Source organism: Hevea brasiliensis, chromosome 9, assembly GCF_030052815.1.
Source record: "Hevea brasiliensis isolate MT/VB/25A 57/8 chromosome 9, ASM3005281v1, whole genome shotgun sequence".
In the NCBI taxonomy this organism is placed as follows: domain Eukaryota; kingdom Viridiplantae; phylum Streptophyta; class Magnoliopsida; order Malpighiales; family Euphorbiaceae; genus Hevea; species Hevea brasiliensis.
The window spans coordinates 90,784,734-90,856,822 of record NC_079501.1 but is presented as its reverse complement, the minus strand read 5'-3'; the positions used below and the strand labels follow the sequence as shown (position 1 = coordinate 90,856,822).

Below are 72,089 nucleotides of genomic sequence, written 5' to 3'. Positions count from 1 at the left end.
TTGTGTGTGTGTTGCCAATTTATTGTGGATTTGAAGGAATTTGAAGAAATTTGCAAGTGCCTTGCAATCTTAACACTTTAAAATAAATTTTGGTACCTTTGTGTTCCTTAGCTTAATTTTGCATTTAGACTGTAGTGGGTAACTTGCTGATATTGCATTTGCACTTTTATTCTGCTCTGCAAAAACGTCTTTTACCTCTCCTAGTACAGCACCTGTTAGCACACCTGCTACAGCACTTGCTACCAATACTGGTATAGCCCTTCCCCTGATTATATCTCCTTTAAGCACTTTTGTACTAGGTCTTTAGTTCTTTTTTTGTACTAAAGGTCTTTTACACCACCAAACTTTCTGAAGTTCAGCATCGTCCCTTTTTCTGTAGTAGCTAAAAGTAGTTATCTTTACTGAACCTACATTACACCTGTGATGAGTTGTGCCATATCTACTCATATGTTGTATTTTTTAGTGTTAGCAAGTTATGTTTATTGTTTTTTCAAAGATTGGCCTCAAACTTGACTGGCCAATTTTTTGTGCCTTCCTATTACAAGGGAGACTTTATCAAAATTTTTTGACCATGTGCTTTTTATTACCTCTGTGGGTGTTGGCTCTTCTTAAGCTAAGCCCTCTGTTTTAGTAACTCCCTGGTACCTTCTTTCATACTTTGGATACTTTTGAGACTAGCTCCCCTACTCACTTCCCTAAGTACCTTTTACTAATCCACTTTTTTGTCTATCTGTGTAGAACCTTTATATGGAGAATGTAAGCACAAGTCTTCTAGCACTTCCTCATCAAGTGTCAGTATGAGATACTAGGGACTTGTCTACTCATCCTTATTTCCAAGCTACTTGTCAACTCCAAGCTTCCTCCAAGGATTTCTTTTTTTTTTTTTTTGCATGTTGTAGTCATTATATTTCAATATAAAAAATTTAGCATATATGTAAACACTTGGATATTTGTTGAACAATAAGCTATATTTCAGCTTTGTATTTATGAATGATAGTGGCCATAAGGCTCACTTATCACATTAACCTTGATTACATGTGAATGAATGCTATAATATATTAGTCATTATATCGACTTTGTCTTTACATTAATTGTAGGTTAGCCTAAGAAAAGCCTTGGGATTGGCTATTTGAGGCCGTGGGTCGGCCATAGCTATTTTATACTTGGAGTTATCCCATTGACTTTCTGCAAGACATGATAGTTTTGAACTTGCAAAACTGCGTCAATAGAACTACTACTTGAAGAATCGAAATAGTTAGAGTTGTCATATGACGAACCTATAGTATAGAAGCACTAATTACTTTGATTTTGCCTCCATAGGGATTTTTGGGTTGGTGCCCCTCAAGTTCTCTAATACTTTTAGAAGTCAAATTTGGCTCCACTAGACTGAGGAAATGGCCTTTAGAGACTGCAAAAACTTGAAAACTAAATTTTTCCCTCTGTCACTTGTAGGCTTAAGCTTAGCTTGTCCAGGGTTTTGTTAGTTAGAGCCATAATATTGGGAACATGGATTGTAGGAGCATTAGTTCCCCTGGTAATGAGATTGCCTCTTGAACATGGAGTCACTTGAGAAACCTAAGTCGCCTAGGAATCTATTAGTACCACTAGAACTAAAGCTAGAGGTGCCACCATCTAAGGAACTGGTGCAGTTGTCTAAGGAACTTGCATAATAGACACAGTAGTTTTCTAAAGTTATTGCCCTCGAGCCCAACCTCACATGAGGTGCCTACACTTGCTAAGGAGCCTATACCATTTGAGGACCAAAAACTATCTCTACATCATAAATACTCAGGTGAATTATCGAATTATTATTGCTGAAAATTTGGGTGGGAGTAATAATCCTGCCACTAGGGTGGCTATGTTGAGGTGGTTGGTACCATTTTCTATTTTGAGCATAGCTTCCACTATTTTCTCCTTGGAGAGTTCTTGGTTAGGGTTGCCCATGAGTTTCCTAAGGCTCCTTGATGTAGAGTCAGACTTTTTTGGCTTGGTGAAATGGCCATTGGACAATGTAGGCATTGGAAATTTTAACTTCCCCTTTAAAACTTAAATTGCAGCAGTAAGTTTGTTTAAGATTTAATCACTTCTATCCAATTGCTTGTTTAAGTCTTTCTTCAAAACTTCAGTGATGGACGATGCATTAATTTCTTCAACAATAGTAACACGAATTGACTCGACTTGCCTTTATTTTGGATTAGCTACTAAGGTATGTACAATCTCTGTTGGGTCAGGATTTTGAACCTCTTCGACCTAAGGAATTAGTCCTTTTTCAAATTGTTCCACCATTTGTGGAACTTGGAAGTTGAGACCTTCTGTGTCCTAAGACCTGATAACTTTTTTCCTTAGCAAGCTTCTTATTTCCCGTGGCCTTAAAGAACCTACATAAAAAATTCTGCCAAAAGAGAGAGAGAGAGAGAGAGAGAGAGAGAGAGAGAGAGAGAGAGAGAGGGAGAGAGAGAGAGAGAGAGAGAGAGAGAGAATAAAAAGATATTGTCATTCTGTGATGAATGCAAAAAATAAGAATCAATCCTATTGAGTGTGCCAAAAATTATTTGTAATTTTTATTAAGAATAGTAAAATGTTGAAATAATAGGAGTTGATTTTTCATCCCACTAGGCGTGCTAAAAATTATTTATGATTTTAACTAAGAACAGTGGAAATTAATATTGAAATGAGATCTTTGGTTTTACTAGGAGTGCCAAAAATTATTTGCATAAAAATAATTTAACTGACAAATAGCTTGAGATTTGCAGGCATGCTAGATATTGAGTGTATCAACTAAAATGCGCTTCTAACTTCTGGATCACATGATTGTAGGAATTGGCTACACTAAATGCAATTTTGCTTTTGATTGCTGAGTAAATTAAAAAAATGAGAGGTTGTCTCACTAGAATTGGAATTGAAATTGGAAAAGGAATTTATATTGGTTGATTGAAAGTAAATACAATGATTGAAAATTGAAATTGCAATAGGAATTGAAATGGACAAGCTTGGAAATTGAAAATGACTACTAGAGTCTTTGGATTGTTGATTAGTTGGTTTGTTGGATTGGTTGGTTGGATTTTCACATTGCAAGCTGTCTTCCTTTCATAACTTCACCTGGAGGCATATCGAAGTATTGGGAAACTATTAACTCACATTCTCAACCTTTGAACGTGATGGAAGTTACTTCATTTGAAGGCACTAGAACCTAAAAGCATCTGAAACCTACACTACTCATGTCCTGCACTTCTCGACAGTTACTGTCCATCACGTGTAGTTGCTTCTCAACTCGCACTTTAGCATATAACTTCTTGTAACTTCCCATTTTACTAACATCCACTACTAATCATCTGATAACTACATAAAAAATAGTTAAGAAACATTTATTTAGGCCTCATAATTAAATTAATGAAATAAAATTAATTAAATTAATCATGGGCCTAAAAATAATTGATGAGTTAAAATAATTATTTTGGTACAAACATATATATATATATATTCTAAAAGTAAAATTTAATTAGTTAATTAAACTTATTTAATTATATTAACAATTGTAATATTTAATTAATATATATTTAATTAATTTTTTAATGACCTACTAGTTGAATGGGTGACTCGTCGACTTGTTCTTTCATCTGAGTCAAGAGCTACATTTAATAACTATGTTTCATACATTATAGAAAATAAATTATTTAATTCCAATAGTTTACTTTTGTCAATTAAAATTCTTCTATCCAATCTAAATGAAATATTCTATTAGTCAGAATTCTTTATCATAGTTTAATGAAAAAAAATTGTTATTCTCTCTCTCTCTCTCTCTCTCTCTCTCTCTCTCTCTCTCTCTCTCTCTCTCTCTCTCTCTTATTTTTGTCTCTCCACTCTTTCATTGTTTCTCTTTGTTTTGCCCTCTTTCTATTTCTCTCCTTCTCCCTCCTTATCAATCTTCTCGTCTCTCTCTTTCCCTCTCTCTATCATTGTTGTCTCTCCACTCTTTTCATTTTTTCTCTTTGTTTTGCCCCTCTTTCTATTTCTCTCCTTCTCCCTCCTTATCATTCTCCTCGTCTTTCTCTCTCCCTTACCCAAATAATACAAATCAAAATATAAAAATGGTTTTCATTGCAAACTCATTCAAATCATCATAATTAATGAACCCTACACTAGTTAGGAATTATGGGATACATCCCCTCTAATCTAGGATGGAGAGGAAGAAACAAAGGACAGAAAAGTGGAGAATTTCAACCAAAAATTTGACAAAATTCAATCAATAAATTAATCTATTTCAATCAAAAAATTGTAAAACACTAATGGGATATAGAGTTCAGTCAACAAATTGTAAAATTTCAACCAAAAACAATGCGAAAACATTGTCTAGCGCATTCAGACAGTGATGAAAGATGCATGAAATGGCTCTTCTAGGCCAATTTTGGCTCTCTAAAGCAATTGATCAAACACTTTTTTTTTTATCAACTACCTATCTACCAAATTCCATATAGTTTCAATCTTTAATCATATAAGCAAACCCCCCACCCACACCACACCGCCGCCCGCCCCCCCAAACCACAACCAACCCCACAAACACACACACAATAAAAAGAGATTAGAACCAAAAGAAGAATTAAGATGTTATTTCAAATGGGAGATGCAAGGGTTGCTTGCATATAGCTAAATTGAACAACAAAAGACAAAGGCAACTTTTCACCTTTTTTTGTGTTCTAACTAGTGGAGTTACCATTTTGAATTTAAACAAAAGCATAGTCAGCTTCTCCCATGCTTGTTGAATTTATACAAAAGCATTATGAAGTTGACGTGAAGACCATTGAAATGTTCATAAATTGGCTTTAACAGAGAAAGTAGTTGAAGAAAGTAGGGTAGTTGATGGAGTTTATAGCAGACCATTGATGGAGAGGAATCACCGAGAATTGTCCATTTCAACCCCAAATTGAAGGGTGATTGGAGTAAGAAGCCTACTAGTTATTGTTACCATTGCTGGGCATTTCAATCAACCGAAAGACCAAGTCGATCATCTTTTTCGATGAAAATATTAGTCCATATGCATTAGGGTAACTAGAAAGAGATAGAATTTGGATCTTTCCCCACATGATTTGCAAAGGCATAATTCTTATCATCCTTTAGTTTCTTCCAGTTATGAAAGCCATCAATAATAAATGTAGTTTGTCGAGTATGCGTAGACAAATTATTTGAAATAGATAGCTTGACAAAAAACAAAGGTGGCATCTTTTGCTACAAAATATTCTAATCATGAAAGAAATAAATCAAACCATGAATATTGAAAGCTGTGACAATGAGTTATTGGGCTATATTTTAGATAATTTGAAAGTATAGATTGAAATAGACCAAGAGTAATGTGTGCTCGTTGTGCTTCATCTCCTTGATAAAATGGATAAGTAAAAAATTGTGGTCATAATCCAAGATCATGTTCCAAAGAAGCAATATCAAATTCTTTAGTTTCAATCTCTTAAAGATTTTACAAGGTAATTCCATTCAACATGAGTATCAACAATAACACATTTGCTTCTAGAGACACAATCGCTTATGAATTTTCATCATTTTTTTCTTTTAAAATATGCACCAATTATAGTATTCTTTCCATTTATAAATCAAATATAGTGTAAAATATAAATTCACAACTTATACTATTTAAAAAAAATGTAATTATGAGAAGAAATTAGGCATTTGGCATTATTTGAGCATTAAGTTTCTATCATTAATATTACAATGATTAAATTAATAAAGTTGTAAAATAGTAAAAATAAAAAAAATAAATACTAAAAGTTTGAATTGGATATTAGCAAGGAAACAAGAATATACTTGTATTTTTAATTTTTTTTGATGCAGATAAACAACATTTCTTTTTTTTTTTCTAGAAAAAAAAGAAAGCTGAAGAACTTAAAAAAAAAAAAAAAAAAAAAAAAAAAAAGAAGCTTTTGCCAATCCACAGTAAAAAACAAAAGAATATATAGAGAAAGAACAAAAGAAACTAAATGAAATTATATTTAAATTTTAAAATTACCTGAATTTATATTAAAGGAATTTGCGTTAAGGGGTTGATAAAGAATATTTTTAAGTTTAAATAATTATGTATTATAAAGAGTTAGTTAAATATTTATATAATATTTTATAGTTAAATAATTATAATTTTTAATAAATTATAATAAGCAAAAATATATAATTATTTAAATATAATATTTAGATCAAGAAATTATTTCGTTAACAAAACAAAATTTGAGTGATCTAATTATTAGTGTTAATTTGAATTGAGAGATCATTCTATTAAAGAAATGAAACTAAAAAACTAAATTATTCCTGATAAAAAATGTAGAGATTGACTTATAATATTTGACATACCTTAAAAATTAATTTATAATTTACTCATAATTTTTTTTGTCAAAGGCTTTTTTTTTTTTTAAGATTTGGTTATTTACACTCAAGGTCATTGAATTTTATTGGTTATTTTAGTAAAGTTACTCTTATTATTATTATTATTATTATTATTATTATTATTATTATTATTATTATTATTATTATTATTATTATTAAAAATCATTTAATCTTAATTTAAGTATCATTAAAATAGTTGTGATCGGCTATTACAAATTTTTAAGTTAACCTGAGCTAATTTTCATTCATAATCACTCAATTTTAGGTTTTTTTAGTACTGCGACTCAACTTATACTTCTTTCTTAAAACTCAAAACTCTTTCAACATCAATTTGGAGTATTACATAAAGCAATACTATTATAGTGATTAGTTATTTTTATAGTGGTTTAAAGCAAAAGTCAAGTAAAAATAACTGTTAAATGAAAATACCTATCTGCTTTGTATATAGCCAATCTAATCTAACATATATTTTTACTGAACACGTTTACTTTAAACTGCTATAAAAACAGCTAAACACTAATTGTTAATATCTAATAACTAATAACTAATAAAACCGTTAACATCAACTAGAATAACTAATTGTTAATAGAACAACTAGTATTGTCAAATAAACCCTTAACCTCTCTTGATTAATGTGTTGTTTGGTTCTTTTGAATGGATGATCAATGCAGGGACTAACTAGTATATTTAAAAAAAAAGGAGGATCACGTAGTTAGTTTCGCTAAATAAAAGGATCAAATAATTAGTTTTGTTAAAATAGAAGGATTAGCTAGTAATTTTTTAAACTAAATTATGTTAAAAATCCTAGATAAAATAGGAAAAACTAATTCCTAGATAAAATAGGAAAGATAATAACTACTTCTAATTGAAACAGAAAAATAAAACAAGTCCTAATTAAAATGGAAAACAATAAGAAAACCAAATTTGTAGTCCTTTTATAACAAAATAGGAAGTATATTGTATCTTGGACTACCTGGAGATGAAATTTGGACCGAAAAATCATGATTCACTAGTTGGGCCAAGTGTCACATGCCTATGGCATGTGGATCTTCCTGTCACATGCTTGATGACTTGTGCTACTAAAAAATGCTCTACATCATACTCCCCCACTTAGAATGAACTTGACCTGGGGTTAAAACTGCTTGTAATGAACCAAAACAAATCTCCCATTCCATTCACCCCAATAAACCTATCCTCGAATTTTGAAGTGAAAAAGAATGAAAATCTTCATTTGGAAAGTACACCACATCACTTTCTTTGATGAGGTAGTCAATGGGGAATTAAGCAAGATCGAATTGAGTACTTTCACCTTCATCTTTATCTTTGCAATATCCAGTATTATCTCCATGAATTGTTTTCCCTCAATTGCTATGGAAATCTCCATGGCTTGATATTCTTCATTCCCTGGGACACATTTCTCAAATGCTTTGTCTTTAACCACAGTAACAAGAAATATGATCAAAGCTTCTAATTCTGATTCTTTGATATTGGTCTCCTTAACTTCAAGTTGTGTTTTGAATTTAAACTACTATTCTCTTTCTTCCCTTTCTCTTTTCACCACTAACAAATGCTTTGGTTGAGTATCCTTGCATTCAATTACAAATCTAAATGGAACTTAAGTTATGGTTGAAAAAATCTTCTCATCATACTCATACGCACCTCTTTTTCAATAGCCACCATTTTGTTGATGCCTATTGAACTTAATTGGTTTAAAGTCATCGTCCTCCTTTGAATCTAATTTGTAAACATATTGTTGTTGTGCAAGAATTGGTTGATATGCACCTCTTTTTCTATATCTTTCATTACATAAATGTCTACAAAACCTGTTTGATTCATAGTCATTTTCCTCCTTGGAGTTTTCCTCGCATACATATTGCCTACATGAAGGAAAACGTATGTTAATAAGGTCACCACAAGCTACATTAACCCTTGGTCTTCTTTTCTCAACTTGATTCCTAATTGTATTAATTCCCAAAGCATCAAGTCAATTTGCAGTTTCTTCGAAGTGTTTCTCAATATGCTTCAATCTAAGATCCATTTATTACTCCTAATGTTGCTTCAATTGTTGCAACGCATCATCCCTAAGGTCAAGGGCTCTAGTTTTTCAATCACAATCATGAAAACCACTATTATCACCACCTCTATCAAGTTTGGCTATCTTGATTGGGGTGATTTCCTTACTCTAATATCATTTGACACAGCATGAAACTCAAAGAAAGCATGCACTCACACACAGAGTGCTTGATAAGAAAATTCTTTACTGAAATTTTTATTAAACGCCAAAAAACTAATTTGAAATACATAGAATTAAGGCATATTTATAGAGATTTTAATCTCCTAATCCTAATAGGAAAATTAATCTACTAATTAGAAGTTTAGTAAACTAAATTATATTAGGAATCCTAGATAAAATAGGAAAACTAATTCCTAAATAATTAAAGTATTCCTTATAATTACTCCTGATTAAAATAGAAAAATAAAACAAGTCTTAACTAAAATGGAAAACAATAAGAAAACTAAATATGCAATATTATTCAAACAAAATAGGAAGTATATTGTATCTTGGATTGCTTAGAGATGAAATTTGAATTGGAAAAACATGATTCACTCTGGTTGGGCCAACGATCCACACCCCATAGGCCTGTGGATCTTCTTGTCATACACCCTAGGGTGTGTGATATGTTGTGCTACCAAAAGTGCTCCACATAAAAACTATTTAGAGATCTCAAGTAGACATCATGAAATTGATCATGGGGCCAACAATTCTATTTCTATGGATGCACTCAAAGGGAATTCCACCAAGGCTGTGAGTGCTAGCAATCAAAATATTGAGGAAGTCAACTTGTGTCTTGACCTTAGGTCTCAAATAATTGCTAGCATTAGTAGTACAAAACTTGAGAATGATAGTGACACTATTAGGAAGTTATTTTAGAGCACTACTTATTCAAGCAAAGTTTTTCAGCATCCTTAACTTAAGGATCCATCATCACCTTGTGTCATGCAAGATAAGGCAAATATCCATTGTAACATCCCGTAAGTTCATGAGAAGAGTGGTTCTTCTCTCCAAGATCAAAAGAGGAGGATTGAAATGAATTGAATTCCCACATTCGAAAGGAAGGAGAAAATTAAGGTACTTATAATGGTGGGGGGAGGGGGGGACCATTTCATTGGATAACAAGCTTTTGGGCCTCAAAGAAAAGGTCCAAGGGATAAATCCATGAGGCTAGGTGGGCTAAAGAGGATAATACTGTCCAATTGAACCAAGTTGTCACAATTGGTGTTAGAGTTAGACCTCCCAATACAATATGGTTTGGGGACAAACTAGGATAGAAGCTAGTGGGCATGTAACATCCCACAAGTTCGTAAAGAGAGTGATTCTTCACTCCAAGACTATAAGAGGAGGATCAGAATGAAACAAATTTCTACATCAGAAAGGAAGGAGAAAGTTAAGGTACTTATAAGAAAGAGAGACCACTTTATTGGATAGTGTGCCTTTTGACCTCAAAGAAGAGGTCCAATGGACAAATCCATGAGGTCAGGTAAGCAGACAATATTATCCAATTGGACATAGTTATTAGATCAACTGTAAACTAAGCTCTCCACCACTAAAATGGCCTTCGATTTGCTAATGCTTATATGCCCTTTGATTTTCATGTACATTGTTAACGTGAGACTTGTTCCCATAAGCCATACATTCTAACACCCTCTTCAAGTGCAATTGGGTCTAGCTTATACTAGCTTATACTTCATAGGCCTAATTATCACTTAGCATTGCACGAGGTCCATCTAACTTGGATCTCGACAAGGGTGGGCAATCAGTTGGTTTGCTTCTGAATTGAGCTGAATTGGAAAATTGAAATGCTAAAGTCTTAAAAATAAAAAATCAAACCAAACTGATTTAATAGAAGAATCAAATTGAATCAAACTAATTTGGTTCGATTTAATTTATGGATTTTGAACAGTGCACAAGTAGAATGTCCATTGTCCTTTTTAATTCCACAAAATGCCCAACATTGCTATCAAGTTTCAACCAACAATAATATTAGCGCACAAAATATGCAATGAAGATAAGCTTAATCTTTAGCATTTTAAAATTTACAAATGAAGAGATTGTGTTCCATAAGAATGAAGTACAATAAAAATTGAGTAAAAATTGAACATAAAAACTTATTACCTATTTGGCTCAAAACTTTTGAATATAAACATGCAACAAAAAGGCAATCGCAGATCCATTGAGGGCTTAGACATGCATAGCCAATTGCAGTGATTTTGTCCTTCACTGTTGATAAAAGCATGAGGTTATGGTACTGATGGACCCATGATATGTATAAGCAAATTGCCAAACAAATAAGAAATAACCCTAAGCAGTGAGAAGATGAAGGAGTAAGGAAAAGTGAGAAGAAGAAGAAGAAGAAGAAGAAGCAGCAGCAACAACGATGGCAAGGGAAAAGAAAGAAGCTATCACTTTATGGACTGATGGGCAGCAAAAGAGTTTGATACTTGAGATGGGAGGCTTAAATAGGTAGGGTAATGTAAAGGGTAAAACGATGTAGCTTTGTAAGGGAGGAAAATTGGTTCATTTTGGTTAATTTGATTTTTTTCTTAAATTAACTGAATCAAGCAAAAAAATAAAAAGATTTTAAAACTAAAAACCAAAATTGAATTAAAAAATTGAATTAGGTTGGTTCGATTTAATTTTTTGATTAAAACCGTTCAACGCTCACCCTTTGGTCTAGCTCTTCTTGGCTCTGCCCTTAAGGTCTAGCTCGCTAGACTAGCTCATGGATCCACCTGAAGCTGGCTCAATTAGCTAAGGTCATAGGTCTGGTTTTAAGGATAGAGGAAGGGGGGGATAGGGGGAGCATTGCCCCCACCCTCCCTCCCCCTTTCTAATCCCCTTAATTGTCCGGACCGACACCGGTCACCGGAACAGTGAAATATACCAGGCTATACAAATAGGGGTGTTACACTATCAACCTCTAAAAATGTGTTTGGATGAGTAATAGAGCCAATTTACCATTTGAAGGTTTTTCAAGGTTTAAAAGCCTTGAATTAAGGTTTTTTTAAGTATAATTTTTTAAGGTTTTTAAAAACTTCAAAAACCTCCATTTTCCAACCCATTAAATTAGTGGGTTAACAAAGTTTTCTCTTTAAAACCTTCAAATACTTTAAAAGTCATAAAAAACCTTACTTTGAAAAATTTTACTTTATAAAACCTTATTTTACTTTACTTCTTTATAAACGGAAGGTTAGTGTGTTGAAAAATTGAGGTTTTTGGAAATATAATTTGGTAAATTAAAACTTTCAAAAATCTTACATCTTTTAAAAAACTTTCCTCTGAAATAAGCTTCATATTTTAAAAACCCATACCTTAGCTCCAAAAATTTTCTTCCAAACATACTGTAAAGGTTAGGAGGAATAACGTTTAATAAACTAACATTTCAACCTCTAAATATTAATATAAACACTATATTACTAAATAATATAAATAAAAAAGATGATATTTTGACTAGAATCAAAATTCTAAATGATTTCTTTAAAAGCATTGTTAAACAGGACCTTATGCTCAATCTCAAATTAGTTGAGCCAATTATATAAAAAAAAAATTTACTATTAAACTCTGATTGAGATAATTTCGTATCAATATTTAAAAATAAATTTTTTATATATTTTTCTTTTACATATTTAAAAAAAAAAACTTATGAAAGAATAATGTGAACAAATTATAAATATTTTGGGATAAGGATATATACATTTAATCAACCCAATCCTGGCCTTATTTTGAGTGGGACTCATAGGTGATTATGAAAAGGGAAGTTAAATGGTATACATAGCTTCTTCTTCTTCTTCTTCTTTTTTTTTCACAATTTAGCCTTATATTTTAATTTAAAATAATATAATATCTAAAGATTACACCATTTCTGTCACACCTTACCCCTCTGTAAGGCATAACATGATCCCGTAGAATACCTAATGAACTACCAAACTTCACCTACCGATAACTCATTAAGTACCCTACAAGGGATTTTAAAATAATTTTCTTATCTTTGCCAAGTGGTGAGCATTTCTAATAAGTATTTAAAACATTTAGTTGAAATTAAAACTAATTAATATTTTTGGCCATTTTAGTTTTCCGCAAATTTTATAAAAATTTTGACAGAGTTTCCTCTGTATTTTGAAAAAACCGTTCTTCGAATACCTGTAAAAAGCACTTCTAAAAGTTTTTCTCAACCACTACTTCGGTTTCACAATCAAACTCAATCAATTTCTCAAAATTCACAAGTTCAATAGTTCTCAAAATACTGTCAATCAATATCATTCATATTTCATTAAAAACAAAATAATTTATACACAACCTTACAAATTTATATCAAAAGAAACACAAACTAAACTTTATTACAAACTTCATACAAACTTGTGTACAAGCTGCTCATAACCCATTTTTACATGTCCATATATTTATGTGCAATATATACATCAAAAGAAGTATTTACAGTTAGGGTATAAATTATACCCGAAGGCTTCAAGCTGATGACTTCACACACCTCAACAGCTCAATCTGCTGCTCCTCTAGTCTCTGTATCTGTGACAGCAATAAAAGCTATCGCTGAGTACTAGGACTCAGTGGTGCACAATATACTAAAATAATCTTTATGCAAAACTTAAAGCACATGCATTCAAAATTTTGGCTAAACATGAAAATTAAATACAATCATGCATGGTAAGATTTTACATGTAAACCAAGTTCATTTCAAGGTATCAAAACACATTTCATAAAACCCATAGTTAGATCATGCCATTCGAAACAAATAGAATCTCAATAGCCAGAGGCTAAAGAGAAATCACATGAATCTCAATAGCCAAAGGCTAAAGAGAAATCATATCACAAGGCTAGCTAGCTCAAATGTATGGATATCCATTCACATCCTCTTCTACTGGCACACCTCAACACTTCTCCAGAGAAGGAATCAAAATTCGAAACTAATTACCCCCACTAGTCGTGCTAGTGAGGTGTTCAAATATGTGGTCATGACACTGTGGTTTCAAAACTTATCTTAACGATTTGCTAAACATTGTCTTTTCAAATATACATAATAACTTTCAACAATTTAGATCAAACATCATAAGAATACCTTAATCCAACATTTCATATTATTCAAAACGATATGCAAAAGATGATTATAAAAGTATATGTTGTGCACAAACCTCAAACGAGTTGCCTGTTGGCCTTGACTCGACTCCTCGGGTTCTGTCCCGGTATTCTTTTCCACTGAAACATGAAATCTTCCAATGTTTCAGTACTAAAACTTAAAATAAATCCAAAATAAACTTAACTTCACATTTACCTAGCTCTAACGTGTTAAATTTGACGTTCTCGAAATTTTGTGTTTCGGGTTACTATTCACTGCACTATTCAAGTCAAATTATTGACTTTCTAAGGCTTAATAGGTATGGGAACTCCAACTTCACCCACATACCACATTTTGGTCACCAAACTTGTTGGTTTTGGTCATTTGTTTAAAGCTTTGGTCATTTTGGCAAAATTGCCAATTTTTGGTTTTGGTTCTCCGAAGTTGCACTGTTTCATTGGTCGGTCTACTGTTGGAATTTGACAAAACTTCCTTCATAGAAAATGTTCCTTATTGTCTTAAGTGTATTCTCATTTTTGGATCACCTCAATCGGAGTTTTGTAGCTCAAGTTATGGCCAAAATAAGTTTACTGTTCACGTGCACTGTTCATACTGCACTTTTGGGTTCTGGCAGATTTTGATCCAATTTTGGTCAATAATTTGATCAAGTTAAGTTCATAATTTGGTCTCACTTTCTTCATATGAAATGTTCTACTATGTCTTAGGTTTCCATCGGTTCAAGAATCGCCTAAATCCGAGTTTTCTAGAGGGAGTTATAGCCATCCAAACATTGCTGCTCAATGAAAACTCTGCAGAGTTGCAGGTTTGGTAGCCTAACTTTGCTCAATAATCTGGATGGGTTAATGGCATAATTTGGGGTGATGTTCTTCATGAAAGTTTTAGATCTATATGCCCTCTAACCCCTGGCCAAATTTCAGGTCAATTTGACCTGTCTAACTCGAGTTATGACCAAATGAACAGTTACTGTTCATTTGGTCAATTTAGTGCAGTGGCAACCTGCTATCACTTCACTTTGGTCAATTGTTTCACCAAGTTTTGGTCAGTTTTTAGCCATGGTTCCTTAATGAAAATTGTGCTCTTTTATGTCTATTTTCATCTCCAATTGGTGGCATATCCATTAGGCTTGTAAAATTTGAGTTTTGGTCCTTCAAAGTAGGTTTGGTCATGCTGCCAGCAGCATGACCATTGACCTACGAATTTGGCTTAATTTCCTACCATTCCCACACAACTTATTTGGTCATAATTGACCATTATTTCATTTCACAATAGGTTAAACATGCCATTTATGCATTTCTCCAATTTTTGGTTCATAAACCCTAGCATTGAAACCCTAATTTCACTAACTCTTGCATTTAACTACTTCTAATGATTTTAATGTTAATCATTTAACTAAGTAAGGTTTCTAAACTCATTTAATTGCATCATATTCATGCAAACCATACTCCTCTCAAGCTGCCCAAAAATTCAGTTTAATTCTTCCCCCATATTTGTTTCATTTAAATCAAGTTCTAAGCTCACTTAATTACCTAAACATGCATTTGAATGGATAAATAAAGAGTTTAGCATACTAACCTCAATTTAAATGCCAAGCCTTCAATTGTTCTCTTTCTTTCCTCTTTCTTTCTTGTGCTTAAGTTGAGATTAAAGGTTCTAGTGAGGTATTTAAGGAAGTTAAGAAGGTTAAGTGAAGAAAATTTAGCTTAAATGTAAGCTTAAATGAAGAACCATTCATGGAGGATTTTGGGGAAAATGGGGTGGCAAAGAGAGAGGTGAAGAAGAAGAAAATCCTAATTTTTTTCCTTTGTTTTCCTTTTACACGTTTTTTGCTTATGGAAGACCCCTAAATCCAAATTAATTAATTCAATTTATTAATTTAGTTATGACATCATGCATGATGTCATAACTTTTGACTTTTCCAACCTCTTTCCTTTTCTCTTTTTTTTTTCTATTTATTTTTTTTTCTATTAGTTCTTTAATTTAATTCTCGATTCCGAAATTTTATTTTATCCGATTTTATTTGTGATTAGGTCAGAGTCGACTCTCGGGTCAATTGACCAAATTGCCCCTCGCCGGTTCATCCCGGTTTGCAAATAATCCAATATTTCTTCCGACTCCCTGACCTAATTATTTGACTGGCTTAACAGTTCTTTTTCGTGATTTTCTCTTTTCCACTGTGTTCATAAGGGTCCTAAGAACCGCAGCGTCACTTTTTACGGTTCGAAATTTGAGTTTAAAACGACTTCGCAGTCATTCCCGAGGAGGTCACTCATCGCTGTGACTCTCGGCTCATTTAACCTCTTATGTTCTATTTTTCTTATTTGTAGTTAACTAATTAAACATTACTAATTATTTATGTTTATGGCTTCTCAAGTTGTCTTAAACGGGATTCTAATCTCCTTAATTATTCAGACCGATACCGGTCACCGGAACAGTGAAATATACCAGGCTATGCAACGGGGGTGTTACAATTTCATTATTATTTTTTTTTTTCATTTGATTCTTGAATTAAAGTTCTCACATACCCTTTTTAACATATTTTAGTTCCTTTGTACAAACATTACTTAATAGAGCCTTCATATTTTTCAAAATCATAATATTCTTCAATTAATAAGTTAATCTAGACTTAAAACATGGTTAATCATAATTTTTAATTTTTTAGGCACACGCCTTTTAACAAATATTTGCTAAGTTTTTCCTAAATATTATTAATAAAATTTTTATTTATAAGAGAAAGTCTCTTTTATTTTTCTCTTCTTTTACTTAATTTTGACATAATTTAAAGATTAATAAGTAATTTGTTCTGAGAATCTAATTGTTTTATAGAAAATATTTTCTTGAAAAATATTTCCTACATTTTCTCTTATTTGGGAGAAAAAATAAAAATATTATTGGGAATTTTCTGATTATAAGAAAATATTTTCGAGTTTGGGAAAATGACTTCATGTTAATGCAATGCAATTTTTTTTTTTTAAACTTAGAATTTGAATCACCGATATTAGTGATCAATTAGTTTTTTTTTTCTTCACTTAGGTACTGTTTATTTCAAAAATATAATTTAATATTTTTCATAGTTATAATATTAAATTAATTATATATATTTATTATATATGTGTGTATTTATTTTTTAATATGATTATCAAAATTTTAAAAAATAAAAAATAATTTTTTCTTTTAAAAAATGGAAGCTATTTTTCCAAAAAATGACTTAACTTTTTTTTTAATGAGAAAAATTTTCTGTTAACTAATTTTCTGACTATCTCAATCACAAGGAAATACAGAAAATATTTTTCATATTTTCCTTGCATCAAATAAACAACAATTTTCTAACTGATTTTTAATGTCATACTAAATTAAAGAAAATAATATATTTTTTCAAGAAATATTTTCGCACATAAATTATTTTTAATGAAATAGACGTAGTCTAAATTAAATTGCTTGCCAAACTTTCATTTTGGGAAAAAAATTAATAAAATAAATTCGATATCATCAAATTTTCCATTTGAAGGAGGAACAACTGAATCTTTATAGCCTGATATCCTATGGGCTATCGCTGAACCCAAGGAAAATTTTTGAAAGAAGAACAAAGAAAAGGAGCAAAAGTAAAGTTAGGTGTGGGAAGAGATTGAGAGGGATCTAAGCAGCCAACTGCTCAAGTTAGGGAATGAGAAAGTAGGGCATAGGTACCTTTAAAAAATGAGATGAGAGCCTTCTGCTGCATGGATTTAGGGGATCTTTCTCTTCAATTTGCCCTTTCTTTTTCTTTTATTAGGACCTTATCAAAACGAAACAGTCAAAAAGTGACCTGCAGCTACTTCTGATTCTTCTGGTCCCTACCCACCACTACAGTCACCTCCAGTACTCCACCATTTCACTTCAACTGTTACCATTAGAAATAAATCTTAGGTTGCTTTCACAAGATCTCGCAAGGGACACTTCATAGATTTATGTGTACCCTAACCTAGGTCCATAATCTACAGATTCTAGCATTTCCAATTTTCCATCTCCTTCAGCCACTTCGCAGCTCTATGCGCTGCATGCTCTATCAAGTTCATATTTATTTACAGATTTTCAGCTGTTAGAACCTCTGGGCTGTGGCTAAACACCATGGAAAATGCTGCTTCAACCTCTTGGTTATTAGGGTTTTAACTCATATCATTAGATAAAACAAGAATGGTAGCTTTGTATTTTTGTTTATAGAACTGTTAGAAGGATGAAAACTCGAATTTAATACTTATTAAATGTTTGAATATGAAGTGTTAGGAACCTTTCCATTGCTTTTTGTGCATAATTACTTGACCTTAGGTTCTTTTTTTGAAGTCAAAAGACTATACATGTAGATGGGTTAGACCTCTTAATGGGTTAGGCTTCTTCCATGCATCAATAATCCTATGCATGGACACAGGATAGTTGATATTTTATTAATAGCTAACTCCTTGTTTGGTTAAAATTCTTGAAAAAACTTTTTAAAAATTAATTTATTTTAATAGGGTAAATAAGTTACTTCCTAGAAAGTGAAGGTAGTAGCTTCTTTAACTTTGTAAGAAATTGAGACAAAATACCAACTAAATCAGCTATATTTTACACTTACTGGAAACTTAAAGTTTTTTAGTCAAATTACTCCCAACCAAACAAGACCTAAGCTTAATTAGACCCCTATCGTTTTTTGGAATGAATTATTTATAAGAAAAGAATTTAATTAAATTTTCACATAGTTATAATTTATTTTTATTTTTTTAAATTAAATTTTATTTGAATTAAAATTTTTAATTTTTCATTTTAAATATAAAAATTATAAAAAATTAAAATAAATTAAATTTTTATAAAATTCTAATTTCCAAACATTAATGATTTTCATTTGTTAATCATCGACAACACAATAGCTATAAGACAGATAGAGGGATTATTTATAATCACTACAATACAAATTAATTAGATGGATTACATAAAATTTCCAATTTTTTTATTTTTTATTTTTAAAAAGTCACTATAAGACAAAGAGATAGATCTCTTCATAAAGCATTTGAATGAAACATGAAATGACATTATTTGATTTTGTGGTATGCACGCGGAAAGCTAAATGCAATGCTCTGTTTCCACTCCAACCTTACAAGAAAATTCTGACCATAGATTAATTATCAAACAAGACTCTTATAAAAAAAATATATATTTTTCAAATATATTAATTTAAAATTATTTAAATTTATTTTTAACATATTTTAATTATAAAAAATTTAAAATAATAAAATAATTTTTCAACCTCTTTTTTTAATATATTTAAATTATTTATTTTTTAAAAGACTTTAATTTACCTGATAAATTGTATCAATATTTTCTGAATTTAAAGAATTATTTCATTTTCAGATAGAAAAGAATAAAATTATTATTCTGTTTTTTTTTAATTATTATCTTACTTATTATTTCTCTATTCTTTATGATTAAATTAATTAATATTTAATTATTTTATTTTTATAAAATTAATATTTATTAAATTGGTAGGGCTTCTTTTATCCTCAATAAATGCACATGAAAGATTCGTGTAATAACCCAATTTTTGTAAAAAATAATTATCATAAAATTTGAATTATTTTTAATATCATTTTATTAATATTATGAATATTCAGGTAATTTAATTTAGATATATTATTATATTACACAATAGGCCTGTTTGATATTACTGTTGAGAAAATTATTTTTTTAAACATAATAGTTAGAGAGTGTTAAAAAATAATTAAAAATTAAATTTGATTAGTTTTAGTTATAAGAACACTAAAATAATAAAATAATTTTTTCCAAAACTGCTTTTCTCAGTAACATCCAAAATGATGCTTTTATTCAAAAAAAAACAGTTTCAGGCTCTGAATTCAATGCCAAACATAGCTTATATGTGTTCTAAAATGACCAACTTTTAGATCCTACCAATTTCACCTCAAATAGTGGATGAAGTAAATAAAGATGAAAGGGATAGAGCAGGTGAGAGAGGGAAAATAGAGGAGAAGGGTTGTAACTAGGAAAATAATTGTAAAGGGTAAAGGAGATTTTTTTAAAATAAAATTAAAAATGAAGGATTTTATTTTAATAAATTAAATTTAGGATTAAAAATGAAATAACTTCTAAATTCAGAGGCGATTAGCTCAATTTATCATAATTTATCCAATAGCATAAGAATTTAAATTTTTTTAATAAACAAATTATTAAATTTAACAATTAAAATTTTAAAAAATATATTTAAATAATTTTTTAAATATATGAGAAGTAACTCACTTTTCATAAGCTCCTTAAGTGTATATATATATAATCTTCTTTAATTCAAATGGTCTAAGAAGTCGAATTGAACAAAGATAAGTTTGATCGATTCTGATTCTGATACTGAACTTTGATCGATTCTGATTCTAATACTGGACTGACTCAGTATCAGAATCAGAATCGATCAAACTTATCTTTGATTCAATTCGAAATTGAATTGAAATCGAATTTAACGGTTTCTCAACTATTAGATTTTAACTTGATCGAATTAGAATTGAAACCTAAACTTTTTGGAGTTACGATTCCAATTTTGGGCTTATTCGAATCAGAATCGGGTCTAGATGTGAGGAAATTAGCTAGCTAGTACTAACAAAATTTCCAAAGGATGATGTATCTGTTTGTAAAACCTAATCCATGGATTTGCACTCCCAGACACGCATAGAGCACAAAGGAGCAGCCCCCACAAGCAATGTGTCGGTCACTGCACCAAAAACCTACACATACCTAAAACCCAGACTCCACAATTACCTATGCAATTAACTACCTTTTCAACCGATCCATATAGCTTCATGTGTGGATCTCACTGTTCCCTCTGGTACGTACTCTTGTCTCCGTCGCTAATTTTGTCCTTTTCTTCCACTATCGTGGAGGTTTCATTCAACTTTTGCCTATATATACACACACATGTATACAAATCATGAGCAGATCAGATATGCTTGACTAATAGCATTTCTTTCCATTCTTTGGTTCTCTATGTCCATTTTTCTTTCTGGGTTGTCTTCATTTTCCCTCATGGATATCAAAGTTTTCGAGATTTTTGAGGTTCTTCTGCAACTCTTAGCATTTTTTACTCGTTATTTCTTTGTTTCTATATAGCTTCTGTAGAGACATTATTTATATTATATCATCTGATGCATGCAAGACTTACCCTAGCTAGCTTACTCTTCTTCTTTTTTTTTCTTATTGATTCAAGGTGAAGAATTGAGCTAAAGAACTCTAAAAAATCGTCTCCATGACTATAAGATTTCGAGTTTTGAATTACGTTGGAGTTAAATTAACCAAAAAAAGTGAAAAATTGAGCTAATATTGGGTTTTGTTATATGCCAATGGCTTCCATGAGATCACCGCTGTAAATTATCATTATTTATATATTTTTTTTTAACTTTTATTTCTTAGATTTCCTCCATATGCATGTACAGGCAAAGAATACAATGGGGGGTTGCTCAAAGTAATCTAATTTAAAGGTAAGCAGCCACTAAAACTTCCATCTCCATTTTCATCTTTCTTTAATATTTTATCTCTGGTTTCTGCACATGAAATATTTCTCTCTTGCATTTGATTTCAATTATATATATTTTTTTATAGTATATTCTAGTTGATCCCTAACTTTGCATAAAGATTTTTTTATTTTTTTTTTCCCTCAAGGATTAGGCATACATAGATAGGTTTAAAGCTTTCACTCAAACTATATACGCGCGCGCGTACGCACATACGATGATCAAATTATGTATATAATGAACTGAATTAATATTAATAAGTCTTCAAATTTTATCAATAAAATTTTTTAAGTCTCAAATTAGAAAAATGAATTTCTAAATTCAATCTGTATAAATATACCTTGATGAATTACTGCCAACATTTGAAAGTTGAGTTGTTCTCTTACCTGGGTATTTACCTAAAAAAAAAATCCACCACAAGAGTATATATCTAAACACAAAAAAATTAAAAACTATTAAAAACCATAAATAATTTAATTTTTTATTTCTATTTTTTTTTATTTATGATTTACAATTTAGAGTTCTTTCAATTTTTTTTTTTAAACATTGGTTAGCTTTAATTTTTGAAGCTCCAATGAACTCTTTTTATAGTAATTTTTTTCTTATGCACAGAAAAATTAGGATAATTTCTTATTATTGCATTTAATTAATTTTTATTTAAAATAAAAGTTAAAAAAAAAAAAGAAGTTAAAACATAAAATTATTGGATTAGAATATCTATAGCCCAAAAGTTTTATTTTAATTTTGGGCCTAAGCCCAACCCAATAGACAAAAAGAGCCCACAGCTTTACAAAAGGATGCGCGTGTAACATAGTCGCTGTGCTAGAGAGTATGACAAGACCACGCGCATCATCTGAAAAGTCAATCAGATTAGCTGGGCCTGGGCTTTGTAGATAGAAAGGGAATATTGGGCTTCAATGTTATGAATAATGAATAATTAAATTCAAGCATTTTTCTAATTAGTTGAAACTTAAAATTAAATAAAAAAAAAAGAGATTGACATTCATCTCATCATTAGAATTTCAATTCTTTTATTATTATTAATCAATGTTTGAAATTCTATATTTTTTTATTAATTATTCAATTATGGTAATATATAAATTTTTTAAAAAATATAAGTATTGAAAATTTTTAAAAATGTAAATGAATCAAGTTTTATGAATTATTTGAGATTCAAATAAATAAATAAATTATTTTGTAGTGAATTGAATGATATTAAAAAAAATTTAGATAAAAAAACCCTACAAAAATGGGCTTCCCTTCCTTCGAATAGTCTCTTTAATTTGTTATATTTTATCTTAAAATTCCAAGAATCCTGTTAATTAATGTTCTAATTTTGTAGTGAGCATAGCTACTCAAGAAATTTTTTTGACCAATTGGTAGATTTCTTTTATAGTTTTACATGTATACAAAGTAAAAGGTACACTTCCAACAGGATAACATTTATGAATTTAAAGATATGTGAGAGACAATAATATATAGTCATCTACTAAAAACCAATGACAAATTAAGAATGCTATATTAGAATATATTGCTAGAAAATAGATTTTAGAAAGTTAAAAAAAAATAGTTAATTAATCATGCCCATTATTGAGCTTCCAATAGTCAAAGAATACCTTAATCTTTAGTTAGGTTTTAAGTTTGTTGTTGATTTCCATGGAGAATAAAAGATCTTAACTTTCATAGTTGTGGTGAATTGAACCCTAGAAAACCTGTTAGCTTCGTTTCATGTGGATGCAAGTGAAGTAAAAGAAGATTCTTTGATCTGCCTTATTATTATTATTATTTAAAAGAGTGTGTAAATTATTTTAACTAATGAAATAGAGTAAGGTCAGATTCGAATTCTAAAGTCTCTGGGAGAAATTTATCTAAATATCACTCTGGATCTTAGCATGAAAAAACTACATGTTTAAAATAAAAAGAAAAATAGGAAAACAGGGGGAGAAAAACCAGCTGAGAAGGAACCCAGGACCAGGAAGTCCTACCCCGTACACCCACCTGTAAACTACTCTCCCAGCCGATCATTCAACAAGAGGACAATTGTTCCCTGCCATTTGAATATGAACAGGTGGAAGTTAAAGCCCATCAAGATCTTGAGCGGTTGCTATCATCTCATTTAAAAGTGGCTACTGAATTTATAAAACTTAATTATTGGTCCTACAACAAAGACACTCTGTGCTAGCTAGAATAAAAAGATAAGGGTGCATGGTGTCTATCTGGGATAGGGCATTGTCCTTTGGTGTTCATTGTCCTTTGGTGTTGGGTGACTAGAAGTTAAAATATCATACTTTCCTAATATCTCACCTTCTGCTCAAAAATTTATGGCATATATCTCTTAACAAACTTTCTAAATCTTCAGTTTAAAATTTTCATTTGGTCATTCAAAACTTGAATATCACAACCCTTCAATGAATTGGAAGAAATTAACCATCTTGAAATAGTTTGAAGATAAAGCAAGAAAAGTTAATTTTTACAATTAGGTTGTATGGGCTAATAATGAGCAAGTCTGCTTAAGTTGAAGCTCGAGGCTTGGCCAATTTCCTGCATAAAGATAACTTGAATAAAGTTCTTCTGCTTAATTAGACCGTTTGTGTTCTGAGATGTCATTTGTCAAGCTTTTGCCTTTTTTCTCTCAAACACTCTCCTAGGACAAATCAATCTCATTTTTATCATGAAATTTGGCTTGGTTAATCTTGGATATTAATTGATTCTTAAATTAAGTTTCAAGTATACATCTTTTTGCAGGGGTAGGCAATCTTGAACTTAAGTAGACTTGCTCATTAGGCCATTCCAAACTTCCAATATCTAGAACTTTTATTCTATGAAATAAAACCAGAGAAAATTTAGCACGGATACCACCAACTAATACCAGGCCGACAGACCAACCCTTTACACCCATCCTAAGTAGTGGAATTCTAAGTGAAAAAATTTGGTGAATTACAAAGCAAGCCAGGTCAATACAACATAAGGAGAGCAAATAAGCTAGCAGAAACTAAAGATATCAATATCTTGAACTTTTTGATGCATATTGTAGACAATTAACAGCTTCCAATTAAATATAAACTTTTCCATCTGGACAAGTTCTTAGAGGCTTGTCTGCTTCTTCAGTTCCTGTATTGTACTCAAACGTCCCATATAAAGAATGCTCAAAGGCAATGTGCATGGTTTGTTTTACAAGTGAATGCACCCATTTATGGAGCATCCTTGTGATTCCCCTAAAACCTAGAAAGTAATTATCTTGTTTGTAATTAAGTTATTAATTAAACCGTGTGTCATTTCACAAGCATGATTAGTGTCGACAACAAAAATTAAAAAGATAAATAAAAATTTAAATATATAGAGATATATTAATTAAACACATTGATGGATTACTAAATTAATGGTCCACAATTAGTACAATCGAAAATTAACACTAGTGTTTGTTAAGTGTCTTTGTCTGATATTATAATTATTGTGGTCCTCCCTATAAGTTGGCATATGAGAATTAAGAGTACCCACATGATAAAAAACAGGTGGCGGAGAATGGGAGGGCAAAGGACTGAGGGAAGGGTGTTAGATTAGCAATAGCAAAAGGAGAGTGGAGCAATTATATTCCAGCTCAAATAATGAGTTACATTGCATATATCCACATAAGAGAAGGGTCAGTCATTTCATTCTATCTATTTCTTCTGCACAAAGACTCTTTCTAGTACTATATCCCAGTGCCCCTTTATCTATGTCCTCTTTAGTTGGCCTGAGAAGTCACCTTATTTGGTGCTTTCCACTTCCTACAAAAATGGTCCAACCAACCACTCAATGACAAAAAGTTGTCTTCAATCTCCTTATGGCAAGCAGAGCTTTGTAGTGCAGCCATGATTTCCGCCATTAATGGTGCAACTCCAAGCTCTGCCCCACTTCTATTACTCCCTCTCCCTTTTTTTTTTTGAATAAATTTCTCTGTCCTAGGGTTTTCTGTATCTCTCTCTCTCTCTCATGCTCTCTAGGGTTTGGGTTTTCTTTACATTCCAAGAATTTCCATTCAGCTCCCGACATGTCGTTTTTAATTCGTTTAGGATTTGCTATAGTGACTCCCTTGTCGTATTCTCTGCCTCTCTTCCCTCCTCTTCTGAATTGGGTGGAAATCATTGGGGTTTTCTTTTGTTGGATAAAGATTAATGTTTGTCATGGATTATGTTTCTTCCTGTTCACAGAGTCATCATCCACTAATTACTGTGTTAATTAGGGTTCTTCAATATTTGCACTGTGCTTTCTTTTTTTTCTTTTCATCGCCGCATCCTCTCTCGGGCTTACAGATCTTTCTGGCAACTGATCTGAGCCTCTAGGGTTCTGGCACTTTTGATTCATAACATTTTGAGAAAGAAGGTATAGATCTCCAAGAAAACACAGAACAGCAAACATTTTCTTTTTCTTTTATTTTTTTTTTAATTTTTAATTTTGATTTTTAAGTGGGCTTGAAATAGATGATTCTATGAGATGGGGTTAGTCGCTTTCAACATCTGGGTATAGTATTTTCATGCGTCATACTAGCTTTGCTTCTGTCGTCTGTGCAAATAGTTGCCTTCCTGTGATGTGAACCATCGAAGAAGGGCACCCAATTTAGTGGGAGAATCTAGGACCATTCTGGGCAAGAAAGATCAATCATGTTCTCAGTTCACAGAGCCCTCTTAGCTTTCTGTCCAGGTAGAGATCCGTTTGAAAGAGGAGATTCCAAAAACAAAGCTTACTCATGTCTTGATGAGGATGAGTGAGTTCCTGTACATTAGAAAGATGAGGAATCAATAGGACCAACTTGGGAATACTATAGGTATATATGGCATGTGCTCTCTCTCTTTTCCACACAAGAATGATGCCAAATTAAATCCATGAGGCTAGTTAATTAATTAATTAATTATCTCTGCCAATCTGCGCTTAGGTCCAGAGCTAGTTCTAGTTATTACAGATAACAATGATCTTGGAAGTGATGTGCCTGATTATCAATCACTGGATAATTATTAAACAAGTATAGTTTGTGCTAGCCGGTGTTCGCCTTTCGTATGTAAAAATTTAAGAGTTTAAACCCAAATAGCTAACTTTCTTAATCTCATTAAAATTTTTTAATAATAATAATAACAACAATAATAATATGTTGTCATTGATACCTAAGGGTTTTCCATTTTCCTTCCATTTCTTCTTGTTGGGTTGGTGCAATGGCAATGTATAGTTGGCTATAAATGTGTATGTACATCAGCTTCTAGTTACTTTTGGCATGCTAGCCAAGCTTTAGTGTAGCTAGCAATTTTTTACACGATCCGATTATATAATAAAACTTAACATTAGTTCAATGAGTTTAAATTTAATATTAACAAGTATATGATATAAATGGGTCTCCATTAACTCAATAAGACGCATAATTATTCGTCTATTTAATCAGATTAATAGGTTAATATATATCATTTTAATATAATTTAATATATTATGTTCTATTTAAAATATAATTTTATTATTAATGTTTTGCTTCATGTATCCTTTTTTATTTTTGACAAACTTGATATCAAAAGAAAATATAAATTATTGATAATCTATATATATATATATATATAAATATATATAATGACCAATTATACAAGTATTTTGATAGAATTATGTTCAAGTTTCCTCCCCATTCATAACCTTTAAAATTGTTGTAAGTAAGCAAGTGATATGTATCATTAATCCTATTATACAAAGGATTTTATATAAATTATTTATTAAATTGATTATTAAATAATTATAAAATTTGTATGGTGTGATTTATTTATTAAAATAAATTATATTTAGGCTAAAAATTTATAACTTTATTTTGATTATAATTATACTGTATTAGAATGAGATATGGTTAATTTAAACATGACATGATACAAATTATTGGTAAATTTTTTTTTTATTTGATATTCAAGAAATCCTTGAAAAGAAAGGAAATTATTAAATTGTAATTTTATTTTTAATATTATAAAAAGGGGAAATATAAAAAATTTTATATTGAAATAGAATTTAAATCATTGAAAGTCAATATCTTTAAAGCAACAATTATTTGGGTTTATGTCATGTGAAAGGCAGATGCATGATGTTGACATGACTCAAATAAAAAATTAATTAAAGCCTTATTCATAAATTAATTTGCTCTTAAATTATTAAAATATTTTAATAAATTTATAACTTTTTTTTTACTTTAATTTATTTTATTTTTAATTTTTTAATTTATTATGCATTCTATAATTTTTATTTTTATAAAATTAAATAATAAAAATAAATAAATCTATTACATCAATGATCAATTTTAGTCAACTTTTATTTTATCACTTTGATCTTAAATCTTTTATATTATTTTTTATTTTTTAATAAATTTAATAATAAATAATTCAACACATTAATTAATTAAAATAAAGTCAAGTCTTTTGACACATTAATAGTTTTAGCTAATCCTTCTAATTGTTTTAATTTTTTTAATCTTTTCATTAATTTTAGAAATCTTTATATTAATAAAAAATAATTGAACTTTATATCTGATATTATTATTTTAATTTTTATTTTTTTTACTTATATTTTTAATTTTAAATGAAAAAAATTTAAAGAAATCTAATTATAATTTGCAAAATAGTAAGTATTTGTAAAATAAGCATATAGAACCCAGAAAAATAATTAAAAATCATAGTTTATAGAAAAAAAAAATTCTACTCAATAGTTTAAAGAAACTCTCCTTGTTCATCTTGCACATACCCCTTTTTAGAAATCTTAAAGGATTGCTCTAGACTATAAACCTGGCATATGAATGGTGGACAATTAAAGTGATATTTTATTTAATTTAATAGATTAATATTTTTATTATATTGAGAGTAATAGTTAAAATTTAATTAAAAATTAAAAGGAATTGGCCAAAATTAATAATATAAGCAAAATTTTAAATTATTTTTGTTAGTTAAATGGTTCAATTAAATTAATTGTCATGTAAAAATTTAAAGATTAAATTGATAAAATTAAGAGACTTAGAAGTTTTAATTTTTTTAGTGATTTAGCATTTTAGCATAATTTACATGTTTTAATAATTAAATAAGCATAAAAATTAATATATTATAAAATAAAAAAGTTAGAATATCTAATTATTTTTCACCTGTAAAATTAAAATTTATGCATTATATCAAAATAAAAATTTAAATACACGTTAATTTATTTTTTAAGTGGTAATTTATATTAGTTAATTAATATAAATTTATATTATATTTATTTATATTTAATAATATATATTAATATAAATATATATATATTATTTATTTATTTTACACCGTACGAAATAGCTTTGATTCTTGCATTGATCATGAGAAGACGGCAGCAATGAGTATCCGCAGTACGCCAAGTGCGGCTAGTTTTGTCGTCTACAATGTTTTTGTGTCAGATCATATGTTGCTTTCAGTAGTTATAACTTCACTTGCTCCATACAATGTATTTGGCTCTGCAAATTAAAAATTATTAAAATTTATTTTTATATTAAATTTTATTATTTTAATTATAAAAATTTATTTAAAATTATTTTTAATAACATTTTAAGAAATATTTTTAGTAAACTCAATTTTACTTTTCTAATAAAAAAAATACCAATTGATTAATAATAATAACAATAATGGGTTTACGTTGCCATATGTTAATTTGAAATAAATAATTTATATTATATAAAAATAATTAATTTTTGTGTGAGGTTAAATTTGGTTATTTTTATTGGAGTCTATTTTATTTTTAAGCGATTAGTGTATATGTATTATTTTTTTATAATTATATAATAATTATTTTTTATATTATAAAGAGAATATTTATTTTGTGAAATATAAAGTATTATTTTTATATGTATCAAAATATTAATCTTTCATCTTCTTTAATATTAGACTATTTATAAATATATTTATTTATAAATTTTATACTTAAAATATTTATATTTAAATATAAAAAAATATCTTATATTAATTTAAAATAAGATATTTATACTTTATATATAAAATTTTGATATACCTTCTTCGTTTAAATTAACTTTTAAAATGAAGTTATAATGCGGTTTATTTTCTTTACACCATTGAATAGATTTTCTCTATATTATTTCTTAGATTTTTAATTTTAGGTTAATAATTTTTTAGCCTTTCACAAATTAAGGTGTTTATTTTATATATAAATAATTAGCTTTTGAATGAAGTTAAATTCAATTATTTTTTATCAGAGTCTATCATATTTTGAGAGATTATTAGGTGTAATCGATGCACATATATAATCTCTTATAATCACGTGGGATTCACTCTTCATATTACAAAGAGGATCAACTTTTTTATAAAATAAAAAGTACTATTTTTATATGTGTCAAAAATATTTTATAATTTTTCAATTGCTTTAATATTGAGCTACATATAAGTATATTTATTTATAAATTTTATATTTTAAATATTTATATTTAAGTAAAAAAAATATTATTTCATATTAATTTAAAATAAAATATTTATATTTTATATATAAAACTTTGATAGACCTTTTCAGCTTAAATTAGCTTTTAAGAAGAAGTGATAAGGCGATCTATTTTCTCTACGGCCAATACCAATTAAATGGGTTTCCTCTGCATTATCTGTTAGATTTTTATTTTTAGATTAATGATTTTTTAGCCTTTCTCAAATGAATTCACTCCTTACAGTTTGAATTTGTCAACCTGAATTTCAAAATTAATTATAACCCTCATTCAAGTGGGTGTTTTTAAACTTTAGTAGTTTTATTAAAATTTAAAAATAATTATATATGTATGAAATAAATATAAATAATTAATTTAATATTATAACTAAATATAAAAAATATTTTCTTAAAAAATATTTTTTTTAGAAAATATTTTTTTTAGAAAATATTTTTTATATGTAAATTATTTTCTATAAAGTAAATAAAGTAAACTTTTCTTGATTTTCTTTAATAAAATCTCATTATTTATATATAGAAAAAACAATTATTTAAGTGTTTCAATTAAATTGTTCAATATATAAGAAGTTTTTGGTTGATAATTCTTTAGTTTTGGGGTCTATTTAATATTCTTATTTTTGAAAAAATATCTTTTTAAATTTGTTAATCAAATGATATTAAAAATTAATATCAAATTAAATTTAATATATTTTAATTATATAAATTTTAAGACAATGATAAATTTTTCTAAAGAATTTTTTTAAGTATTTAAAATATATAGAAAATAATATTTTTTTAAAAAGTAATTTTTAATGTCAAAACCTTAATAGTAAAATTTTTTTTTGTCTAAATATAATTTATTATAAAATTAAGATATAAATATAGATACGTATAATTTATATATTTAATAAATAAATTTTATTTTATATTTTAAATTTATAATAAATTAAAATTAAATAAAAAAATTATGAGAATATAAAATTTTTGCATATTAATTATTATAATTATAAGAATTTTCTCATTGTATACAAAATTAACAGATCCTTGTTTGATATTGTATTAATCAAAACAGAGGGGGAGTAGAATTAGAGGTTGAGAATCTCTGCACGAAGACATGAACAGCTTTCCAACAAAGATATCTACTGTTCAGTTGAACATTATCCTGAAAAAATCTACTACAAAGATGGTGATGTATCAGAGAATTCCGTAAAGCAAACAAGTCAAAAACTAGCTGCTACTTTTGTTTTTTTCTACTCCAGAACTTGAGACGTCTCCTCTCTCTCAAGGGCAAGCTTGCTTCAACTGAGTAAAGGAAGAAAGAAGAACCATTATCAGCAATGGCATTATAATGATCATTTTACTACCTCATCTAATTAATTTTCTATTCACAGGTAAATTATATTCATATTTCTTTAAGTTTTTCATCTCTCATGGCATTTTTTATTCATGCATAATTACCATGCATCCCTTTGGGTTGGTTTAAGAGGGGAGTTGCTCGATTTAGTTAAGGATTTCATACTAAGTTTTTTCTTATTTTTTAATTAATAATAAATTAAAATTGCCTGCTTATAGAAAAAAACATAAAGAGTAACTTCTATATAGAAAATATTTTATAATTATTTTTTAGAAAATATTTTTCATGATCATTATTTGATAACTAATGATATTTATTTATTTTATGCATATAAGTATTTTTATATTTTAATAATATTATTAAAATTTAAAAATAATATCCTCATTTTCATTAATAATGGTCTAGTTTTCCTGATTAATAAGTGTTTTCACATTTTGGACAGAATATATTAATTCAACTCTGAATCTATATCAAAAAAATCTCGTAGCAACCTGAATTTTCCAAGTGTTTCATAGCATGCCTCAAGTATTGTAAACATCTTATGAAATGCCTCAATTTTTACAAAGTGAAATTAAGATATATTCCATATCTTAATCAGTAGATCGTCATATCAATGCGATTGAAGTTCACCATTTTTATTTTGAGGATATTAAAGATATCTTAATTTCACTTTATAGGAGTTGAAGTGTGTAATGAAACATTTTTAAAATTTAGAGCGTTACGAGATTTTTTGATAAAATTAAGTGTAAAATAATATATTCTTCTCATATTTTAATAAAATCATCAAAATTTAAAAAATAATATTCTTATTTATTTTAAGAACGACTTAATTTTTTATATAATCAATAAAATATTTTTCATTAATTAATTTCTTAAATACCGCAATCCCTAAGAAATGCACAAAACAATCTGATTCTAAATATAGTTCACATCTTATAAATTAACTAGTGAAGTCAAACATAGAATTATGATTTATAGCACAACAAAGATATAAATACAAATAAGTGAACAATAGATTGATCATATTCAATGTAGAGTCACCTTCCAGGAAGGTACTTGAAGATGAGGATATTCACTGTCGTCCACAACACCCAAGCCAATTGCATACGTCTTGATCATGTCTACAGTACACAAAATTATAACTATTGAATCCAAGATTATATATATATATATATATATATATATATATATATATATATATATATATATATATATATTCTCTGGAGTTTTGAGTGTCCTTCCAAGATGATTGGGTAGTGTAAGTGTTTTGAGATTGGTCTGGGGCATACCACATGGCATCCCTGGGTTGTAAAAATGTACAATCCATTTGCAAAGCTTCATTGGCAGCAATAGCTAGTCAAAAGTTAGGTTGTACGTTTGTTTGAATCTTTAACTTTTGGCCAATAATGCCCACTGTCCATGAATACGTTATTTATTGGTTTATGCCACGTTTCAAATTGTTATGGTTTGAGAAAGAATTTGTTTTTTTGCTTAAATTTTATTTATTATAAATTTTAAATATAAATATATATAAATTTCATTATAAATTTTATAAGTTAAATACAAAATAAATTGTATTTAAATAAAAAATTTTTTAATAAAAATTTATATAAATTTATGATAAATTTTATTGAATCCCGTTGTATATAATATGTTTTTATTTTTTATTTTATTTTAAAAAATTATGAATCATAGCTATGAAATCCAATTTTGGAACCATGTATCATGGCTTTCATTTTGTAGTTACCATTTTTAAGTACACATCTACAACTTATATTCTTTTCTTTATTTTTCCTTTTTTTTATCTTGATTTATACATTTTTATTCTTGTTTAATTGCATTTTCTAACTTTTTTAATGTTTTTCTTAAGGTTTTTTTCTCAATTTTTATTTAAAAATTTTTTATTTATGTGATTGCAAAAGCTCTTAAAAATAATTAAAAAAAATGAAGTTAATAGATATAATAACCATGCATGATCTTGGATAACTTATAATTTGATTTTTGGTGATTTAATAGTTTTTTGTCATGAAAAATTGATAAATTATAGAAATCTTTTCTTTATATATATATATATTAGCCATAAGAGTAGAGAGAAAGTAAATTAGTAATTAATTTTCTAAAATTTAAAAACTAAATCAATAAATAATTTTTGAATTTTGAGAAATAAAAAAATCATAATAAAAAATTTTACCGAACAAAGCCAATGCCTTTTTTTTTTTTTATTTCTCACTTTCATCCTTCCTTTTCTTTGCAAAAATCCCTCTTAGCTTTGAAAGAGCCAAAAAATTTCACAATTACCACAATTTTCCAAATATATATATATATATATATATATATATATATATATATATATATATATATAGAGGGTAATAGTTCATAGGACATGGAAAATGTCACTAATTCCTCATATTAGTTATGATGGGATTTGAATTTTCAACTTATGAGGTTCTTGAATTTATTGCATGAGGCCTCCCCATTTGCTATATATTAATAGTAGAAGTCTTCCAAATGTTAATTTCCTTGCCCATTTCTCTTGAATGTCACATATGTACTTACACATACACATATATATCTAACAAAATCCCTGAATGGTAAGTCACATTCAAAGATGACCATCATAGACAGATCTCTTTATTCCTATTTTGTCAAAGAAAACAGCATTTCATTTTGCAATATATATAATATAGCAAGTTGGTACTCATTTCCTCATCCAAAACTATTGTAGATAGCTAGAGGCACATGCTTTATTATATAACCATTTATAAGCATTGATCAAATAACAAATATATATATACATGTCTAGCAAGTGCACAACACAGGCAAGGATGAGTAACAACTGATGGGAAGATAGCAATTTTTTTTTTTATCATAAAAATATATAATTTTAAAATAAATAAATAAAAAAACTCAAACTTAAGATTTTTTTAATTTTTGCACTATAAATATGAAGGAAGAATAATTAAATTATAGCTTATTGGCTTTTTTTTTCTTCTCTTTTTGCTTGAAGTTGATCGACACAAAAATCTGTACGTCGTGGCAAAACAAAAAGAAAGAATTGGAAGGGTAAATGGAGGCTTGATCATCGTGAAACCAGGCAATTGTGATCATGACAATCACCTTCCATTTCACATGCCAACCATATTCACTTGAAGATGGTGGGCCTCTGCTTTGCCCATGATTTCTACTGCTCATCATGGTTGGAAGATTTAACTATTTTCTTGCTAAACATAAGTGATGATCAGGTCAGTTCAAAATCTTTTTCTTGTTTTCCAAAATTATAAAATAAATTAGCTGTGTTTTCAATCATTTCAGCTTACGTATGTGATGTTATAGCATTCATTTTATATCCACTCGTGCAAGATATCGGTTCTGGGGTTTTAGTGCTCTTATTATTAGTAAGATCAAAATAACAACTGATGTCTAGTGAGGTATGAATTCAAAGAATTTTATCCACAGCCAATGAATTCCTCTCTCTTAATTAAAAATACAAAAATAATTAATAACATACTATGAATACCCTTTACTAATTTAATATAAATTCACATGTTCTTTTACATATATGTGTGGATGTATATGTATATTCTTGTACTACGTAAAGCCAATAGACCAAGTGAGGTTAAGCAAATAAGCAACACTATCAAGACTAGGGAATATATATATATATATATATATATATATAGATAGAGAGAGAGAGAGAGAGAGAGAGAGAGAGAGAGAGAGCATAGCATATGTAGGATTCTTTTGAAGCTAGGGAGATAGTTCATTACAAACTCTAATTAAGTGTTCATCAATGATATCAACTTATGGTGAACTGCCTTAAAAATTAACAAATTTTGAGCAATATGCTCAGTTTATTCAACTTAATTATTAGTCTTCATGCTATTTTCTTTTTAATTAACGATGAATAAATAGTAATTAATAAATTTGTAAACATTACATGATCGAAGTCACAAATGGATTATGAACTTACAGAATGCAATGCATAAGAAAGATTTTTTTTTGTTTTTTAATCTTTTTCTGGGTTCAAAATTGAGGTGCTTAAACAGTTGCTATTCATGATCTTAAGTAGTTGGCTGATATTTCAGTATTCTTCATTAAGACAGAAATTAGATGTTCTGATTGTTATCAACAACTACCATTCACAACGATAATTCACTTTGAGATGAACTTAAAAACTTATTTTTTTTATTCATTATCCATCAAGCAATGATTATATTACAGAAGATTGATAAACTTAGTTTCCTGTCAGAAACATATCAGGATTTTCTGAAGGTACATACTGCAATCTAATTAATTAGATTTCAACTGTTGATTAACATAAAATTGTTGAATTCCTGTCATTAACATCTTCATAAATTGATGATCAAGTTCACTAACTTTTTGCAATCACAAACATACAAGCCACTATCACTTAGCATGTGCATCTTTCTAGCTTGGTTTTTTTGAGATGGCCTGGGTTTAGTTCAAGAGTTTCATGCTAAGTTTTCCCTAGCTCTTTTTTAATAAAATCATTTGATTATCAAGAAAAAAAAAAAAAAAGAAAAACCATATAAGTTTCTAAGACATGTATAGATTGCCTCAGATCATATCATGAATTTCTCAGACACACTCAAACTCAAAACACTAATATGCCTTTATCTGTGTGTTAATCATATTTTCCTTTTTAAAGGCAACAAAAAACATTCAAATAAAAGGAACTGATCCATTAAACATATGCATTAATACAGTAGAACAGATTATTGCCTCAATTGAGCATGCTTGCTGTGCATATGCATCTGATTTCCATCATTCAAATCAGACCCTTCAAAATAGTTAAAAAATGGAAATCATAATTTCAATACAATTTTCAGCTGAAATTTTATAAATCTCAGTAATATTGAAGAGCTTATTCCTAGTGATGAAGTCCAAAAGAGTCAATAACCTAATTAATTAATTCTTCAAGTAGGTTGACACTTCCAAATGTTGTCTAGCAAGTGAAGTTCAGGCTTGAACTTGCAGAGAAGTTATCAATAAGTTGATTACTAATGAGTTAGGTTAAGGGAGGCCTATGTGTGTGTGTGTGTGTGTATATATATATATATATTTCCTAGGTGCATTCCCACTGGATGAATTCATCAGCTAAACTTTAAGGAAAAGATTGAGTAGACAGATGAATACCAAGTGTCATTTTGTCATAGCACATGTTGACTCATTTAATGCTTGAAATTTCAACGCGAGCATATCCATTTATTCAATCTTATATATATATATATATATATATATATATATATATATATATATATATATATATATATATATATATATATATATATATATATTGCATATGTTATAAAAAAAAATTCCATTTTTTGTGAATTTTTTTAATAATTCCTCCACTTAGAAGACAGTAGTTATTCCATTCTGCTCTTTGGGGTTGCTTATTATCAAATGTTTGAACCATATATATATATATATATATATATATAGAGAGAGAGAGAGAGAGAGAGAGAGAGAGAGAGAGAGGAAAATTGAAGACCGCTGATGAACAATTCAATCATTGAAAAAGGAGTTCACAAGAAAATTGCAGAAAGAAAAATACAGTTCTTTATTTTACATTAATTCCAAACAGAAAGAAAAGCCATACATAGTATTCTTGAAATCAAGTGTCCACTTGACTTGACATATCATCATCTAACTGTTATAGGGCGCCTCCAATGACTTGAAGAAAGATTGCAAGTCTGTGATTTGATGCTGCAACAGATTAATTGTGTAAAAATAACAATTACTTGACATATAAAAAAAATATGACCTTCGGTTAATATGATAATTAAATATCCTGTGTACAAATCAGCTGGAAGACAAACTATTTCTACTCCTTCCTTGGAACTTACCTCTTGAGGCATGGCAGTGTTGTACAGGTGATTGATAATGGAAGAATATGGGCTCCACTTTCCCATGATCAACAATGAATCATCAATCATGCTCTCTGTGGTTACTAACCTGTCTTGCTCGTGTGAGCTTGGTACTTCCACTTCATGTGCCAGCATCTCCAAGGAATTAGGATTCATGGTGTGACTTTGTGTGCCAGATTCTTCACCTATTTCAAAGGGACTCAAACAGTTTAATTGGTTCAATTCAAGGTTTTTGGCTTCTTCACATAGCTTTGATTTGTCGATTTTTCGATTCCACTGCTTTTCTCTTGTTCTCTCTCTTGCTCTTGCTCTTGCCTTCTCCCTCGACTCTCTTGCTAGTGGATCGAATGCAGCTTTACGTGATGGTTTAGCCTTTTTCCCCTTATTGTTAACGCATGATGATGATGAGGTTTTAGCATTAGAAATCTTGGTGGTGGCTTTAATGGCAGCTGCTTCATCATCAATTCCAGATACCACTTCACACTCTGAAGTAGATGATGCACTCTTGGTGCCAACACTGGAGCTGTAATTGAACTGGGGGAGGCCACTAAATAGTTTCTTGATTGCTGGTCTTGCCTGTATGAGCAGCCACTCAACAGTTTTGCTAGCTTTATCAAAGCGTAGCTTGTCCTGCAGATCAAAGAATTCGCGGGCAACTTTGAGAGACAATCTCATTCTGCGGTCTCTAGGTCCTTGAGCTGTGTTAATCTTGCTGTGGCGATCTCTCTTGGAAGATCTCTTTCTCGGGATCTGGTCAGAAGAAGCACTGCGGGATTTGTTATTAGCATCGTTCTTGTTGGAATCCACCATGTCAAGAATGGTCTCAACCGATGCTGCAGTACTAGTGGTGGAAGCAAAAGCTCTGAACAAGGGTTGATGGTGAAGTAAAAGGTCATGGTTTTGATGGAGAAGGACATCATGGTCTTGCAATTCTAATTGATCATAAGGAGGAAAAGGAAAGGGCGGGTAGAAGCAAGAAAAAAGAGGATCTTCGTGTTTGGAATTGGAAGTGATGTCATTGAAAGAGGGCCTATTGTAACCTTGTTGGTCACTATAGTAGATGGGGTCATTGCCATTGTTGCTTGACGGAAACATATCAGAGAGAATTGAGAGGTAGCTTTGGTAAAATTTGCACTATAGATAACAAAACCTAGCCGTATATGTTAACTGGAGGGGAGAAAGTAGCACACTGGAGCTTGAGAATGACACATATACTTATATATGCACTACCAGATCATATGATATTACTGGCTAAATCAGCTTAGCTTTAGGTAGAGCAATGATCTCGCTAGCTGTAGCAGCAAAATCCCTTAATCTTTTTCAATTTCACCAACCTCTCGATCTGCAAAGAAATGGAAAGGAAAAACAAAAATCAAACAAACCAGTTAGCGAGAAAGACAGCTATATTTTACTGTGATCGAACCCTCATCATCAAGATCAGCAAATTAAGACCGTATATGTATATCTGTTTGAGGAGTTGGACATGTGTTGTTGTTGCTGCTGGAGTTGGTACTTAATTAGTACCAAGTGTATGTGGGTAAGAGAGAGAGAGACAGAGAGAGAAGCCCATTTTACCTTGCCTCCCTCAAAGCCAAAGTTAATAGAGCTTGAGAAAGACAGCACAGCACAAGTACCATATGTCCATGGGTGCTGCAAAGACAGAGAAAGAGAGAGAGAGAGAGAGAGAGAGAGAGAAAGGGATTTTTTGAATAATGATGGTGGGAGTTGAAGGCACCAAAGGAAGGGGAATTTATTGGTGACAAATTAGGACTAAGAGAGACTATACTATACTATAGCTTTTCTTTTTTTTATAAAAAAAAATTAGAGAGATATTAGAAGTTGGGTGTTGCTCTTGGGGTCTAAAAGCATGAAAGGGAAAGAAAGGTTGAGAAAGACAGCAAGCAATGTTTGGGAAGTGAGCGGATAGGAAATACCACCACTTCACGTGGTGGCTAGCAGGTGAGAGAGAAATAGTTGCATGGACTCCCTGTTGAAAAAATTTTCTTTTCTTTTCTTTTGGGTATGTGGGTTAGGGTTGGTTATATCACAGGGCCTTGACTTAATATGGGAAGATTCATATAATTTATATAAAATATATATAATAAAATTAGAAAAATATATAGAAAAAACCTCCACGTGGCTGTATCAAATAGTAGAAAGCAAGGACAATTATTTAACTCATGGGGCATATACTGAGAGGGGCTGTCATGATTCATGAGATGCCAATGCTCCTTTGACTGTGTGTGTCTCTAAACGTCGCTTTCACCCAAAAGAGAAAACCTATTTCTCTCTCTTCCATTTTCTCAATTTCTTTTTTAACATAGCCCCCTGTGAGAGGATGTGAAGGAATGTTGCTGTTGGGTTCTCTTCCAACCCATGCGCAGTAGTGGATAGCGTTTTACCTTTTTCTTTTCTTTGTGTGCTAAAAGCCAATGTCAAGTAGAAGCGAAGGGTTGCTGGGTGCTGTTGTACTCTCTCTCTCTCTCTCTCTCTCTCTCTCTCTCTCTCTATATATATATATATATATCCACTGAGGTATATAATCCATCTACTACTACTACTACAAAAACCCTAGCTGGCCAATCAGTTCTTGCCATAGCTTCAAGAACTCTCTATCTCTATATTTAGAAATGCTCAATAGTATTTGTCCACAATTGAAGAGAGAAACTATATAGGATAGTTGCTAGCCTCTTTGAATTTTTTAATTTGATATTTTTTCTTTCCATTTTTACATGCCGTTTTCTCTCCACTTATATAAAATCTTGTTTCTTTTTATCTTTCTCTTTCTTTCTTTCTTTCTCTAGCTGAGACTGACCTTTTTAGACTGGCATAATTAGGAGGACCACATGATATGGGGGGAGAGCTAGCCATGAGTTAGTTCTTGGGTTGCTTTCAACAAGGTGATAACTATGAATTAAAAAGGTGGTGAATTGTACCATTTTTCGAGAAGTGGGTGATAATGAGAGCATAAAACCCTAAAGTCTCGCTTACTCTTTTAAGTGCTTTCATTTCCTTGGTGAGTTCTCTGCCTGTACCAAAAACCCATATTTGTGGTTCAAATCCTCCTCCACCACCACCCCCACCACACCACACACACCCCCCCCCCCCCCCCCCCCCCCACCCCCCCAAAAAAAAAAAAAAAACACCCCCAACCATGTATGTATGTGTATATATATATATCCTCTTCCCCATATTAATTTGGAATCAAGTCAGGGGATGAACCAATTCCCATTTCTAGCCAAGAATTTCAAGAACTAATAGGACAATAATTTTTTATGCACTACCTTAATTTGGTATCTTAATCTTTGCTTTATAAAACCCTCACTCTTTGGAGTTTTGACGAAATTGATGTTGGACACTCATTATTTAGGTCTCAATTTAAAATAATAATAATAATAATAATAATAATAATAATAATAATAATAATAATTTTAAAGGTGGTGAATGGTGATGGGAAAGAAAGTCATTTTGCTTTTTATAAAATATCCTTGTGGCATACATATATAAGATTTCCAAGCCACCATAAATATTTGGAAGACAATATGTACCTAAGTAGGGCCTCATTAATTAGGCACCATTGCAAAAAATTAAATTGTTGAATGAAGGTTGTGGCTTGTGCAAGGTTTTTAGTCTCAAATTAAATTGAAAAATTATACTAAATCATAATTGAATTGAAAATTAATTATATATATATAGCTAAAATACATATTATATAATATATTATGTATTAATGATCAAATTTAAAATTTAAATGCTAATGCAATTATGATATTTCAAGAAAACAATTGTACAAAGTAATTTCAAAACTAAAACCTGAACCAAAATCAAGCTGGACTATAATTTTTTTGCTTATAAAAAATATTATCAATTTAGCGGATTGAAAATTTTAAATTTTTAGAAATTTTGAAAACCTCTAAAAATTTTACTTTAAAAATCACAGATTTTCTCTAACACAATCAAAATTTTGAAAACTCTTCCATTACTTTATAAAACCTCCTATCAAACAGATGCTTACACTACAAGGTGAGCATTTAATGAATATGTCATTGGATTAATAGTCCAATAATCGAATATTTGCCTCAATTATAATATAAAAGGTCAAAGATTCAAACCCTTACAAAACCATCCTCTTAAAGAATTTTCCAAGTACAAAAAAAGCACTTAATCAACATACTACTAACTCAATGACCAATTTGCTTATTAATTAATTAATTAATTAATTATAAATTTATTTTTATTAGGTCAAGATAATGAAGTCCATTAAAATGAAAATGAAGGGTGGTTGACACTAATTAAACAGAAGCAAGCAAAAACATATAGTACAGTGAGAAAGTGTAAATTTCTATCCCAATTCACGCCTGGTGTGACATGTCCCTTTTGTCTATGCTGTGCACAAAGTAGATACCATAGCCAAACAGTGCCCAGATGCTATTTAGTTGATATTTTATTTATTTTTCTAATTTTTTTTCTTCATGTTATTTCTATTATCGAGTAGTATTATTTTGGAAAATGTTTCTCTTTCATCAAAATGATAAGAAACCAGATAGGTTTGTCGATTGCATTATCAATCTTTCTGTTATGATTTGATTAGATTGCCCATAAAGTCTTTGATAACCATTTTTAACCTTGGTTGATGCCAATATGGGGTGGCCCCCTTGATTTGATGCTTCAGTGTATTGCATATGCCAAGGAAATATTTACCAAATACAATAAAATGAGGGAGAATTGAAGAAGAAGTGTCGTTTTGTATGTGCAGAAAGCTCTATTCGACATAACCTTTTGTGTGTGATTAAGGTCAAATGATAAAACTTTATAATATCACTACCACTTAGTGGTTTTAAGACTTCAATTATAAATTAATTGAGAACCGCTATATTTGTCTCTATTATCATAGCATAATAAAACAGCAGTTTGAATATGTAATGTTATAAGGCGATTCTTATAACAACGTATTTTGTCTTGTATCGCGTTCTTGATTTTCACTTTGCTTGTTTTGTTCTAGATTGAGTGTATCGATAATCTGATGATTGAAGTAGTTAGACGACACAAGCTTAGTTTTTCCTTGAGCCTTTTAATTTTTAATAAAATCATTTTGCTTATTAAAAAAAAATGTGATTTGATTATGTCTCTGCAATAGATAAAAACAATTGCCTTGAATATGTGTAAATCATTATACCAGTTTTAGTAACAATTTTATTAATTTTTTAATATAATTTATTAATTAGTTTGCAACGATTTTGAATTATTACAAAACTATTGCCTTGTACGTATAAAGGCTACATTTTTATAATAGCTGCAAAAAGAATCATTGTCTTAAATCTAATATACAGTAGTTATATGGAGTCTGTTGACAAAAACACACAGCAGAAAGAGTGAAAAAACTTTTAAGCAAAAAGTTATGCATATGTGATACAAGTGCAGGTAATATAGAGAAGAAGAAGAAGAAGATATAATGCAGAGATAATGGGATTCTTGCACTAAATTCTAATTGAATAAGAGAAATAGAAAAGAACATTATGCCCTGTCTCTGCCTAACCAATTGTTCTTTTATGTTTTACCTCAAGAAAGCAAAAGCTTTCATTTCCTTTTTGCATTGTTTTTTCCTTTGTTCTTTTGTGATATGATTTGATATCATGGAGATATATATATATATATATATAACTTCTATGATAGGAGCAGGAAGAAGAAACTGTATGAAAAAGCTGTTCACCAATATTAATTCAACGCTCTGATTGCTCTCATCTCATGTCCTTTACTTGGTTACATTATCTGCACCATAAAAAAATTAAAAAAAAAAAAAAAAACTTTTTTCTAGCTGAAAATAATTTGTTCTTTTGTTAATGACTTTTAGTTCAATATTACTGGAATCGTGTGATAATTCAAGTTCGAATCTTAATTTCTGAGCATGGTTTTCTATACCATAATTTTGCTAAAAAATTCAATAGGAAAATGATGCTAAAAACTGACCTTTTGGCCTAGATTCCATTAATAGATTCTTTGAACATGGAAGATTTTATAGCATTATTATGGGTTCTCTGATGCAGGAGGGCCAATTTCTTTAGCAGAAGTTCCATAGCCCTGTACTATCTATCTGTATATATAACAGTTGATCTACAGGCACTACTCATAATAGAAACACTCTGCAGTAATTATTTTCTTAACATAAATATATATTGGATAACTCATGAAAAATGAATTAAAAATTGGTTCATTTCCAAACAAAATAAATGTTTTAATCAAATTATTAATGATATATATCTAATACTGAATAGAGTTAGTTTCCTCGACAAAAATAGAACCCATCTTTTCTTATTAATTAGAACTTTGTCTGTGCATTTAATTGAATAAAGATATAGCTATATAGCATTTCCCTTATATATTTAATTTATTTGAAATATATTAAGAAATATTTATAAAAGAAATAGTAAAAATATACAAAAAATTAATATGAAGAGTAAATATAAATTGAAAATGAATATAAAAGATAAATAAGATGTCAATAAAATATATAAATAAATTCTCATAAAATGAAGATTACATTAATATATTCGTGCAATTTATTCAGTTTCTTTTAATTCCTTAGTTACTAAAATATTATTTGGTAAGTTTGAGATAAAAACTTGGTTAAACATTAGAGGTAGCTAGTTTAATTTTGATGTGTTATATTGATTTATATAACTTATAATTATAATTTTTAGTTTTTCTAATATTAATTAAATTGTAATTATTGTTATAAATTTTTTTATTAAATGTTATTTACATGTGTCATCAATTGATGTTGTAAAATTAATAGGTGTAAAATAGACCAAAAAAAAAAAAAATCTAATTCTAAGAGCTTTTAACTCAAAGTTTTGCTGGTGTAAATCTGAAGTGTGATAAGAATACATCTAAAAGTGTGTTTTTGAGTAGCTGATGTAAATAGAATTGAAATTGGTACAAATTGTATAATAATTATAAAGTACATAGTGCAAACAGAGGTGGATTTTTTTCTTTATTTTTTGGGATAAGCTAAAATGTCTCCTGCAAATGAGTTTTCTCTCAAAAGAGAGGCTTATCCAATGCTGCCCTTGGTCTCCCTTTCTATTTATCGTGGCTGCAGAAGGCTTAATTAAAAATGTTCTTGAACATCTGCTGCATCTCTTGGCCTTTTTGGTGGTTTGATTGATAAAGCTGGTTACCCTTCAATCACTCACCTTCAATTAGCAAATGTCACTTGGGTATTCTGCAACTCTTCTATTGATGGCTTGCTAAATATAAAATGAGTCCTTAGATGCTTTGTTGTCATTTCCTATGCAGCACGGAAACGTAAACGTGGTTGCGGGAAAACAAAATTTTATAAAATATAGGAAACAAAAATATGGAGAAACGTGTAAATATAAAAAATATAGTAATATATATATATATAATCATGAAAGATGTTCAATAATAAATAAAATCCAAATCAACATTCAAATTCAACCATAAAGATATATATTTAAAAGTTTCATACCTATAAGAAAAAATATAAACTACAACACATTCAAATATTAAAAAATGGAAAAGATAATAAAATTTATGACATTTTCTTTATTTTACTGTATTTCTCCTTCTCCATGCTTGTAGTTGCATTTTCATTGAAAAAAAAAAAAAAAAACTCTTAACTCTGGTTCATCCAATGAAAGGCTGGCAAACTCAAGAACTCCCATATCTTCCATACTCCCAAATTGATCACCACCAACATCCCACAATTTTTTCTTCTTATCATAATATTAGAAGGGGTTTCTCGACAAAAGATGAAGATTATTATGGACAAAAACTAAGTGCTCTACACATTTTGGAGTTAATTTATTCCTTCTACTTGAATGAATGAAGGAATAAGTACTCCAATTCCTTTCACAACAAAAGGAGGAAATAGGTTGTCCGAGCACTTTAAAAGCCAACTTTTGCAGTTAAGGTACATTGGAACTAAAATATTTCCACCACTTCCTAGGATCTGTAGCATACATACTTCCAATAGAATCAAGATCTGTAAAAGGCCCACTTTTTAAAGAAAAATTTACAAATTCATCATTTATTCTAATTCGCTCATCTTTATTAGAAAAAAAAAAATCCTCATAAAGCTCTTAATTCTTTCACTTGATACTTTTCTATTCATATGAGGAGGCATTCTACCTTCTTCCTCTTAAAGCCATTTTTTGCTATAAAATCTTCAAAAACAAGAAAATAAATTTAGGAAATTAAAAAAAAAATTGTAGCAAGAAGATGAGTATGTGACTTAGAAATTTTCCTTGGATTTAATAAATGAGCCAAACAATGAAGTGGAGTGTTGCTTCTTGCCCAACGATCAACAAGAATTCAATGAACCACGTAATAAAAAGGAGAAAATCCATCTGCTTGCTTTCTTTCGTGATAAAAAATAACCTTCTTCACCTTTTCAATCATAGAATCTCACAACTCATAAACTAAATGAAGGCATGGTTTGTCTGCGTTACAAACTCTAATCATGTCATAAATGGGCCTAGTAAAAACAAGGATGTAATTAGCCTTTTCCTGCCAATCCTCATCCATAACTTTGTCATGAACAAATCTAGCTTTGCCTTGGTCATCTTCTTGGTATTGTGCTCATTGATCACTCATAACCATTACTTCTAAAGTACATTTAATGAGTTTAAATCTTTTAAACATCACAACAATAAAAGCAAAACAAGTGTTAGCAACTTAAAGCAACATCAAAGTGCTAAATCGATTGTAAATTGCAAGCCTTCTGGAATGATTCATTATAAAATTCTTGATTTTCAAAGCATTCTCATGGATTTGAGTTACCCAATGACATATATCATAAGTTTCTTAATTAGTTTCCTCATTTTTTACTGCACATTTATTCTTCAAAGTAAGATTAAGAGTGTGCACAACACAAAGAGTCTAATAAATATGTGGAAATATTTCCTCAATGATTTCTCCAGCACCCTTGCAATTTGAAGCATAATTAGTAATAACTTGTACCACTTTTTGATAACCCACCTCATCAATTACTTCCTTTAGCAAATTAACAATGAATTGCTTATCTTTCACTTCGCAAGAACAATCTATAGATTTGATAAACATAGGGCTAGACTCAGAAATAACCATAAAATTAATTAAAGGCCTCCTCTGGGTATTACTCCATTCATCACTCACAATACTAGCACCCTTTTCTAACCAAGTGCTTTTAATTGGTTCAAGCAACCTCTCTATATTTGTCTTTTCTTGCTGAAGTAATGTGGTTCTCAATTTTTTATAACCAGGCGGCACATAACCACCCAAAGCATGATTAGCAGTAAAGGGACAAGAACTCACATAATAAGGGTTTCTAACAAAATTAAAAGGTAGACCCCCTGTGTAGAACATTCTAGCAATCTCTGTATCTAATTGAGCTCTAGTTTACAAGTCAAAAGCTCTACCAAGAGGAGAATCATTAACTCTTGTTTTCTTCAAAGCAGCTGAAATACTTGGTTCAGTTATATTCACTGAAGGAATAGAAGTTGTACTAATAGGCAAAGAAAATCATTTAGATTGTGAATTGGTAATTCTGTTTGTTGCCTCATCCTCCCGTTTTCTCATTTCAGAAATACTATCATTCCTCACTTTTTTACACACACCAATCTCTTTTTCTAGTAATTTTCAATAAATGAGCCCTCGCTTTAGTATAAGTCCCTTACTTTTCTTGTCCACAAAAATTACATATTCATTTACAATTACTTCCTCTTTCTCCAGTTTTCTCAAGTTTAGTCACATATCTCCACAAAGGATTAAATTCTTCCTCCCTAGTTTTTTAAGAAGTGACACTAATGCTATTTGCTTGAGTAGAATTAGAATTCGAAGAATCCATTCAAATATTGTCCCATTAAAAAGACAAAGAGAGAATGTAATTTCATACAATTTGCAAATTATTCAAAGAAATTATACACTAAAGATTAAAGCACAACACAAATTATATATTAAAAAATTAAAGAATTAAATAATAGAATTAAATTAATTGACTACAAAAATTATTATAAAAAATTTTAATATATAATATAACAATACATAAAACAAATTGAATTAAACAAATTTTATACAAGTTATTATAAAAATATAAAATATATTAATATAAAATACAAATTTTGAATTTTGGAAATTTTTTTATTTATCTTTAATTAGAATTTAAACTTTAAATTTTATAATTTTAAAAATGACTTTAAAAATATATTTATATTTGTCCTTAATTTCTCTTAAAACTTTGATTGCAAAAATATGGCAAATCTTGGAAATTTTTAGTGAATTTGAGAGGAATTTTTTTACCTTCCCTTTTCTAAAAAAACTATTTATGACAACTCTTCAAATTTGGTTTGAGAAAAATCTAATTATGGAATATACATTTAGAGAGAAAATTGATATTAAATGTGATAAAATTGTGATTAATTAATGGAAGTTTCTTGATAAAATTGTTTTAGAAAGAAATTAAAAGAAGGAAAATAATAAATTAATCAAACAATCCACATAAAACCTAAGTGCAATTGGGAAAGAGAAAGGGAGGATGAGAAAAGCCAATTTAGAAAAGATAGAGGTAGAGTAGAGCAGAGGCAGATGCAAGAAAGAGAGATGGATAGGCAGATCAAAGAGAAAGAGAAATATAGATTGCAAAGAAGAGAAAGGGAGATGCAAATCCTTACCTGCACTGACTGTCGATACTGGATGTTGTTACTGCTGTTAATCGCAGGTCTAATTCTTTCCTCCTCCCCTTCTTCTTCTTCTTCTGTTGATGTTGATTGTGAATGTGAAGTGGTGTGATTTTGTTTATGATCTGTTTGTGATTTTAACCTACCCATTTCCTTTTTTTTTTTAATTTTTTTTAAAGAAACGTGTTTCCGGTTGCAGAAACACTTTTTTGATTTCCAATATTTCTAGAAATGGCCTGGAAATGTTTCCAAGTCGTGTCATGTTATTTCTGATGGGGAAACATTTTCAACACTGGGAAATGCGATCCAATGTTGTTTCCGTGCTTCATAGGTCATTTCAGGGCTTAGAGTGAATTTTCACAAGAGCAATGTCATTGCCATTAACACAACGGGGATTCTTCACTCCAATTTGCTATCAAATTTGTTCTTTCTAACTTACGTGGGTGCTATATGTCCCTTTTCAGTATGCTTACTAGGGTTTATCAAAAGATATATAATATTAGACAATTAATGAGAGAATGACAAGTCAATATTGATAAGTCAAATCATAACATTTTAAGTGGTTAAAAAAGTTAAAAAAAAAAAAGCCATATTGGATGAAGGAATGAAACAAATTAGCAACAATGAATTACCTAAAATTGTGGTATGAAAGTTGAGTGGATATCGACTGAGTTAGTCTAGTTTGGTAAAGATTGACTAACTCCACCAAGTTAACCATGCACCACTCTACTTAGAGAAAATAATCAAAATTCATTGTTTGATAGCAACAATAATACGGTTGTTGTAGGAGATTTTCCATATCATATATACTTGTCTCCCTAATGCAAGATAAACCTAACACTATACGCAGATAGTTTATCATGGTACCTAACAAGTATGGTTCACTTCAACCCATAATAAATTGAATATTCCCCAAGATAGGTTATATTTTGGGACACTCTAAAATTAACTCATTTATTCTTTACTCTATATGTTACCTCCTTCATCTTGACTCTTCTTTCATCTATTAAAGCTCAAAACTAACTTAAGCATTAGAGTGTCTAAGCACGTTCTACCCGGGACACACTTCTGCCTTTTCCTTTCTTTTATTACTGGCAATGCATAGCCGCTTGAGGCCATTGGATTTGGAAGTTTTATTTGAGTTACTTTGCAGATTGGATAGGTCCTAGATGCAGGAAAAACTCTGTCAGATTTTCTGCATAAATTTAGAATTCCTTTGACTCTTTAACTTTCTTGTTTTGTTTTAATATTAATAAATTCATGAATATAATTATTTAGGTGATTCTAGTCAACCCTTCTCCTCCGCCCAATAGCCTCAGTGACCTCCAATTGATCTTTGATTAGATATTGATTTTATTTATAATTTTAATATTATTATTATATATTCAAAGTATACTCATGCGTTCACTTATATATATATATATATATATATATATATATATAGAGAGAGAGAGAGAGAGAGAGAGAGAGAGAGAGAGAGAGAGAGAGAGAGAGAGAGAGAGAGAGAGAGTTAAATATTAGGCACGCTCTTGTGTTGCATATTTTATTAATAAAATTATTATTGATGTCGCCTTAAGGTAATTTAGAGCTTTGTGTGTGTGTTGGCATGTATGTAGTGTGGATATGGGTATGGGTAGGACAGGTAGTTGAGGCTAAGGCCTAGCTCACTAGGACCCGATCCTTATATATGGAGAAGTTGGGATGAGTACAGTTTTGGATTGATCTAGCTGACTCCCACACTTGGATTATTAAGAGATCTGGCTTGAGTTGGCCTCACTGACAGCCATTGAAATTAAGAGAACTATATAGGGGGATCAGTTCCCGTATGTATATATATGTTGATATGACACGAGGGTGTGTGAGGGCTCTAAATTATCTTTTATGCGAATATTATTTAAATTATTTGAAATTATGTGTGTATGTTATATTTCATACATAGGAATGTGTTAGAGTTAAATAGTTATAAAAATTATATTTAAAATTAATATCTTACTCTAAGTCGAATGCTCAACTCTGTTTAACTATTTTTCCTCAAGTGACAGATGGACTTGTTAAAAATGACCTGTTTTCTTTTCTCACTGGTTAAACTAGAAAAATTTAGTTTTACTTTTATTATCTTTGTTCAATTCTAGAACTACGTGTGGACAATAGTGTATTATTCTTATCTAGGGTTGTAATAACTAAATTTTTAGAGTTGTAAACTTATTTATGCTGATATGCTTGGATGCTTGAGATATTCATTTCTTTGGATGAGGGAGTTGAGCTCCCATTTGATTATTTATCTGCTTTGAGGATTATGAGGGTGAGCTGAGCTCCTCATATCATTGTTTTATTAGTTTACAGGTTGGGTGAGTTAAGGCTCCCTGTTGGATAGTCGAATTTATAGCAGGACTCTATTCGTTTGATTTCTTAAAATTAGACTATATTTATAAGCTTTATAGTTGGGCTAAAAATAGTTAGGCTTACTACGAGCTTCGAAAGCCTTATGTTGACCTAAGTCCTAGTGCCAGTTTGGCCCATAAATTGGGTCGTAATAAAATTGATATCATAGCTTAGGCTATAGATTTATGGGAATGTGTGTATCTAGAATTTTAAAAGGGAGTCTTCTTAGGAGGTTACATGTGAAGTATAGGGTCCATAATCATCCTTGTTTTGTTATCCTTGCATATAGTTTATGCCTTGTGTACTTACATATGTTTATGATTGTGCAGATATGTATAGTGTATTGTTTTGGTTTTGTGGGCTAATACAGTTGAATTTTAGGAAGTATGCATAGAGGTAGGATAGCTGCCATGGCACCAGAGCTGAAAGTGCAGGATGAGATATCAGCACAGAATGAGGTACTAACTCTTAGAAGGCGTGGTAGGAGACCTAGGGTTACTCAAGTGGAAGAGTAGCCACAACTATAGGAATAGTCGTATGTGGCCTAAGGTCCTATAGATCTGATGGTAGCCACCCTTGCCGATCTACAGAGGATTATAGAAATGATGGCCCAGTTTATGACACACCCTCCCCAAGTAGCCCCCATTTTAGAGAGCCGAGCCATACAAACAAATAATTAATTTTAAAAAGCTGGTGTCTGGGACATACAATGGCACAAAAGATGCATACAAGTTTTTGAATTCTTACAAATAGGCAGGGGTGGAGCTATAACTGTCAGAAAGGAGATTGATTAAATGTGTACAACATGTGTTAGGGCCTGTGCCGAAATAGTAGATGATTGAGTATGTACTCCCTCGGATTGATGGGTTATCTTGGGCACAATTTATGGAGTTATTTATAAATAGATTTGTGTCAGAGAGCTTCAAAGATTAGAAACAGTGGGCCTTTAAAGCTTTGAGACAGAATGGAAGATCAGTAGATGAATATGCATCCGAGTTTTTAGAACTAAGTAGGTGTGCTCCAACTGCCATGGCTACTGAGAATGTGAAGGTAAAGAGATTTTTGAAAGGACTAGACAAATGTAAACTTGGCTATGCTATCAAACCAATCTTTTAATGTAGTAGTAGATAGGGCCCGACAAATGAAAATCAGCTACACAGGTGATGATGGAGGTAGACCAAAAAAGAATAAAACTGAAGGGTGATCTAGTGCACCCTATATGAGTACAATGGGTGGTGGCAGCCAGAGTAACTATAGTGTAGAACCAAAGGCAACAAGAAAGGTGGCCTTAGACACAGATCTAGGGGGTTTAGATCAGGATACGGCTCTAATAGCAGGCAAAGCTCAGGTTACAATAGTTCAGGATCTGGTTCGGGATCCTCTTTTGCACCCTGTACTCAATGTGGAAGAGTACATTTAGGACCTTGCTTGATGAGTACAATAGGATGCTTCTGGTGTGGGTAGCCAAGTCACTTTACAAGGGATTGCCCTATGTTTAGTGAGCATCAGATGGGATCCCAAGGTTTTGTAGCCAATGTACCCCCCTAGTTACTCCCTAGTACCCCGCTAATAAGGCCATGGACACGGGGGACACAATTTTGGAGGTAGATCTGGTGGAAAGAGTCAGTTTCAGTGTTCTACATCTCATTATCAAGGATAGGCTCAGGATTTTACCTTGATACACCAAGATGCTCAGGCTTCGAATGCAATGGTAGCAGGTATTCTTTTAGTCTGTTTTTTTGAGGCACGTGTTTTAATGAACCCGGGTGTTATGCACTCGTTTATTTTTCCTATGTTTATTTTGAGATTGGGTAGAAATCCTACGGCTTTAGAGTGTCCCTTATTTGTAGCTACTCATTTTAGTGATAATATAGATATGGCTATGGTTATTCCAGATAGTCCAGTAATGGTAGAAGGAAAGATCCTCCAGCAGATTTATTTCCCTTACCAGTGATGGACTTTGATGTGATCTTGGGCATCGATTGGTTGTCAACTCATTATGCCACGTTGGATTGTAAAAACAAAATGGTGTGTTTTCATATTCCTAGGGTAGAAGAGTTCAGCTTTGGTGGTGACAGAAGTGTAGCTCCATACAACCTAGTGTCAGTCATAATTGACAAAAAAATATTGAGGCATGGTTGTCAAGGTTATTTGGCAAAAGTGAGGGACACATCTGTTAAAGGTACTGATGTGGAAAGTGTATCTATTATCAGGGAATTTATGGATATGTTTCCTAAGGAGCTTCATAAATTACCATCGGATAGGGAGATAGAATTCTGCATAGATATTATACTAGGTACAAACCCCATTTCTATGCCACCCTACAGGATGGCACTAGCGAAGCTAAAAGAATTGAAGGAGCAGCAGTAAGAGCTTCTAAACAAGGGTTTCATCCAGCCAAGTACTTCACCATAGGGTGCTCCCATTTTGTTTATAAGGAAGAAAGATGGGTTATTGAGGTTATGTATTGATTACAAATAACTGAACAAGGTGATAATTAAGAATAAATATCCACTCCTTAGATTGATGACCTGTTTGATTAGTTGTAAGGAGCAAGGTACTTCTCTAAAATAGATTTACGGTCAGGCGATATCCAAGTGAGGATCAGGAGTGAGGACATGCCAACAATAGCATTTAGGACAAAGTATGGTCATTATGAGTTCTTGATGATGTCTTTTGGACTCACTAATGCACCAGTAGTCTTTATGGATCTAATGAATAGGGTGTTTAGGCCATTCCTAGATTGCTTTGTTATTGTTTTCATAGATGACATTTTGGTATATTCCCAAATCAAAGAAGAACGTGCTTGACATTTAAGGATGGTGTTGCAGACCTTAAGGGAGCATCAGCTGTATGTTAAGTTTTCGAAATGTGAGATCTGACTAGATAGTATTTCATTCTTGGGACATGTGGTTTCTAGTGAAGGTATTCTAGTGGCTCCCAAGAAAATTAAAGCAGTAACTGATTAGCTTAGGTCTACCACAGTCACCGATGTACGGAGTTTTCTAGGCCTAACAACTTATTACAGGCATTTTGTGCAAAACTTCTCTAGGATAGCATCTTCTCTAACATGGTTGACTTGAAAGAATGTCTCATCCTTCTAATCATATGAGTGTCAGGAAAGCTTCCAAAAGCTTAAGGACTATTTAACTACATCTCCTATGTTGACTTTCCCTATGAGTGGAGAAGGATATACTACTGCAATGCTTCTAGAGTTGGGTTAGGGTGTGTTTTGATGCAGCATGGTAAAGTGGTGACTTATGCTTCAAGGCAGTTAAAGAAGCACGAACAGAACTATCCCGCTTATAATTTGGAAATGGCTGCTATAATCTTTGTACTAAAAATTTAGAGGAATTACCTGTATGGTGAAGTGTGTGAGATATACACTGACCATAAAAGCTTAAAGTATGTCTTTTAATAGAGGAATTTAAATTTGAGGCAGAGGAGATGGATGGAGCTTCTAAATTCTAAATGACTATGACTGCACCATCCAGTACGACATTGGTAAAGCAAATGTAGTCACAAATTCTTTGAGCAGGAAGTCTTTTGGTAGCTTGGCACTTATAGCAACAGAGAGAAGACCGTTGATACAGGAGTAGGATGAGCTGATGGATCAGGGTTTGATTTTGGATATAACTACTTCGGGTGCACTTTTAGTACATTTCAAAGTATGACCGGATCTGCAGAATAGAATTAGAGTATCCCAGTCTAGGGACCCACAATTAATGTGGATCATTGAAAGAGTGCAGCAAGGAGATGATTATGAATTTAGGTTTGATGGAAACGGTACCCTTATGGAAGGCTCTAGGGCATGTGTGCCAGAAGTGGACAACCTAAGAAATGAGATTATGTAAGAGGCACACTATACAGCTTATAGTATTCACCTAGGATATACAAAGATATACCATGATGTGAAGAATAAGTACTGATAGAATGGTATGAAAAGAGACATAGCAGACTTTATGTCCCAGTGCCTAACTTGTCAAAAAGTAAAGTTTGAGCATTTGAGGTTGTCAGGGAAATTACAAGAGATTTCTATCCCAAGTGGAAGTGGGAAATGATCACCATGGACTTTGTGACTGGGTTGTTTCGTACTACCCAAGGGTATGCTTTTATATGGATGATTGTGGACCGTCTGACGAAGTTAGCTCAGTTTTTGCCTATATGGACCACCTATTCTATTGCTCCGTATGCAAGATTGTACATCCGTAAGATAGTCAGATTACATGGGATTCCTGCTTTCATAATATCTGACAGAGGGCCCAAATTCAATTCTCAATTCTGGAGGAAACTTTAAGAAGTGCTTGATGCACAACTAATTTTAGTACAGCTTTTCATCCACAGACAGATGGGCAGTTTGAAAGAACAATGCAAACATTAGAGGATATGCTTCGCATGTGTGTCATAGATTTTGAAGGTCAATGGGATGATTAGCTACCATTGGTGGAGTTTTCTTATAATCATTCTAGTATTAGAATGGCACCCTATGAGGCATTAAATGGCAGAAACTGTAGATCCCCTTTGTGTTAGACGAAAGTTGGAGAGGCGAGAGTACATGATCTAGATTCGGTGCAATATACCTCAGAGATGGTTCCTTTGATCAAATAACGTTTAAAGACAGCCTTCAGCAGGTAGAAGAATTATGCAGATCCAAGACGGAAAGAGGTAGAATTTGCAATGGGTGACTATGTTTTCTTAAAGGTCTTTCCTATGAAAGGGTTTATGAGATTTAGAAAGAAAGATAAGTTGACACACCGTTACATAGGACCTTTTGAGATCATGGACAGAGTGGGAGTAGTTGTGTAACATCTTCACTTTAGCTAGTCCGTACAGTCTACTGTTCCAGTGACCAGTGTCGGTCCGAACAGCTAGAACGTCCGAAAAAATATTTAAACTAAAGTGAGGAACCATAATTAACTCAAATATTAATAAGAAAAATTTAGCAAAAATTTTTGAAATAAAATACAACCAAGTTAAATGAGCCGGTGCCCTAGCGATGGGTAACCTAGTGAGAAGTTGCAGTTCTCGCAACTAGGAGCCCTAGACCCAGGGGAAAAATTATAAAATAATTTTTGGGACTCTAGAGAATGGTTATTGAAGTTCTTATGGCATTAGAATGCCAAGAAAATACTTAAAAAAAATTTTCAATCGGTATAGACAATTTTGGCCCGTTAAGCCAAACGATGGGCATTTTGGTCATTTCATCTTCAGAGATGATTTTTTACCAATTTGTCTAGTTAAATAAATAATTTATATAACATAAAATATGAATAAATATTGTTAAAATTTTAATTGCAATTAAATAGACAAGAAATAAAAAGAAAATGAAGGAAAATGGACTTATGACATCATAATGATGTCATTAAAGTTCTCCCACCCAACCCAATATTAACACATGGCATAACTTTATTTAAAAGAGACAAATGGGATGAAAAATGAGAGAAAAACCAGATTTCTCATTTCTTCTTTCTTCCTTGCCGTAAGCCTCCACCCTAGCCACCATTTTCATGCTTTTTCAAGCTTGATTTCACCAACTTCTACCCAACTAAAGCCTAAACTCTCAACACAAAAATTTGTTCTATCATCTTGGTGATTCTTGTGGAAGTACAAAGAAAAGGAAAACAAGAATTTGAGCAAGTGGGAAATTCACTCCATTAGAGATTAGTGACTTAAATTAGATTTTCTCTTTAAATTCATGTTGAAGGAGCATGATTGAGTGTAAAAGTGCAAAGAAATTTAATAAATATCATGTGTATGCCCATCCTATAATTTTGGCAGCCATGGATGTGGTAAGGTTTTGATGATTTTCATGGAGCTAAAATGGTAATAGGGCTGCCTTAATAATAGTCTCTCAAGTAAAATGTTGAAAGGCTAGTTAAATGCAAGATTGGAGATGATAGGGTTAGGGTTTGAGTATAAAATGAAGACTTTGAACATGTAATGGTGAAAGTGAATTTTAATGGTCAATTAGTGACCATTTAGTGATGTGTAAACAAGAAATGAACTGGTTTGTGTAGTGGGAATTGAGATTAGTGTGGCTGCCCTTGGTGACCTGCAGAATTGGACATGAGTCCAGCAGGTTTGGGCAGCAATAACTTAAACTATAGAGGTCCAATTGGTGCAAGGCCAATTGAACATGAAACTAGACACATAATGGCACAACTTTGGTGAAGAAACCATGCCCAGAAAACCAAATCAAGTTAACCAAAAGTTTGCCCTAATCCGGGTGACTTGTAATCTGCCTGGGCAAAATGACCAAATGAACAGTATTTGGTCATTTGGCCATAACTCAATGTAGAAAGGTCCAATTGACCTAAAATTTTACCAGCAACAAGTTGAGATATAGATAAACAACTTTCATGAAGAAACCTAACCCAAATTATGATCATAACCTAGTCAAATTGCCAACCAAACTTAGGTTACCAAATCTGGCAGAACCAGTTTTGCCCAGAATTTTGGAATCTGTCCAATCTGGCCAGTTATGGTGTTTAGGCCATAACTTGAGCTACAAAACTCCAAATGGAGTGATTAAAAAAAGGAAATTCAACTAGACAAAACAAAGAACAACTTTCATGTTGATTATTTTTCCAAATTTTCACTGCAAAAGTGACTAATGGAACAGTAAACCCAAAGCTTGAAAACTGAAAATTCTGTCCAATTCACATTAAGCTTAGAGATGGTATTGGCAACCAATACCAACAAGTTTAAAGTGCAAAATGTGGTATGTTGATGATATTTAAACTAATTTACCTATTGCCAATGCAAAAGTCAACATTTTGGTTGACCAATGAAATGAATAGTAATCATAAAAATTCAATTTCAAAGAATTACATAAATGAAAAGTGTTAAATGCCCTAGTAGGCCTAATGTGATTGGTTTGGATAGGTTGGCATGCCAATAGGGTTCTGTTAGCAGTACTGCATATGGCTTCATACTATTCTATATTTCAGGGCTTTCCATGCCATTCTGTGACATAATAGCATTTGGCTATGATATTGAGTTGTTATACTCGGGTTTAATCCCCGATAATTATTACAGCTTATTAGCTGTTCTATTACACACCGGGAGACACAATGTGACCGATGGTGTGATGGTCGGAGGTACTTAGTACCCAGTACCAGTTTACCCGTTTATCCAGTCCAGTCAACTAGTATAGGTTACTCGGGCAATGTTAATAAATCTTACCAAACTTTAATCGAATAATATTGCAATAAATATTTGAAATTAAGTCTACCAAAAAATGTAAACGTACATTCTGCATACATGTTTTTATTTTATTTTATTTTATTTTATATTGTCACCACTAAGCAGAATTGCTTAGCGCGTCGCTTTTGCCACGCGCAGGTACTGGAGACATAGCTAGGGAGTCCAGCAGACCTCATACAGGGTGAGTTTTCAGATCGGCACTCAGAGTTCAAAGTCACCTCACAATTGCAGTGCATTGGTAGGACATTGGGCTACCTAAGTCTTTTGTATTTGTAAACTTTTGTTATGTATATTATAAACTCATGTAATCATATTTTTGCTGTAATTACCTATGAGTTGTGTTTAAAAATAAATATGAGTATTTCTCATTGAATTGGGTGTGATATGAGATGAATGTGAATTTTGAGATACTGAATTGATTTGAGAAATTGTTGAAAAATGTTGGTGGTTGACTGAGATTGAGATTATAATTATATTGGAAGTGTTTTTAAACAGGTTCAGAAGAGCCGTTTTCCAATTCATAGCCGGCACTCTGCCAGATTTTCTATAAAATTTGCGAAAAAATTTAGATTTATCAAAAATTATAAATAAATAAATAAAAATGGATTAATTGAAATTGAAACATGAAATGGGTGTTCCGACACACTGAGTGGCATAACTTGCTCGGCTACACTGTAGACGGGTAAGGGGTGTCACAAGTTGCCTATCAGTTGGAGTTGCTAGTAAACCTTTTTCATATCCACCCAGTATTTTATATTTCCATGCTTAGGAAGTATATTCCCGATTCTTCTCATGTGCTTCAACCATATACAGTAAAGTTAAATGAGAATTTGATCTTTGAGGAACAACCAATAGCAATAGTGGACTATCAGAAGAGATAGCTTCAATTAAAACAGATTTCTATGGTTAAAGTTATGCGGAAGAGTCAATCTGTGGAGGAATGCACTTGAGAGTCAGAACAGGATATGCGCAGCAAGTACCCATATTTGTTTAATATGTAATTTTGTGCTATTGTTCTGCCTTGTGTAAAATTCAAGAATGAATTTTCTGTAAGGAAGAAAGAATGTAATATCCCAAATTTTTAAATAATTATTTTATGTATAAATTATAATATTTTAATGTAGTAAATATTATGGTATTTAATTTAAATTTGTTGGGTTTTCAAAATCAAGTTTTTATTTTTTGAGACAATTAATTTTGATGATTTTTAAAAATTAATTTAAAGGCCATGTGGCAAGTATAAAAATATATTTGGACTCCATAAATTCTTTTGAGTTCTCTGTAATTTTTTTAGAATTTTTAAGTCTCGTTTTTTGTCTCAAAATATAGCAAAAATTAAATTTTGAGTATTCTGAATCAAACTAGCCAAACCGAATCGGACTTAATCTGACTGATCAAATTGGACCGGCCCCTTTTTCTTTCTCCTTTCTCCCCCTCGCATGCACCACATTTCCTCCTTCTCTCCTCTTTTTCTCTCTCTCCTTCCTCCCCCACTACCGGCTAACCCACCCCCTCTTCCTCCACTCGCCGACGCACCTCCTACTGACCTCCCCTACTGTCATCGCCCCTCCAGCTGGCCAGAAAAATGCCCAAAAGTCCCTCATTCCTTCACGCGTTGTTTCATCTTCCTTAGCCAATTTTGGCCAATCCGACCACCAATTGGACCGAATCTAATTCCCTTCATATTCTACTCCTCGAGAGCTTTCCATAAACACCAATTTTATCAATTTTCATTGGGCGGTTTGTGTGAATCAAGCCTAAAATTTTTTTGCCCATTTTGAGTTTTGGGCTAGATTTCTTCTAAACTGTGAACCTATTGATATTCCAAGACCACCAGCACGCTCCACTTGTCGAGAGCTTTGCATCGACACCAATTTAGAATTTTTCTGACACCAAAAGTTTAATGGGTCTCACGAGCTTGTCAGTGATTTTTTGAGTCTTAAATGAGAATATTTAATTAATTAAAAATTATATTCTAACTCCTGGTATTATAGGCTTTGCGTAGATATTCTCATTTTGAGGAAATTTCACCGACTACAGGAACTGCATTTTCGAGCCAGACAAGCGGGCTACCAGAACCACTTCAGAAGTGGGTCAATATTACAGTGTTTCCCACCATTTTTAGATGCCCTAGACGTGTTTCAAGTGTCCGAATTGACATAGGTAAATCTGAACTCCAAAATGCCCTTTTTGCCTAATGCTAGGTGTATAATAAAAATTCATAAAATATTCATAAATAGTCAGAAAATTATAATTCCATTTGCAATAGTATAATAGCATTGCTAAGGATTGCGGAGCATAATTCTAGAATTTTTAGGGTTAATTTGGATAGTTTTTGGAAAATGCTAATTTTAAGCCTAATAGCTGATTTGTGTAGTTATATAAGTTTTAACTAGTTTGGTGGGCCCAGGAGGCAGTATGATATTATTGTGATGTGGGCCTGAGGCCATTGGATTTGGAAGTATTGTTTGAGTTGCTTTACAAGTTGGATAGGTCCTAGGTGTAGAGAAAACTCTACCGGATTTTCGGCATAAATTTAGGATGCTTTTGACTATTTAACTTTGTTGCTTTGTTTTAATATTGATATTTTCATAAATATAATTGTTTAAGTGATTTGAGTCAACCCTCCTCCTTTGCCCAACTGCCTCAGTGACCCCCGGTTCATTTGTAAATAGATATTGATTTTATTTATAATTTTAATATTATTATTATATATTCAAAACATGCTCATATATTCGATTATATATATATATATATATATATATATGATAGGTGAGTGGTAATTATAGTATATGACACCGTTTTAGTCCCTTTTAAAATTTCTTAGTATTAAATTTGTTATTAAATGAAATTTTAAATCAGTATTTTAACAATTATTTTACATGTGATATTCTAGAGTTTTATTTTATTGTTGAATTTTATTCCGATTTTGATTAAATAATTGATTTTGTCAATTATCTCTATATTAGAGCTATTAAGATTCCAGAAACAAGCCTTTAGTGTCTTTATATTAATTGATATTTGACTATAAAATTTACTGATGTGTTACACTGAATTTATTTGAAATTGATTTGATCTTATTGACTCTCTGAAATTATTGAAATAAACTATTGGAATTGCACTATCAGTTATTATTTGCTATATGAAATTTTTTATTGATTTTGATTGATTTGTACAAATTGATTTTTTGTTTTGAATTGGTACCTGTGCCCAGTATCTGTTTCTATTATCTGGCCCCACCGTGTGGACTATCACGGTATTAGGTTGCATTGTCTAGTCATGCATCATTGCAGTTTATGGTTTGCATTAGTATCATATGCATTGATATCTGTGAAGGAGGAGGAAGGTATCTAATATCTAGTAGCGCGCTTAATATCTGGTAGCGCGCTTACCATCTGGCCTTTGATGATGTGGGGTATCATCACCCTGGTGCACTGTACCATAAAATTTTTATTGAATGAATTTCTTTTGTATATATATTTTATGAAATTCTTTTATTAAGTATTTTGATAGCACGAGCATGATTTTATTGAATAAAAAATTTATTGTAAAATTAATCATGCGTCTGCCTATTCCTATTCTGTTGTGTGCTATAATTATCATTCAATGAGCATTAGCTCAAACCACTTTTTCTCTGTCTATTATCTGTTTCAGATCAGTAGAATTCTGCAGCTAATCCAAATATTCAGTCCATTTTCTAGAGACGGACAATCTTTGATTTGTTCTCATGGTATGCCCGAATTCATGTTTCCTCGTGCTAATAATTAGTTTGGTTTATTGAAAACTTTAAGTTTTTATTTGAAATCTATAGAGACTCCGTAGTTTACTTATGTGATATTTATGATGTTTATTCAGTATTTGTTTGTTTGGATGTTGTCTATTTTTGGGATTAGTAAGTGACAATATATTTATTCATGATACTCTGATAAGGCTTGCATGATTTAAGAATACTTAAATTATGTGCCGGTCACGGCACAAAATTTTGGGTCGTGACACTAAAAGAGGGATTTTTAGATACAACCTATTGATACACAATTAATACAATCTTAGGATGCTCTTAGGACCCCAAATGTTGTCCCTCTAGCTTGTCCACCACAAGCATATGAAGAAGCAACTATGGCAGCCCCAAATATTGCCTCTCAAGCTTTGCCAACCACTTGAAGATGGGGTTTAGTGCTTTAGTGAAGGTTAATGGGTATTTAGGACACTAGAAACCTTTTCTAGCAATTTTAATTCAAAGAAACCAATGGATTTTTCTTTGAATCAAGTGAGAAAAGAAGAGAGGAGATGGACTCTCCAAGGGTGCCATCCACTTTGAATAGAGGAAGAAGAATGTTTTGTTTCTTTTTTCTTTTCCTTTTATACTTAGGTTAAAATCTCATTAACCCTCTTGTCACATGTCACTACTAGATTTAATCTTACTTTTGTTGACTTAATCTCAATAAGCCAAGTGTCAAAGGCAGATTGAATCTTGACTTTTATCATCTTGCATGATTGGAAGACAAATGGCAAGCTCATTTGGTGTCATGTGTCACCATCTCATGGTGCCAAATGTCACCATGTGAAATGACCAATTTGCTCTTACTCTTTAATTTGAGTTCTCAATCCAAAATTATAGTTTCTTTTCTTTAAATAAATTTATATCAAATATAAATTAATTAATTAATTAATTTCTCATAATTAAATTCATATTTAATCAAATTAAATATAGATTTAATTTATACTATATATCCAATAATCTAGATTTGGTTTCAAGTCATGCTAGGACTTTGCAATCTTATTGCAAACCAAACCTCTTTAATTAATTAATTAAACTCTTTAATTAATCAATTAAATCACATTTTAAATAGTGATCAGCTTGTGTAGATGTGTAACTTACTAGGCTCATTACTTATTGGCAATAAGAAATGATATTAACTCTTAATATCATTAGAACTCTTTCTTACTGTAAATGATTTCTCTAAATCATTTCAGGCGTCTTATAGTCCATGGTTGACACCTAGCATAGTATGTCATGGCCACCCAAGCAGTAATAAGGAATACCTTAAATGAACCTTTAATCATATGTTACCATGCACTAAAATCTCTCCGTTACAAAATCTCAATTCGAGCTGGAGTCATGGTTAATGTCAAACCCCATTTGCTATGAACATTATGTTCTCTTTTAATTCTAGTTCTTGATTAATTAGATTTTCTTGTCAGAAACTCTTTTCTGACTAAATCTGTCTATCCTGGCCAGGAACTTAAAACATCAAGAACAATTAAATGAACATTGGATTTTATCCCTATTTACTTAGAGTAACGAATTCCATCTTCATCAACACCTATCTCCATATATAACTAGTATGAGCCAACAGATGCCCTTATACCCATACACAGTACAAGTATGAAAGCAGTATCAAACTCAAACCACCTATATACAAGATAACTGTGTTATCTCAGGTCTAAAGATTATATGCACTGATATGATATATGACAATGCATTGACAAGAGTAAACTTAATGTGCTTGTCATAAACATCACTGGTTCGGCCTACTTATCATGTATAAGTGCCTATCATATTTGTTATGTGGCATGAGACTCACCACTCCATCTTATTTATATCTCATATAAATACCTTGGGAACAAACATGATTACAATCTTTCTGGATAAGTCATGTCCTTTGTGAAGTATCATCGATTGTGAACTAATTTATGATACTTTGTACTAGAAATACTGTCACTCATATTCTTAACAACTTAAGAATAGAATTTCTAACAAAATATCAATGGACATTTTCTATTACATATAAATATATTATGTAAACGGAAAAGTGAAATTGCTTTTTATTAATAAGATATGTACAAGATACATACAAAATGATATGCTCTAGGGCATACTACTAATACCGAATAGATGTTAGTTACTGGAACAGTAGAATGTACGGTACTACCTAAAGTAGGGCGTTACAGTTCTTCCCCTCTTAAAATAAATTTTGTCCTTGAAATTGACCTAGTTCAAATAGCTGTGGGTATTGTTGTCTCATGATTTCTTCACTTTCCCATGTTGCTTCCTCCTCTTTATGGTTCTTCCAGAGCACTTTCACTAGTGAAATTTTCTTATTCTTCAGTTCCTTGATTTCTCGCGCTAAGATCTTTACTGGTTCCTCCTCATATGTTAAATTATGTTGTATGTCATTTGTCTCTGCTGATAAAACATATGAGAGATCTAATCTGTATCTCCCTAGTATCGAGTCACAAAATACATTGTGAAACTTGTTCAGCTCTGGTGGTAATGATGGCCTATAGGGCTCAACTTACCCTTTTTCCCAAATCTGAGGACTTTCTTCCATGGTGACACCTTCAAGAAGACTTTATCGCCGACCTCGTATTCAATATCTTTTCTTTTCAAATCTGCATAGGGCTTCTGTCTATCTGAGGCGGCTTTTAAACTATCCTTGATGAGCTTTACTTTCTCTTCAGTTTCTCTCAATAAGTCCAGGCCTATTAGTTTATCCCCACCAAGTTCAGTCCAACATAGAGGTGTTCTACATTTTTTTTCATATAAGGCCTCATATGGTGCCATTTTTATGCTTGATTAATAACTATTATTGTAGGGAAATTTTATCAATAGAAGATATCGATCCCAGCTTCCTTCAAAATCAATGATGCAACTTCTAAGCATATCTTCAAGTATTTGGATCACTCTTTTTGACTGACCATCTGTTTGAAGATGGAATGCTGTGCCAAAATGCAATTGAGTGCCTAAAGCTTCTTGCAACTTTTTCCAGAATCGCAATGGAAACCTTAGATCTCTGTCAGAAATGATCAATGCAAGCACTTCACATAACCAAACTATCTCATTAATGTATAACTCAGCTAATCTGTCTAATGAGTAGTCACTCTTAACAGGTAGAAAATGAGCGAACTTAGTCAATCTATCAACTATTACCCATACAGCATCATGTTTTTTCTGTGTAAGAGGGAGACCCATAACAAAATCCATAGTAATGCGATCCCATTTCCACTCTGGTATCGATGTTAGTTGCAGCAATCCTGATAGAACTTAATGCTCTATCTTAACTTACTAACATATCAGGTATTTAGTCACATAATCTGCAATATCCTTCTTCATACCAGGCCACCAATAATAAGTTTTCAAATCTTGATACATCTTTGTGCTCCCTGGATGCATAGCAAGAGAACTACTTTGTGCTTCATTGAGAATGCTCTTCTTGATTTCCTCATCATCAGGTACACATATCCTTCCTTTATAATACAAATAATTATCTCTCTTGATCTCATATTCATTCTCCTTCCCCTCTTGAATTTGTCTTATGATGGTTGCTAGCTTCTCATCTTGTTTCTGGGCCTCTTACACTTCCTGTAGCAAACCAGGCTTCACTTGCAACTCAGCTATAATAACTCCATCTCATGCTAAAGTCAAACGAGGATTTAAATAACTTAAGGCTGTTATAGACTTCCTGCTTAAAGCATTTACCACCATATTTGCCTTCCCAGGGTGGTAATCAATAATACAATCAAAGTCCTTTAGAAACTTTATCCACCCCCTCTATCTCAGATTGAGCTCCTTTTGAGTTGGCAAATATTTGAGAATGTTGTGATATGTATAAATATAACGCTTCTCACCATATAAGTAATGCCTCCATATCTTCAATGTAAATACGATCGCCGCTAGTTTCAAATCATGTGTGGGGTAGTTCTTCTCATATAGCTTAAGTTGCCTTGAATCATAAGTAACTACTTTCCCTTCCTGTATCAATACACACCCTAATCCATTCTGTGAGGCATCACTATATATCACAAAGTCTCTCCCCGACAATGGTTGGGTAAGGATAGGTGCCTCTGTAGGCATCGCTTTCAACCTTTCAAAACTTGCTTAATATTTATCATCCCACTCAAATTTAACATTCTTATGCAACAATTTAATCAGTGGTGATGCTATGTGTAACGACCTAATTTTTTTTCAATATATATATATATATAATATTTTAAAATTTTTTATTTTAATTTATTGCTATTTTATTTAAGGTACTAAATTAGTATTTTCATAATAATATTTTACTTCATGAATGTTATTTTGACATGTATTATTATTATAATTATTTTAAATTATTAGCTGTAATAAAATAAATTAAAGTTAATTTATTAAATTAACATAAAAATAATTTAATTTCTTTAGAGAATATTTAATTTTATTATTGTTACTAAAGTTCATTAAAATTAAAATATAGTTAAAGAATTTTTGGACTTGATTGAAAAACATGAAAAAGCCCAAGGACTAGTTATGTAATTATTTTTAAAATTTTGCAAATAGGCGCCCCATCTCGTCTCTCTCTCTCATCCTCCTATCTGTCTCTCGCTCCCTCTCTGTTCACTGCATTTCTAGATGACCCAGTGGTAGGCGACGGCCAGCAAGGGTCTCGGCGGCTTCCAGCGGTCCTCAGCTGCATAAGCAACCCCCCTGGGTGACGAAAGGAGTCCTTAATGCGGGTGCTACCGAGCCCTTTCAGGCGCAATTCTGGCAGTTTCTAATGGTGTTCAGGCCAGTGGAGGGTGGCACTCAACTTCTGGAACCACGGGCTTCCCATTCCGACCGGTGGTGTCCCGTTCCATGGTGGTTTCCAGTGGTTTTCAAAGAGAGAAAGAGGAGAGAGAAAATGATGGCAGCCACTTTCCAATTAATTTTCCAGCAATCTGACCATTGGATCGAAAATTCGAGACTACTGATGGACTCAGGACGATAAAATCTTTGAAATGGGACCAGCCCCGCTCCGATCGGACACCGTTTGAAAAAGCGATCATCAGACGGTCCAAATAGCTTGATGAGAATTTTGAGCTTTTCTTATTCCAAAAAATAAAAAATAATTTCATGATAATTATTAACAATTTTTTGGTATAATTTAGGTGCGATCGGATCAAAGATAGCTCACCTGTGCTGGGATCACATTTTTTGTCAGATCCGGCTATCCAGCGGCCTATCTCGAAACGTGATCGATATTATAGTTAATCCTAGCGTTTTTAGACGTTCTGGACGAGTTCCAAGTGTCAGATTTCTCATACGTAAAGCCAAACTCTAAGTTGTTCAATTTTTGCCTCATACTGGGTTTAGAATAAAATCTATAAAATATACGCAGTAGGTTAGAAAATTATAATTCCTTTTGCATTAGCTTAGTAAAGTTGCTAAAGACCGCGGAGTAAAATTTTAGAATTTTTAAAGGTTGTTTAGGCAATTTTTGCTAAAAAGTTGGTTCTAAAGACTAAATTGTAATTTTCTCAGATTGTGAGTTTTAATTGATTTGGGGGGCCCAGGAGGGGCCATATGTTATTGATGTATTGTGATTGTGGGAAATTGATAATTAGAAGTGTTATTTGAACTTTTTTGCAGGATGGGTAGTTCCTAAGTATAAGAGGAACTTTACCGGATTTTCAACAAAACGTTAGGACTGTCTTTTGATTCTCTACAGCTTTGTTTCAAGTTATTTATTTATAAATTTTAGTATATTGTTTAGGTGAGCTGAGATAGCCTTCTTCCTCTGCCCAACCACCGCAGTAACCTTTAAAGTGTTGTAAGTAGATATTTATTTTATGTACAATTTCAATATTATTATACTTTTGGCATGCTCATGTATCGCTTATATACTTCTTCCTCTGCCCAACCACCGCAGTAACCTTTAAAGTGTTGTAAGTAGATATTTATTTTATGTACAATTTCAATATTATTATACTTTTGGCATGCTCACGTATCGCTTATATATATATATATATATATATATATATATATATATAATTATTAGGCATGCCTCGTAATGCATTTGTATTTGATGAATACTATTTTAGTTGCTGTGTTTTGATATCTAGAGCTGTGTGCGTGTGTCGACATGCGTGTAGTGTGGTGTGATGGATAGGGGTAGGATGGGCAAATCGGCTTGAGCTAGTTTCGCTTGGGGCCTGGTCCTTTTTGAGGAAGTCGGGGTGAGTATGGCTTTGAGTTGATCTCACTGACTCCCGCATATGGATTATTAAACGAAAGTCCAGCTTGAGTTGGTCTTGCTGACAAGCCTTGGATTAAGAGAGTTGGATATGGGGATCAGCTCCCCATATATGTATGTGTGAGTATGGGTTTGACACGGGTGCATGAGTGCTCCAGATTATCTTTGATGTGATTTTATGTGATTTATATGACTTGTATGAAGATGATGTGTTTCATCTCCAAGGATGCATTAGAATTAGATAGTTATAGAAATTGTATGTAAAATAAATATTTACTCTCTGAGTCAAATGCTCACTCCTGTTCACCCTATTTTTTTTCCAAGATACAGGAGTTCTTTTTATAGAGTAACCTGCTCTCTTCCCATAGGTTTATTAACAGTTATTTATTTGTTTGTTTATTTTCTAAACTTGAAATCTAGAACTCTGCATGTGTTAGTAGTAGTATGGGCCTCATTGGAAACTATGTTAATTTAAGTTTTGATATCAATAAATGAAAATTTTTATGATATTTATATAGTTTATAATTGATTGATTCAGGTTTAAGCTAGGCTCCCCTAGCTTTAGATTTTAATAGTTATTGGGTTGGGTTGACCCGAATAAAAATATATTATAATGTTTTATTTTATTTTATTTGTATGATGGGCTTCAGTTTTGGGCCTTGATTATGGATGTAGGATTAGTAAGGCTTAATACGGGCCTTGGGGGCTTTATGCTAGCCTAGGTTCTAGTGCCGGTCCGGCCCATGGGTTCGGGTCGTGACAATAATGGTGTCAGAGCTTAGGCTCTAGATTCATGGGAAATACGTGTCTAAAGCTTTAAGAAGAGTCTGATTAGGAGTCACATGCGAAGTATAGGATTCTGTTTCGTCTTCTTCTATAATTCCTTGCTTATAGATTCTGTGTTATTCCTTGGGTAGTATAAGAGTACTTCAGTTTAGTACCTCGATTTTGTGAAGTACATGATGACGTGAAATAGATTTAGCAGACGTGTTGAGGTCTGCCATGGAAATACATACTCCAAGAGATACTACGTTTCTGTCAGTATGGGTCCAAGTGGTGTGCCTATCTAGTGCAAGACACGAGGACCTAAAGGTGATTTTTGGCAGTGTAGCTACCCTAGATGGGAGTGACGATATCATTGCTGGCAGTAATCAGTGAATAGCCAGTCAAAGTAAGTTTATGGTATTAGTGGATTTAGGATAGATAAAAGAGTGGGAAACCTGGTTTGTTGGGCTGTACCGTAGTAACTATATAATATTCTCGACGTTTGTACTGTAAGCTGCAGATTACAGTACTAACATGGGATTATTGTGTCGAGCTATGTGCATCCCCGTGGTGCTCCATGATGAGGGTGTTTGCAGACAGTCTCTGTTTTGGTACAGATATATCAAGACAAAGCCCTATTTCTGCAAAGCGGTTAGGAAAGCTCCTAGTTAGGGTTTAAGACCCAAGAGATAGAATATCAAGGTCACAGTTGAGTAATAACTAGAGTCAGTAACTCGATTATCTTAAATTGAGCAAAGAGTTATAACATAACTAGCACGAGACTAAAGATTTTAGTATGGTTACAGTGTAATGATGACAAATACTTAGTGGGATCATCTAGTCTCCTATATGGGGTCTAAGGCAGTTTGGCATTACAAGAGATGTTTTGCCTAAAGATTTGTAAGAATATTATATCCCTCATGTGTTAGCAAGATGCAAAGTATAACTTTACTACCTAGAGAAAATCGAAGGCTAGGAATAAGGTTCATAGCTTGTGAAATGATAATTTAAAGAGCTATGGCATGATAAAAGTGTAAATGATCTGACATGGTTTTAGCAAGATGGCAGATATAGTACCCCTGTTGCAGTCAGTTATGATGTAGTGTATGATCTAATGCTTTCAGGAAAAATAGAAGAATGCTACTAGTGATGGTAACGTAAAGAATAATATCCTAGATGGGACTGTAGAGTGTGGTAGAGAGTAGTTGGCTCAAGTATCCTGAAGAGGGTATAAGTTTCATTATAGGAACCATAAGCGATTGGATCATGATGGATGAAAAGCTAGTGAATTAAATGATAGATTATGGTACCCAGTACCACAAGTTTTGACTAATTGAGTGGATATAAGAAAATAGAATCCCTATAGATTTCCTCCTTAAAGTATTAGAGGGTAGTTGCAATTAAGTAGCGGAAAGGACAATGACTACAAGTCAATGAAAATAAGTCATAGAATATCAGTAGATGAAAGGAAATATGGAAATGACAATTTGGATAATTGGTTTTAGAGGTAATGATAAGTGCATAATTTATTAATTTTACTCCCATCACATTTAGTGTTTCTAGTGTGTTTTTATGCATAATTCAGTTGATTAAAGTATATTTATCATTTAGCCATATTTTTAGATAGTTGTTGGAATAATTGTGTTAAATGGAAAAATTTTCAGCATTTGACATTTGCTGTATTTTTTAGTTGTTTCTAAAGTTGTGAGTCTCCAAATTGAGTGTTGTTAATCCATTGAAAAGCTAAGATAGAGCACTACAAATGATAAAGAGGGACTAAAGCCCAAATCAGTCTCCAAGGTTGACAAAATAAGCTATGGATCTATTGCAAAAGTCCAAAATTGATGTGTCACGACTAGTTTCAGTATTTATTTTGTATCTGGAGTTCTAGACGTCCAAATGAAGCAAGCCCAAGCCCAATTGAATCTTAAGAGCTACCTCTACAACTTCTATGAAGGGCTGAAAGTGAGATGAGGCCATTTTAATTGTCAAAAACAGCAATGAAATCATCATTATGGGCTAGAAACTTTGTCTGAACCTGTCTCAAAATAATCTAAGAAATAGGGCTACAACTTTCCTGAAGAGGGCAGAGACAGATTCGAAAAGGAAGTCGCTGAAAATAGGCCTTGATTTCAGAGACGTGAATACAGGCTGAAAATCTGCTTTTTGAATTTCAAAATTTTTCCTAGTTTGGTTCCTATCTTTGGGATTAGGTTTTTGATTATAAATATGTCTTTGGGCAACAGCTAAAACACATCCAATTCAAACCTTTGTTCTCCATAGAAGACCTTCGTTCTCCATTCTCTTTTTAGATTTCTTCTTTATTTTTCTTTATTTTTCTGTAAGCCATGGACATAAGTGGCTAAGTTTTTTATTCAGTTCAAGGGATTCAAGTTCTTTTGCATGATTTATGAGACCAGGTTCTTAATTTAATTTATATCTTTTTTAATATCTATTGTTTTCTGATTTCATTATCTTTGATCTATTGAATGATATGCTAAAAAGACCTATTAGTTAATTGTTTGATGTGGTCAATTGCTAGTTCATCTTCATAATCCGTAATTGTTGTATAAGATTGAATATGGTAGCAATTAGGTTTTATTGATTATGAATCCAGTTTTCGATAATAACTTAAGAAAACAATAGGGTGAATTAAATGATTTATGCTTCATAAATTGTTGTTCAGCTTAACTACTTCCTATTCTTAAAGCAGTTATTAATTTGATGAGGATTGCTTAATACCAATTAAGTTAATAATTAGTGTGGACACGCAGAAGATGCTGGGGCTGGTCCCCTGAACCCCATCCCTGGAGAGCTGCCCACTGATGGTGTGGACTAACCTCTCCTAGGGGTGAACTGTGGTCTGGGCCCCTGAGACTGACCCTGACCCTATGGCTGAGCTGAACTCTGTGCAGGAGGACCCTTGAACTTCTTCCCAAATGCAGGAGCTGAACTAGACTGACTCGGGCCCCTCTTCTGCTGTCTATCCCTTCTGGTCTGCTCACTGATTCTCACTTTTTCCACCTTTATTGCAGCTTCCACTAACTTGGTAAATTATGTGATTCCCAAGGCAGTGAGCTGGATTTTGATGTTATCATTTAGTCCCTCTTCAAATCTCTTACACCTTTCAGCTTCATTAGGGACTATCTCCCTTCCGTAGCGGCTTAATCAGACAAATTCCTTCTCATACTCGGCCACTGATAGCTGTCTCTGCCTCAGATTAATGAACTCTCTTCTTCTTTCTTCCAGGTATACAGTACCCACATATTTCTTCTTGAACTCGAAGAGAAAGAAGTCCCAAGTTACAGCTTCTGGCTGTACTTCACTGGACACGGTGTCCCACCACTCATATGCATCATCTTGCAGTAAAGAGATGGCAGCTTCCAGGTTTTGCTCTGGAGTGTAGTGGAGTTGTTTTAGGACTCTGCCTGCATTCAACCAATTCTACCGCAATGAGTCATCTTCTCTCTTGCCATAGAAGTCCACAGCTCCAAACTTCCTTAGCCATTCCAGGTGTGATTTCTGCTGTAGAGCTGATAGTGGTGGTGGTGGTGGTGCTGGCATTACCCTAGCCATTTGTCTAAAGAAGTCAGCCATTTGCTGAAACATGGCCTGTGGAGGCTGAGCAGGCTCTGCTTGAGCTGGCGGAGCAGATTGTCTCATGCCCCCAGTCTCAGCTGCTGCAGGTGGAGCATGACTCTCCACTTCCTCCTCAACGGCTCTCTGAGATGAAGGGTCCATATCCTATTCAAAATAAAAAAGATAAACAGATCTGCGTTAGTGTCACCTCGACTCTTACAAATGCAATGCATGGTATGGACTCAATCTAGGCCCATAAATGCCTAAACCGTGCTCTGATACCACTAAATGTGACACCCCTTACCCGTGTACAATATACCCGAGTAAGTAATGCCACACGGTGTACCGGCACACTCTAATATACCTTAATTATTTTATACCATGCTTTTGAATATAATTTGTGAAATATACTTTATTTAAGCCATTTATCAAAATTATTATTTATTTGAGGTTCCGAAAATTTTAAAGAAAATCCGGCGGAGTACCGGCTAAAAATGGAGAAAACAATTCTTCGGAACCTGTTAAAAACACTTCCAATATTTATGTTCAATCATCTCAAACTCCAATATCCAAAATCTCAACAATATTTCTCAATTTAAGTTCTCAATAGCCTTTTCATTTCTCAAACATCCATTTCTCATAATACTCATATACAAACAATAAATAATTGCTCAAATTTTGCATTCATAGTCATAACTTCCATTATTTACATGAACGTCAGAATACATTACATAAGTTCAAATACATATGAGAAAGTAA

General features: G+C 31.7%; 1 protein-coding gene and 2 long non-coding RNA genes across 4 annotated transcripts in view; 2 read left to right on the top strand and 1 right to left on the bottom strand.

Annotated features, from left to right (window-relative positions):
• The window catches only part of LOC131183439 (uncharacterized), a 1,195-nt gene extending 212 nt beyond the window's left edge, over window positions 1–983 (top strand). The window contains exon 2 of the long non-coding RNA XR_009151522.1: window positions 739–983. This is a non-coding gene — a long non-coding RNA (uncharacterized LOC131183439). The remainder of the gene's footprint in view (window positions 1–738) is intronic.
• A 19,505-nt stretch (window positions 984–20,488) lies between these two features.
• On the top strand, window positions 20,489–34,333 carry LOC131183291 (uncharacterized). The gene is made up of 4 exons (XR_009151426.1): window positions 20,489–20,597; window positions 20,952–21,019; window positions 30,558–30,876; window positions 33,847–34,333. It is a non-coding gene; the product is annotated as an uncharacterized LOC131183291 (long non-coding RNA).
• Window positions 34,334–36,346: 2,013 nt separating this feature from the next.
• Window positions 36,347–38,606, bottom strand: LOC110644826 (transcription factor CYCLOIDEA). Of its 2 annotated transcripts, none has more exons than XM_058153935.1 (3): window positions 38,306–38,606; window positions 36,819–38,072; window positions 36,347–36,569 (listed from the first exon to the last, which is right to left on the bottom strand). In XM_058153935.1, the coding sequence occupies exons 2-3, from the start codon at window positions 37,823–37,825 to the stop codon at window positions 36,506–36,508; spliced, it is 1,071 nt and encodes a 356-aa protein (XP_058009918.1). In that variant the 5' UTR covers window positions 37,826–38,072; window positions 38,306–38,606; the 3' UTR covers window positions 36,347–36,505. The 2 variants fall into 2 exon arrangements, with proteins under 2 accessions (XP_058009918.1, XP_021653479.2); XM_021797787.2 differs by having other exon boundaries at window positions 36,710–38,072; window positions 38,306–38,532.
• Between the last annotated feature and the right edge of the window lie 33,483 nt (window positions 38,607–72,089).

Coding starts and splice junctions, on each gene's coding strand:
- LOC110644826 (XM_021797787.2), bottom strand. CDS start 37,825: ATGTTTCCGTCAAGCAACAATGGCAATGACCCCATCTACTATAGTGAC. Junction 36,570..36,709: donor ACACTGCCATGCCTCAAGAG/GTAAGTTCCAAG, acceptor AATCTGTTGCAG/CATCAAATCACAGACTTGCA.